The sequence below is a fragment of the Syngnathus floridae genome, chromosome 4 (assembly GCF_059516105.1).
Source record: "Syngnathus floridae isolate MCC-2025c chromosome 4, RoL_Sflo_1.0, whole genome shotgun sequence".
In the NCBI taxonomy this organism is placed as follows: domain Eukaryota; kingdom Metazoa; phylum Chordata; class Actinopteri; order Syngnathiformes; family Syngnathidae; genus Syngnathus; species Syngnathus floridae.
Window position 1 is genome coordinate 5,596,839 of NC_142416.1, and position 70,662 is coordinate 5,667,500.

Here is a 70,662-nt window from a genome sequence, read left to right on the forward strand (position 1 = left end):
AGAATGATCCGACCACCAAAACGACCAGCGCTTGGACCCCCCCTCCACCACCAGCTCCCGCTGCGACGCCCGATCCACGTCTGAGCATGTTCCAGCGCCATGGGCTCCACAGCTGCCGTCGAACTTGTTCCCGCGACACCGGACTCGCGGCCGCCACCAGACTTCACTCCAGCGACGCCGGACCCGCGGCCGCCATCAGTCTCGCGGCCACCATCGGGCCTCACCCCGGCGTCACTGGACCCACGGCCGTCGTCGGACTTCTTGCCAGCAACGCCGGACCCGCGGTCGTCGCCGGACTTTGAGCCAGCTGCACCTGGCTCCATTCCCACCGCTGCGGCGCGTGATGGCTCCTGCCGCTACGCACAGCCACGCCTTCTGAAATGCCGCCGATCGCGGTACGGACTTTCAGAGTTGCCGCCGATCGCGGTACAGACTTCCAGAGTCGCCACCAATTGCTGTACGGACTTCCAGAGTCGCCATCCGAATGCATTTTATGTTTGGGTTGCCGCCCGAGTGCGGTTCAGGTTAGGGTTGCCGCCCAAGTGCGGTTCAGGTTAGGGATGCCGCACGAGTGTGGTTCATGTTAGGGTTGCCGCCCGAGAGCGGTTCATATTGGGGTTGCCGCCCGAGTGCGGTTCAGGTTACGGTTGCCGCCCGAGTGCGGTTCAGGTTATGGTTTCCGCCCGAGTGCGGTTCAGGTTAGAGTTGCCGCCCGAGTGCGGTTCAGGTTAGGGTTGCCGCCCGGTGCGGTTCATGTTCCCCAAGTGCTGCCGATTGCGGTTCAGGTCCCCAGTATGTGCCGCGAGTGTGGCCCTGGGTCCCTGAACGCCGCAGAGTGCAGTTCTGTTCCCCAAATCATCGCCCGAGTGCGGTTCGGTTCCCTAAGTCACCGCCCGAGTGCAGTTCGGTCCCCTAGTGTCCGCCCGAGTGCAGTTTGGTCCCCTAGTGTCCGCCCGAGTGCGGTTCGGTTCCCCAAGTCGCCGCCCGAGCGTGGTTCTGTTCCCCAAGTCGCCGCCCGAGTGCGGTTCGGTTCCCCAAGTTGTTTGGGGTTTTTTTTGGGACGTCGGGAGCCGTTCCTTGTGGGGGGGCGGGTTCTGTCACGTCTCGTCCCCAACTGCTCCACTACGTGTCTGTTGTCTTGGTTTCTGTCTGTGTGCTCGCCCCTCCCCTCCTGTGTGCCCATGATCAGTGTGATTATTCCCACCTGCCTCTCGTTACCTGTCGTGTATATAAGTCCTGTCTGCCCCTCACTCCCTGTCGGATCATTGGTTGTGGTTGTTCGGTGTTGGATTTACGTTGTGTGTTCCTGTCATGAGGTCTTTTTGGTTCCTGTTGTCGTCCGGTCTTGCTGTCGTCATGTCCTGATGTCGTCTGGTTTCACGTCCCGGTCAGTCATTCATGTTATTATGGTTACGTCGTGTCAGTTTGCCTATTTTGAGTTCACCAATAAACCCTGTTCCAAGCTGCACCTGGTCGTCCTGCTCCATGCTGCACCCGACCGTGACACCACCATCATACTCCAATGTCCCTAAGTATATGCCACTCCATACAATGGACAGTAATGTTAAATTGGCTAGCTCGTTTTGTGTTTGATAGACATTCTGACTGGTCGTCATAGATTCTTAAAAAAATTACATAATAGTTTGTCAGAATTGAAGAACAATAAAGAAGAAACCTTCATAAAACGGCCCAAAAGCCTTTACTAAATCAAACAAATATATACAAAAGACAAATTATCGTAAACAATTTACAATCAATTAATTTCCAGATAGTGCTAACTATGACAGAGTAAAACAAATACCCATAACCTCTGAATTAAAGCAGATGTGCTAAGCAGTCATCTACCGTGCTGCATATTTATTACAGATTATAGAATTATTGAATTCTGCGAAACGGAAATAACCCAAACTTAATTTTCAGTTTTGTTTCCATCAAAAAAAGATAAATATGCCTCCCCTATCACCAAAGGCCAAGCACAAACAGAAACTCGACTGATGAAGTGTGGGCCTCCTGTGAATAAAGTTACTTTGACTTAAGAAAATAATCTAGTTGTAAGGTGTTGTGGGTGAGTCTGTACTCTTCATTAGAGTTGAGGTACTCTTCAACCTATAAATGTCAAGAAAAAGAAACACTCAAAAACAGTGTTTGTACAGTGTTGGTCCACAAAACCCATGTTCAAGAATAAATCAGTTTGAGTACGTACAATTTTCGAACAATATTTCTTTGTTCCACGGACTGTTTTTCAGTTCGCAAAAACACAGAATCCATGCAATATTGCGCTCTTTCACATATTGTGAGCTAGTTCTCTTCGTGTGCCACCTACTTAGGAGAAACATCTTTTCCTTTTTAAATGTTTTTAAATTAAATGTTGGTACAGTCTTGGTCCACAAAATCCATTTTCAAGAATAAATCAGTTTGAGTACAATTTTGAAACAATATTTCTTTGTTTAACAGACTGTTTTTTGGTTTGCAAAAACACAGAATCCATGCAATATTGCGCTCTTTCACAAAGTGTAAACTAGTTCTCTTCGTGTGCCACTTAAGAGAAACATACGTATGTTTTCGTTTATAATCATCTTTGGAAAGAGTTACATTTCCAGCAGTGTCTTGTGAGCGCTTCCTGGCGGAGCTGGGCATCAGCCAACCTCTGAAGGCCATGGCCATCGTTCGCCACTCATCAGGCGACAGCTCTGGCTCCACGCAAAGTCAACTTTTTTCAGGGGCTGGAAGCTGATATATTTCGTTTCCATTCATTTATTCATTTTAAAATTACTTTGGCTCATGAACAGGTCATGGTTCTACTGTAAAGATCTTATCATGATGCTTTTTTAAAGTCATCACTTACATGTTGGCGATCCTCTCCAGTCTGTCTTTTATATCACCCTGGACAAACAAGAGGAAAGAAACACGAGCTGAACTGATTTATTCTGGGTAACAGATGTTCCCGAGCCAGATAATAAGATACAATAGCTGCATTTACATGCATGCTTGGTTTGAATTAATAAGAAAAACAATAATTTGTTATTTTTGCATTACTTTTTTTTCTAGGCTTCGTGTGTACATAATGAAGATATCGATACTTTCCCATAACACAGTGATGGCAGTGCTTATTGGTCTCACCTTGGAAGCATCAGAACTGGAGGCGAAAGAGTAGAATGGGGCAGATAACTCGGATGGTGGAGGAGCACTTGACTATAACAAAAATAAAGTGGTAATATTACAGTAACTCAGAGGCAACAGTCAAATTGATGGGAAGGACACAGGAATCTTAGCTAAAAAGAATTGCTATTTTTTTTCCCTAGTCCTGTCAAGTTGTTCTACAACAATTTTGTGAGGCAAAATCATTGTGCCCAATGATCCAATGGGGGAAAAAATGGCAGAGGCACGCAAAACACCCAATAAGCTCTTTGAGTGACAAACCGCTATTCCAAGGAATTAAAATCCAAACAGAGCGCTATATTTGCAAATCAGTGGCGGCTGCTGGTCATTCAAGGAGGGGTAGCTGCTTTTTTTCCAGTCTACATGTTAATTCTATTATTCTTATGTGGTGCAGTGCATACAAAACTGACATACAAAGTGAATATTTAATTTATTTTTAGGCGTGACATAAAATACTGTACTATATTGGAATCAATTAAAACACAAACGATAAAGCACACTGAAAAAGAGCAGCACCTCAAATCTGTTCAGAAGTGCTCATCCTACCTTAGTGTGGCCAAGTTCAAATTTGGTTTCCAGTAGTAGGATTCGACCATTTAGATTTTCCCAGCTCTCTCTTGATATTGTGATCAATTCTCCTTCCTTCTGAAACAACATAACAGTATGAACTTAGGTGAGATGATGGCACCAAAACACACTGATTGAATTGAATGAATGATGGTTGATTTATGTATTTTTGGGACTGTAAGTCTCTTTTTTTTCTTGGTTTGTTTGGTCCTGCAACTTATACCATCCATTCCATTGCTCTTCACCCTGCTGACGCATGACTGCACTGCGACCTACAGCGACAACCGCATAGTGAAGTTTGCTGACGACACGACTCTGGTGGGTCTCATCACGAAGGGCGACGAGACTCGGTACAGGTCGGAAGTTGACCTTCTGACCACGTGGTGCAGGGACAACAACCTCCTGCTGAACGTCAGTAAGACCAAGGAAATCATTGTGGACTTCCGGAAGGGTCACACAACACACCTGCCGCTGATCATCGACGGTGCTGTGGTGGAGAGGGTGAGCTGCACCAAGTTCCTGGGGGTGCACATCAGTGAGGACCTCTCCTGGTCCGCGAACACCTCGTCACTGGCAAAGAAAGCTCAGCGCCGCCTGTATTTCCTGCGGAAGCTCAGGCGTGCATGTGCTCCTCAGGCAGTCCTGTCTACATTCTACCGTGGCACCATTGAGAGCGTCCTCACCAGTTGCATCGCTGTCTGGGGTGGTAACTGCACTGAACAGAACTTGAAGGCCATGCAGCGCATAGTGAATACGGCTGGTAAGATTATTGGTGCTTCGCTTCCCTCCCTGAAGGACATTTACACCTCCCATCTCGCCCGCAAGGCAACCTCGATTGCCAGAGATGTGAGTCACCCGGCTCACTCCTTGTTTGACCTTCTGCCCTCTGGGAAGAGGTACAGGAGCCTGCGCTCCCGCACCACCAGACTCGCCAACAGCTTCTTTCTCCAGGCTGTTAGGGCCCTGAACTCGCTACCCCCTTCTGCGTAGCGTGCGGCACTGTTGCGCTATTTTCGGGAATGTCTGCTGTACGCGTTTTTACGCTCCTCTTAATTAATTATTTATTTATTTATTGTTGTGTTATTTATTCATTATTTATTCAGCACGCTTTTGTTATACTTGTTTACTGTTTGTCTGTTGTGAGCCATGTCTTGTCACCGTGGGATAGGGGGGAACGTAATTTCGGTTTCTTTGTGCGTCTTTGGCATGTGGAGAAATTGACAATAAAGCTGACTTTGACTTTGACTATACCCAGGTGTGACTTGTATAAATTAAAATTAGAGTTGGGACTGGCACACAAAATCCATGTTCCCTAGTTGTGATGACTTTCTGTGCACAACTGCCACTTAATTTCCACAAGCAGTAATGCACCAAAAGTATTTGCAAACTGACAAAATGCAGCAAGAAATGGAAGTACAAGTAGTGGTGGTTATTCATTATCTTCACAGGCCACCTTCATTATAGCATGCAAAGGAAGGTGGCAGTAATGCACCAAAAGTATTTGTCAACCATCAAAAACGTTAAAGAAATGAAAGCAGAAAAAGTAGAGTAGTCATGGCAACTCATATGGCGAATTGTGCTTGCGGTTTCCTTACGCAACAACAAGCATTTACAGCATTAAAAGGTGCAATAACTGACCAGGAGTTTAACTTTGGGCTCAATGTGACCAGGCATACAAGTTAAGGTAAGCCATTCAACCTAAAAAGAATTTTCTTTTCATAGTTTTCAGTAGTCTGAAGCGCAAGTTTTGTCCAACCAGAACTCATTCACTTCCTTCAACACTGGAAGCGTTTGAAAATTCACTCTGATAGCCTAACACCGCTCTAAGAGTTCAGAGAGGGCTCCACTCACAATTTTTCCAACTGCAGAGTAACTTTTCAGCAGCTTGTGCTTGAACTATTTCTATATTTCTGTACTGCCTGATGAAACTAGGCTCCGGCACTCCTTTTCTTTTGAATACTGAATAACTCATCAGCACATTTGAACAACTTCTGAGTATCCCAACGGTTGGAATGAAGAAGTGAGCACTAATTATTTGTAATAGTCCTAATTCCAAATGCACCAATGACGAGGGAACGGGGATTCTGCGTGCAAGTACAAGCTCTACTGTTCGTCTCAATCTTTTCGCAAAAAATGCGATTTATACTCCAGAGGGACTTACATATGATTTTTTCTCATTATGCTTATTTTGATTTTGGAAGTTATACTTCAGAACAACTCATTGCCTTTGAGCAAAACTGCATTTTTCCATCAGTATACATTGAATAGCACACTATTCTATGTGTTTACATGACCATACAATCATCAGTTCAATAAAATAATTGGGTTTAAAGTCTGTTGAATAAATCACTGTATAGGCCTACAGGTATAAAATACCGTATTTTTTAGACTATAAGTCGCGTTTTTATTTTCATAGTTTGGGTGCGGGGTGACATACTGAGAAGCGACTTTTTTCCCCAAATTTTCAAAATTCAAAAAAAATAAAGTGAAGCTGCGATAAACGAACCACGATGTAGCAAGGGATTACTGTAATTTGAATTTCAAGTGACGTCAGTGGCACGGCGGTTGTCTACATAAAGGACAATGATTCGATCACGGGATGACGAAGATGACGAAGGGCCCCACGTACTACCGGCATCATGAGCGGCTTTGTTTGTAAGTGACACGGAGGACGAAGAGTTTGAAGGATTTAATGATTTGGAGCGACACAGAAGGTTTGAAAAACTATTATGGCTTTTACGCACGCCCGGTCCTACTCTACGGAGCTCTCTTTCACTTCCGTGGATGGAAGTCGGGGGCCGGCGTACGGCCAGGTGGCTGCCCGGGGACGGTGGATGGGGCTCGGACATGGCTTTTACGCACGCCCGGTCCTATTCTATTGAGCTCTCTTCCACCTCCGTGGCTGGAAGTGCCACCTCTGGGGATGGAAGTCCACGCCGCCACATGCCTGGAAGTCCACGCCGGCTTGGGGCCGTGTGGCGGTGAACTATTTATGTTAAAGTTATTTGATCTATTTTATTTCGTATAGCAACTTGTATATGTTTCTATCATTACAGTTCAGTAGTTGTTGGCTCGTTGAACTAATTTTGTTCAATAAAGAGCCGTTTACCAAATCCACGTCTTTCTTTGTACTTTGTTAACGCTACAATATAGTTATATACTAGATCTGTGGAATTACGAGGCTGACGTCAGGGTGCACGCGCGGCGTTGTTGACAAAGGACGAGGAATTTGATCGATGGATTTAATGATTTGGAGTGACACAGATGGGTTGATAATATTATTGCTTATATAATAGTTATTTAATATATACCTTATATATCGTTATATGGGCCTGTGGAATATTTTGAAGCGCAAGCGCTGTCACCCGGCATTGTTGACATAAAGGACGATTGATGGATTCACTGAATTGGAGTGACACAGATGGTTTTATAAACATGTTATTTATGTAACAGTTATTTGAATAACTCTGAAGGTTACGTCAGGGCCGTTCTCAGCTCTTCGTTTGTGTTTATATCACGTTAGCTACCTATTGTTGCTCGTTCATGTCTGTTCTTGGTGTTGGATTCTGTCGAATAAATTTCCCCCAAAATGCGACTTATACTCCGGAGCGACTTATATATGTTTTTTTTCACTTTATTGTGCATTTTGTGGCTAATGCGATGTATATTCTGGAGCGACTTTTAGTCTGAAAAATACGGTAAGTGTCATTACCTTTTCTGTGTTAGTCCTGCTCGCTAGCTCCTCCAGACGGGCTTCCATGATACTAAGCCTTTGAAGACTACAAAGAAGACTCTCAACTTGACCTTCCATGACAGAAATCTTTCGCTCTATATCAGAAGACTGAAAGACATACCAAATGAGATGCATGAGTTAGGACATTAGCCCATTTTTGAGTAGGGGTGTTGCGCTTTAGAAATTTCTTACATGTTCAATGTCATCCTCCACCTGCTTCTTTTCTGTCAGCCCTATGTTCTCATTTTCAGACAAATTGGATGAGTATGCTTCATCATGCAAGGCCTGCACTGCACTCTGACATGCCAATGTGTCATCTTTTGCATATGATTCACAAACCTGAAACAAAAGGTATATTGAGTCATTAATATACATATACATACCATATTTTCCGCACCATAAGACGCTTCGTTTTAAAAGGCGCAGACTCAATTGCGGGTGCTATTCTGTACTTAGTCCACACATAGTGCGCACCGCATTATAGGGCACATGCATGACATGACTTAGTGTTTTAAAAAAAAAAAAAAAAAAAACACCGGGAGTCAGACAGCGAGTTCGGTTGTAATCAGTATTCATATGCAAATCCATCAAATTCCTCATCTTCTATATTCGAATCAAACAGTTGGGCAAGTTTGCCATTAAAGATGACAAGTTCCCTCTCGTCATTTTCGGAGTCAAATTCGTTGTCATGTTGTTCTTCGGCAATGACCCCGGCTTTCCTGAAAGCTTGAATTGTGCCTCGTAAGCATGTCTCTTTTGTTGATGCCATTTTAGAGGGTCCAAATGCTGTTTGCTTTGCACAATTTATCATGCACGGTGGAGAAACGTACTCAACGTATTCTGTATAGTTTGTTGATTAGTTTACCGGCCCGGCCTACGTAGTTTGAGTAAAATGCAATGTCCTCTGATTGGTTCCTCACTGTCACCTTACGTATTTTGTGTAACACATACTGTTTGCTGACATATTACGTTCCTGTGGTAGAAGCCACACAACAACATTTACAGATTTTGGAATTTAGTCCACACAAAAGGCGCACCTTATTAAAAGGTGCACCTTTAGTTTTTGAGAAAATTAAAGGTTTTAGGTGTAACTTATGGTGCGTAAAATAAATATTTTTCGTTGCTTTTGTTTTCATTTCTCATTTGATGACATAAATATAAGTGAAAAAAAATGAATGGCCTCATACAGCTAAGCCTCGATTTTATGCGCTTTGATTCCACTATCTGTCTAACTCGGTTTGGTCCGGGACCCCAAATTTTTTTTTATCGTATTTTAAATGGACAATATTGTAGAAATTGCGGTGCTAAAAGACAAGAGGCAGCTTCTACTTTTGATTACGTAACGGTGTTTCGTTCTTTTTCTCTTTGTTCCTCCCTCCTGTCAACCCCTTGTCCATCTCTCTTAAAGGGACCGCAGCAATAGTAGCAAAGGTTGGACATTAACACAAAGGAACAAACCCACCAGGAGTATGCAGAGGCAGGGTAACTACCGTATTGGCACGAATATAAGACGGTATTTTTTGCATTGAAATAAGACTGAAAAATTGGGGGTCGTCTTACATTTGGGGTCTAGACCAGAGGTGGGCAAACCTTTTGACTGGCGGGCTGAATTTGGTTCTAAATTTTGATCGGGGGGGGGCGAACCAGGAACAGATGGATGTAGTGTTTGTCTGAAGTAATAGAAATGACATGTAAAGGTCATTGCATTAAAGGTTTGTACTTTTAGTAGGTAGTAAAGCATGGATATTCAAAAACAAAAGCTTTTTGAAAACAAATGCATTTATTAACAGCATTAAAAAAATATTTTACCAAAAAACTACTATCAGTGATTCTCATTAAATACAACACTGTTATTATGAATAATAATTTCCATCACTTTGGCGCCTGCAGGTCAGATTTATGAAATATGTTTATCTAATGAGGCAAAATCACATCACACGGCAAACATTCTGACCAAATACATCATCTTGAAGAATCAGTGAAAGAATACTTCTAAATAAAGTAATAAAGAAATCAACAGTATTGTTGGTCTCCCTTTTTTGCTAGTGCATCATGGTCTGGAGTAAAATTTGTTGTGGTAATTCTTAAGATAGAGTCGAGGTGTCGGTCCGTTAACCTAGCGCTGTGACGGGCTTTGTTGACGTTCATGTGGCAGAACGTCTGCTCACACACTTAGGTCGAGCCAAATTGTCCTCTTTTTTTTTTTTAAACACTCGGCACTCAGTATCCACCTTTCTTTTCCTCGAGCCACTCATTTTAGTGGAAGGATTCCAGAGGAAGGTTTGCGGGTGGCATTAATGTAAAACTGTATCTGAAAGTTCAGCGCGCGAATTACGAGAATGCTGACGTCACAGCCCACACTCGAAATTGGGCACTGATAGAAATGAAGCGCGGAGTGTGCCGGGTCCGTACTACTTAGTACGTACACGCACTTGTGAGTGTGCACCGAGCTGTCTGACACGGCTTCCGGGAGTAAATGCGCGGGTGGGTGCTTCCCCATCTATTGGGAAAACATACTAATTGCAGGGAAAATGACCCCAAAAAAAGTTCAATAATACAATTAATTCAGGTTTTGGCTGGCCGGATTAAATGGCCCGGTGGGCCATATGTGGCCCGCGGGCCGTAGTTTGCCCATGTCTGGTCTTGACATTATACCCATTCACAACGCTAGATTGCGCCAGATATCTTTAAAGCGAATGCTGAACTTAACTCACCAGGCCAAAGCGAACCCCTGTCAAAAAGAATAAAAATAAAAATAGCGGTAGCACGAAGAAGAAAAATAAAAAATAGCGGTAGGAAAGAAAAGAAAAGAAAATAAGAGAAGAGAAAACAGAAAATAGAGAAACAGTAGGGTTATTTATATTTCAAAAACCAGAAGCCATTCATTTACAAATGTAATTGCACTTTAGTTTACATATTTAAATGTTCAGATATTAAGATGTGATAGAGTTTTTGCATGATTTGAATGAGGCAAAATAACATGCTTTTTCTCAAATATATTGTTAAAATCGTTTGTTTCAGATGTACTGTAATTACTTTCTGTATAAAAAATTAATTTGGTGTTCAAAAAGCCTTTTTTCAACCTTGAGTCTTGAAAAAAAAAAGGCGGTCTTATAATCAAGGTCGTCTCATATTCGGGTCAATACGGTACTCACACAAACTTCATGGTGAATTATGTCGTATTATTTTCATCCCGAACAATGACGTTATTCCTCAAATGCAAACACGTGTATACATATTTCTCTACTGCAATTTCCCAATACGCTCTGAATTTATTTGCCCCTTCCAAGACTTTCTGGATTATGTGCTTTCGGGTTAACGCGATTCCCAAATTCTGGACCCCAAAGTCCACATAAAATTGAGGCTTAGCTGTATTGAGTGAGTTTGTGCACGCTTCTCTTGAGTGCGAGTGAGTATGATTATGCTATCATAGTATAGTCTTTTGCTAAAAATGCAGACAAATGTAGGTGTTCCACTTTTGGAGAGTGTCATAAATCTGACTTTGTTATAAGGAAGGCATTTTGAAAACCGACTGGTCAATAGGGTGTTATATTAAATAATTGTATACTATATATACACATTTTTTGAGGGGTGGTGTTCTGTACTGTCTAGTTGACAACGTACAGTGTGTAGTGTCTATCTGATCACAGAAGGGCCATACTTTCGTACTACTGCATTGAGTTTGATCAGTGCTTCTGCATTACATCATCATTATATTGTATACTTACAGTATCTGGCATATTCAATTTTGCACGGTCTGCTCCACTTGTGTCCTTGTGTGTGACAGGATTTCTGAGTCTGGGCTGAGAGAACACACCATAAAGCTCAATGCAATCTAGTAAAATAGGTGGTTATAGACAAAATGAGTTAATTAAGAGAATAACTCCCTGCGTATGTATTTTAAGCATGGCAGGACATTAAAGAGGATTAGATTACTGAGTTTTGACATTTCCTTCAATTTTAATTAATTAACCTTATATGCAATGAGGACCATCGTCAAATAGAGTTTGAGACAAAATCTTGATACTTACTGGTTCTTTTGTCGGTTTTCAAAAATTTAGGTACAGTTTTTGTATTATTGTTATGTGCAGTATATTTTAATGTGACCACAATATAAAGTAAAATAACAAATTTGTCAATTTTATATAAAGGAGACACCTCTATTTTAGGGTCGGAACATCATTGTCGTCTTGAGTACACGTTACATTGTTTGCACAATATTTTTGTGTTATTCATTGATCTTGTCATCTCATACTGAATGCATGTTTAAATGTGTTTGAATAATTTTGAAAGTGCATTAGAAGAGCAGATTTTTTTAAAGTTTTTTTAAGTGTTGTGAATTTTATGATATGTACTTTTATATTGCAGTGATCATGTACAGCGTGGATGTTCTGGGACACAACTCACACATTGCAGGGGGATTTACTGTACATACATTTCACACAAAAACCCAGGGTAGCGGAGAACATTGGAGGCAACACCATTAAAAATGCTGGGTTTAAAACGCCCCATTTTGGGGTTGAAAAAAATTGACCGACCTGGACTATTCAAAGTGGGTTTTGCAGGCGGCTCGGTGGGGCACTGGGTAGCACGTCCGCCTCACAGTTAGGAGGGAACGGGTTCGATTCCACCTCCGACCCTCCCTGTGTGGAGTTTGCATGTTCTCCCTGAGCCCGCGTGGGTTTTCTCCGGGCACTCCGGTTTCCTCCCACATCCGAAAAAACATGCTTGGTAGGCCGATTGAGCACTCCAAATTTTCCCGAGGTGTGAGTGCGAGTGCGAATAGTTGTTTGTCTCTGTGTGCCCTGCGATTGGCTGGCAACCGGTTCAGGGTCTCCCCTGCCTACTGCCCGATGACGGCTGGGATAGGCTCTAGCAATCCCGCGACCCCCGAGGGGACTAAGCGGTACAGAAAATGGATGGATGGTTATTTTTGCAAAACAACCCAAAGTTGGGTCAATTTGACCCAACTTCCTGGCTCTGTCCAAATTTTAATCCAGCATTTTAAGGGTGTAGTATTACAGTTAATGTTCCCAAGCTGTCAACTCAAATATATTTAATGCTATTATTATTGTGATTGAAAAAGTGTCTGATGGTGACTCGTTTGTGTGCCTTTATTCTGTTAAGTTTTGTGCTGATGCGTGCTGTCATTCGACTAATGCTCCGAGCACATGAAGAGGTCCAGTGCAAGATCCTCGGGCGGACTACCGCCAACTCCACGGCAGGATTCTGGACAATATTATTTGTCTGGCAAACCAGACAGACCAGATTTCAAGACCACAAAAATCTGATCTGTGTCACCCTCCTCGGCCCCTAGAAGTTTCGGGAATACCAGAAAAAATTCCCGCATGCAGCCTTTTCCATCTTAGCACAGAGTCACGGAACACTTTTCGATCTGCCTCGGCTAAGAACAGAACTGACTGTAATGACTGGATGATTTTGCAGGAAAATCTCCCATTGATCTCCTTGACTTCCTTCAGCAGAAAAATCTAAATGAGAGCATGGGGCATCTGTACACATTTGTGTGTTTGGCGGTGACCATCCCCGTGTCCACTGCTTCTGTTTAACGGACATTCTCAGCCCTAAAACGAATTAAAACTTATGCCAGAAATTCAACAGGGCAGGCACGACTTTCAGCATTAGCTTTGATGGTGATAGAAAAGGACTTCTTGATGGAACTGAAACGCTTGGATAATCTGCACAACAGAGAAATTGAAATCTCCTTGAGGAAAGAAAGGAGGATGGATTTTGTGTACAAATAATCAAGATTTTTGGTGAGTAAAATGTTGCTATATTTCTAAATAATATTGCAATTTTATCAGGTTAATTTTGATGTTTTTTATGTGTGTCGCAGCTGTACCTGCAGTAGATGTTTCATAGCCATAAAATAGTTATTGAGGGTTGGATTGATTCAGACTATTGCAGGCCTAGGTGTGAAATGCATAGCCACCACTATCATTAGTAATGCAGCTTTCTGGCAAATGGGCTGGAAATATAACCGATTTCTGTTACGCGAGCTGTCATCTGGAGTTGCTGACTAAAATACGACTCACATCTAAAGAGCAAGTGAGTTGGGGTCACTTCAAGCAACAAGATGGGCATGCACTCAATTCTGGGCCATCAAAGGGGTCTGTGTTAGGGTTTGCAAAATAAGTTAGAGTGAGCACCACTCTAACAGTCTGATTGAGACCAGAACCCTTTGAGGTTTGGGAGTGAGTATATATTAATAAAATATCAATTATATTAATTAATTATAATAATTAGTATATTAATCATTATATTAATTAAAAAGTGCTTTGAGAGTTGTAGCATACTAGCTCATTGCCATCTGCTAACCAGCAGTCTACCAAGTGTTGTTTCCCCTCTCGAATCAAGGAAGAGTTGTAGTTTTGTGATTTAGTATTTAAAGTGCACTTTACCTGTAAAGTGTTGGATGGTATTGTACCTGCAGTAGTAATTTTTCTTGTTGATAAAAACCTCTGAAAGTCAATGTCTGTCTTTTGTTTTAAGTTGTTGGATCAGGCACAGGTACTGTTTTAAAAATACTGGTTTGGCATCACAATATTAACAAAAAAACTAATGATACCTGATCCTATTGATACATTTAATTATCTGTTTTCTAAATATAATTGACTCATATACAGCATTGTACATTTTAAGCATTCCCTGGAAATGTTACACACATTAATACGCAGCACTCAGCATTCAGATGAATTTGAATGTTCACTGTACCTTGTTAAGATCTCTGTGTCTCTTCAGGACCAAATCAATGATGTCACAAAGGGTAGCAATTTTTCTTTGCACAAAGCCCTGCTGAAGGAACTGCTGCTTGGAAACTACTGGCTTATAGTGAAAGATATCTCGCAGAACCTTGACAAACAAATTGTCAAGCTGAAAAGACGTGACTTGTAGAAAATCAAAATTGGGAACAGGGCATTCACGTTTGCATACAGTTAAAATATCAGCCACATCATTTTTTTTTCAGTTTTTTTTTTTCATATTATTTTTATTTTGAATAAATTGTTTTATTTGTCAAGATTCAAGCCCAACGCATTTATTTTCAGGTTCAAAGTTTATAATTTTTTCAAGTACGAGTTTTGTTTTTTCAAATACAAAACGTTAGAGCCCAATCTACCTCCAGAGATGAAGAGGTGGTAGGTACGCACGCACGCATGCACGCAAAAGGAGTGTGACCAAATGATATGGCTGGTGTGACCAACTGAAGAAGTATAAATACATAAGCTGCCAAACTTGCTGTGCCAGAGAGGGGTACCTTATAGAGTGTGTCAGTGAATCTCAGGTCACTTTTGCTTGCCATCTCCAGTCCAGCTGCCATTAGTTGTTCAGCAAAAGGAGGAGAGAATGTGGTGAGACAGAAGCTCAATATTGGCAGAAAGGCTGAGGGGTCTCCTTTGGAAAGCCTGATGTGAAATGGATTTGAAATTATTAAATAAAACCACCAGGAAGAAATGACATACATCACAAACAAAAGGAAATAACAATATTCAGAATACATATTTTAAGGTTAAACATGCATTAATTAATGTAACGTTTGAGAGCCGCTCTATGTATTTTGGTGATTTTACATCAGAATTGCATTTCACTGACAACATCCGGAAGGACATGGACTTTGGACTTTGTCTCAGCAATTTGGACTGGTGGGGAGGGCCATTCAGCACGGCTCGGCACAAAATAAACTGACAAATCAAATTAATTTATTTGCTGCGATCCAGGGCGCTTGCTTGGAGCACACATACGTTGAGCTCTTGCTTTGTGAAAAAAAGAGCCGGTTACCAAACCCACGTCTTACCTGGTACTTTGGTAACGCTACAATATAGTTATATACGTAGATCTGTGGAATAATTGGAGCTGCGCACAATTTTTTATTGTTTTATTGCAACAGAGGATGAATACTCCGATGGATTTAATGATTTGGAGTGACACGAATGGTTCGTTAAAATTGTTGTTTATATTACATTTATTTAATATATCTTGTCTGACGTCAGTGGCGCACGTAGGTCCGGAGTCAACAGCTGTGGTTTTTTTTTTTTTTTTTTTTTTTTTAGTGACAAGACAAAGATTCCGATGGATTTAATGATTTGCAGTGACACGGATGGTTTGATATAATTGTTATTTATATTATTGTTATTTGATATATAGTTTATAAATTGTTATATGGGCCTGTGGAATAATTTGAACTGCAACTGACGACGAGTCCGACGTCAGCAGCGCGCCGCACAAGCGCCATTGTTTACATAAAGGACAAAGAATTCGATCGATGGATTTAATGATTTGGAGTGACACAGATGGTTTGATAAAATTGGTTTTTATTATAGTTGTTTGATATATAGTTTATATATCGTTATATGGGTCTGTGGATTAATTTGAACTGCAACTGACGACGAGTCCGACGTCAGCAGCGCGCCGCACAAGCGCCATTGTTTACATAAAGGACGAAGAATTCGATCGATGGATTTAATGATTTGGAGTGATACAGATGGTTTGATAAAATTGTTTTTTATTATAGTTGTTTGATATATAGTTTATATATCGTTATATGGGTCTGTGGATTAATTTGAACTGCAACTGACGACGAGTCCGACGTCAGCAGCACGCTGCACACGCGACGTTGTTTACATAAAGGACGAAGAAATCGATCGATAGATTCATTGATTTGGAGTGACACAGATGGTTTGATAAAATTGTTGTTTATATTATAGTTATTTGATATATAGTTTATATATCGTTATATACCAAGGAAATCGTTGTTGACTTCCGGAAGGGTCACACAAAACACCTGCCGCTGATCATCGACGGTGCTGTGGTGGAGAGGGTGAGCTGCACCAAATTCCTGGTGGTGCACATCAGTGAGGACCTCTCCTGGTCCGCAAACACCTCGTCACTGGCAAAGAAAGCTCAGCGCCGCCTATACTTCCTGCGGAAGCTCAGGCGTGCATGTGCTCCTCAGACAGTCCTGTCTACATTCTACCGTGGCACCATTGAGAGCGTCCTCACCAGTTGCATCGCTGTCTGGGGTGGTAACTGCACTGAACAGAACTTGAAGGCCCTGCAGCGCATAGTGAATACGGCTGGTAAGATTATTGGTGCTTTGGCATGTGGAGAAATTGACAATAAAGGTGACTTTGACTTTGATATGCGCCTGTGGAATAATTTGAACTGCAACTGACGACGAGTCTGACGTCAGCGGCGCACCGTGTCGCACACGTGGCGTTGTTTACAGAAAGAACGAAGAATTCGATCGATGGATTTAATGATTTGGAGTGACACAGATGGTTTGACAAACGTGTTATTTATATTATAGTTATTTAAATAACTCTTAATGTTACGTCAGACCCGTTCTCAGCTCCTCGTTTGTGTTTATGTCACGTTAGCATACCGTATCGTTTAGCCGGTTATTGCTGGTTCATGTCTGTTCTTGGTGTTGGATTTTGTCAAATAAATTTCCCCCAAATTGCGACTTAAACTCCGGTGCAACTTAGATGTGGTTTTTTTTCCTCTTTATTGTGCATTTTATGGCTTATGCGACTTGTACTCCGGAGTGACTTTTAGTCCGAAAAATACAGTACATACATTTCATTGTTACTGTTGTCTAGTGTTGTGCCGTTTGTCTGATCACGGTTTGTTTTATGAGTGCGCCGTTTGATTGATAGCTTCGGTGCGCTCCTTTAAGTTTGCCTCGCATCGTACAAGTAGCCGTTACGCAGCGGCACGGCGACTAACGGTCGCCAGCAAATGTATTTTGTTGTCTCGATGACTTATGTTTGGTGTGTTGCCGAGAGTATTTCATTTATGGTTATTTAGTATAGCGGAACCGTTACCCGCAGTTACCGTAATTTCCGGACTATAAGTCGCGTTTTTTTTCATAGTTTGGGTGGGGGGGCGACTTATACTCAGGAGCGACTTATATATGTTTTTTTTCCACAAATTTTTACTTGATCATTAAGACATCACTTACTTACAAGTATAGTTGACCACCTCCCATGTTATTTTTAGTATAGTTGATCACTTCACATGCTTTTATATCTTTATCTTGAACATATTCAAAACATAAAAAATAGAGAAAACATCAAATAAAGCAATTGACACTTTAAAGCACCATATCCAAGTCCACTGTCTGCTGTATGTACACTTGCTCCATTTTTGCTCCTATCATATTTATTATTATTATTTATTATTATTTGTTTATTTATCATTTATTCAACACTCTTATTTATTCATTGTTTGTGCCTTCTTGTTTTTTTTGTGTTGCTTGTATGCACATGTGTACTATCTCACCAAGGGATAGTGGAAACGTAATTTCAATCTCTTTGCGTGTCTTAGTATATATAAAAAAAAAAAAAAAATCAACGATAAAGCAGACTTTGACTTTGATAAAACAACCAAAAAAATATATATTTTCAGACGAAACTGGATGAGGGCGCTCTAAATTTCACCGTTGGCCGTGACTCATCAACTGGGTGGGCTTAAGAAAAATGGCACCAAAAAGAAACTCATATTTTGCAGGTTCCAAACTTCAAGTTGTAAAATATGCAGCTGAAAACAGTAATCGAGCAGCAGAAAGAAAGTTTGGAGAACCGTGATGTACCAATGGATTACTATTTCAAGTGACGTCAGTAGCGCGGCGCGGCGGTTGTTTACATACAAACGTGCCCACACAAGGACTACCGACATCATTAGCGGTGATCATTTCTAAGTGACACGGAGGACAAAGAGTTTGAAGGAATTAAGGATTTGGAGTGACATAGAAGGTTTGAAAAACTATTATGGCTTTTACGCACGCCCGGTCCTACTCTACTGAGTCAGGGGCCGGCGCTCGGCCGAGTGGTTGTCCGCGAACGGTGCGCGGGGCTCGGACATGGCCATTACGCACGCCCGGTCTGTCTGGAAGTCCACGCCGTCACACGCTTGGAAGTTTGTTTTGTTTAATAAAGAGCCGTTTACCAAACCCACGTCTATCCTTGTACTTTGTTAACGCTACAATATAGTTATATAGTAGATCTGTGGAATAAAGACGAGGCTGACGTCAGGGCGCACGCGCGGCGATGTTGACAAAGGACGTGGAATTTGATCGATGGATTTAATGGAATTAAAATGCACGGATGGTTTGATAATATTATTGGCTTGTATTATAGTTATTTGAAATATAGTTTATCTATCGTTGTATGAGCCTGTGGAATATGTGGAATATTTTGAAATGCAGGCGCCCTCAGCCGTGCGCACCCATTGTTGACAAAGAACGATCGATGGATTTAATGAATTGAAGTGACACCGATGGTTTTATAAACATGTTATTCATGTAATAGTTGTCCTTAATCACTCTATATGTTACGTCAGGCCCGTTCTCAGCTCTTTGTTTGTGTTTGTCACGTTAGCATACCTATCGTTTAGCCTGTTGTTGCTATTTAATGAATTGGAGTGACACCGATGGTTTTATAAACATGTTATTCATGTAATAGTTGTCCTTAATCACTCTATATGTTACGTCAGGCTCGTTCTCAGCTCTTTGTTTGAGTTTGTCACGTTAGCATACCTATCGTTTAGCCTGTTGTTGCTATTTAATGAATTGGAGTGACACCGATGGTTTTATAAACATGTTATTCATGTAATAGTTGTCCTTAATCACTCTATATGTTACGTCAGGCCCGTTCTCAGCTCTTTGTTTGAGTTTGTCACGTTAGCATACCTATCGTTTAGCCTGTTGTTGCTATTTAATGAATTGGAGTGACACTGATGGTTTTATAAACATGTTATTTATGTAATAGTTGTCCTTAATCACTCTATATGTTACGTCAGGCCCGTTCTCAGCTCTTTGTTTGTGTTTGTCACGTTAGCATACCTATCGTTTAGCCTGTTGTTGCTATTGTTAAGCCTGTTGTTGCTCGTTCATGACTGTTTTTGGTGTGGGATTTTGTCGAATAAATTGCCCCCAAAATGCGACTTATACTCCGGAGCGACTTATATATCTTTTTTTTCACTTTTTGGGGCATTTTATGGCTGGTGCGACTTATACTCCGGAGCGACTTATAGTCCGGAAAATACGGGTTATGTAATGTGTGCGGTCTTCTAGTGTTGTGTGACGTCAGAAGTTGAGCATTGACTTACATGCTGTATTTCTGTCTGTTGCAGACCCCCCCCCCCCACACACACACCCCACACACGCTTCATACAATAATCACACACAAGAATCACATTCACACACCCAAAGACTCACCCATGTACACTACACACACCTGCTCTCACATCCTTACGACCAAACGTGTGCCTATACCCTTTTGCCCGTTTGCCTGTATGCCCCTATGAGCCACAGTGCCTGTTACTTTTTTGCCATTAATACAGTAAAGCAATCAAAACTGAACCACGTCTTTCCTCCTGTGTTCTGACCGACACCCGGGGGCGAAAAGAGCATAACCATCTGAGCCAACACCCTATACAGTCCTCCGGCTCCTCAACAATAGCGGTAGCAGTTTGCATTATTTTATTGCAATGTTTTTCCTTATTCAGATTTGTTTCAAGACTACAGTTACAGTTACACTTCACTTTGATGGTTAATGCAGTTATTGCAATTTTGTTGTTTTATCACAGTAGATTGGTTTATTTACATTTCAAAAACCAGAAGCCATTCATTTACAAATGTGATTGCACTTTAGTTTATATATTTAAATGTTCGGATATTAAGATGTGATGGACAGTTTTTGCATGATTTGAATGAGGCAAAATAACGTGCTTTGTCTCTTGAATATATTGTTAAAATCATTTGTTTCAGATGTCAAGTCAAGTTTATTTGTATAGCCCTAAATCACAAGCAGTCTCAAAGGGCTTCACATAGACAAAAATTGACAATTATTCTCAAAGCATCCCCTGATCTTAAGCTCCCAAGTACTGTAATTATTTTCTGTATAAAAATTAAATTTGGTGTTCAAAAAATCTTTTTTCAAACTTGAGTCTTGAAAAAGAGGGGGTCATCTTATAATCAGGGCCGTCTTATATTCGGGCCAATACGGTAATTCAGTTATTCTATAAAGAGTTATACCACACCTTATGAGCGCTTATATTTTTGTACTTTTGAAGTAACATTTCAGATCACCTGTATCAAATCATCTTTACCTGAATCCAGTATTGCTGCTTTATAAAACTATCAAAGGTAAACGAGCAAAGTGGTCTTTATGCGCAAATGTAGATAGCAACCTAAATAAACTGAATAAAAAACTGAAATTGTTTAAAAATAAAATAAAATGAGCTTTACTGTAATGTAAGTTTGAGAACATGTCTTGTGCGAATCTCAAAAGTCAAATTCTAAACTTTTCCACTTCTGATACGATACCAATATTGAAGCCTGGAGTACTGTCCAATGCAGACATTCTGATATGATATCAGCAGGAATGGCACTTGTTTTTATTTATTTATTAGAATGAAATGATAGAAGAGACTTGATCAAGTGACACTAATCAAACAATTAACATTGTTTCATTGAGGAACTACTGCTGTTTCCTTGGTGGTGACATAAATGCCAATGAATGGATTGTAAACAGTGTATTTATTTAATATTTAATATTTAGTCTTTTGTGTTTCCCGTTGTTTTAATGCGTTTTCAAAACTAACAAATATTCAATTGCCGAAATTCAAATTCAGTTTTTCAATGCAATAATTCAAGTTGATCGATTCAAATTAAAACATAACTTATTCAAATTCAGTTTCTGACGGCACATTTGCACCGTATACAGACAGAAGATAACATGAAAACATGGAAATCAATGTATTAAACACTGCTTCAACCCGGTTGCCGTGCAATCAAAGTCGGTAATGATTAATGTAATGTCTTTATGCCAAAGAGATTTGGCCACATCAAGAAAATAAACACAATTAAAAATATATATTGTATGCTGTAAAAACGCCAAACCTTCAATGTGAAAAAAATTACTTTTGGAAGTCGTTTTATGGCAACGGTGCCCCCAAGACAAGATAAAGAGTTGACATCTTACCCATTGTAGTCGACATGTCCAGGGTACTTTACGATTCGCAAGAGAGTTTCCAATTTACGAAGACAGCCTTGCACATCCCCAGTGGGCAGCATTCTCGCCTTATACAACGTCAATAAATAGCGTTTTGTCATTTTCTGCAGCTATAGTTTCTGACATAAAATAGCACATATGATAACGTTACCAACCAAAGTGCTTACCTTAGCAGCTTTATTTTAGGTTAACCGAGTCTTTTCACCGTGTCTGAATGACAACGCGGAATTTGAACTTTTGTTTCGACCGGGGTTACCAACAGACCAAAATCCATTGGCTCCTCTTGTCACGTGACGTTTAGTGATGTTTATCTTAAATTCAAATATTGTATCGTTGTTCAAATAGGTTTTAACTGAATAATGTGTATTTCAAAAATGGATATTTTATTTATTACATATATATTTTTTAATTTACAGTATTTTTAGTAGTTGTGATAACCTAGGAAAAGGGGGGGACTGAGAGGAGGAGGGCCTAACATCAGATAATGGTGTTGTCGGCAGAATGGAGCACTCCTCAAGAACCAAGAAACGTCTGCTTTAATCGCGCAGTCTTGGGTCTATTTATTCTTATGTGGCTGAATGAATGTCAACCGAATAAATCTCACACCAAGGCAATTTTAACTGCTGTGCTCGTGTGCAAGCCGAGCTGTGAGCCTCTAACAGGAATCTTTGAACTCAGGTAGGTGTCTCATGTTTTAATGTCATCTACCATTCATTACAGAAACGTCCCAATTCGTACTAAATACGCCTTACCAACTAAATTATATTTGATACAGAAAACGCTCCATAAATCGACACAATTTCTCGTTAGATAGCTTACGATGCTAAGTCATCAAATTGATATAACCTATAACCAATAGAATTACAAATAGGATGTACATGTGACGTGAAAGTCATTTTCAATTGGACGGGAGTTGAGACTACGCGTCTACCTACTCATGGTGCTGTAACTTCCAACGTTCCTGTTTACAACAGTCGAGGATTGTTTATGCAACACAGCTGACGTTTCTGGCGAAGGAGGCAGAGCCATGGCCGTGAAGACTGATTTTATTTTGTTTATTTCACCAAGTAAACCACGCTTATTGCAACTTCATTTCACGTTTTGTTTTACATGACTTGTCGAAAAGGGAAGTGGGTTGAAGCAATTAAATATATATATATATAAATATATAATGAATGATGTGGTCATCAAGAGATGGGCAACTGGAGGTAGGGTAAGCAAAAATCGTGTGGTACTACTGAGATTTACAAGTATTAAGCACAAAGTTACTCTGCTGAAACAGGGAAAGAATCTAAGAGGATCCAATATCTACAATATCTAAATCTCAACAAACAAAATGCCAACATTGCATGGTTTGCTCGTCAACTGGAAATGTAAGGAAAAATAAAAAGCACTTGGATGACAAGCTGCAAAATTTACATACAGCTGAATTGATCATTCCCAGAAAACACTAAACCAGTGTTGACCAATGCAATGGATGAGCTGGAGAAATACACAAATTGAGACAAATGTGAATACTACTTGGAAGATCAATTTCACAACTTCATAAACATGGTAAGAAAACTTCAACAGCAGGAGTTAAATGCCAACTTTGAAAAAATACTGGACTATCTTTAGACATTGGACAAACTTTTCAACGTCATTGCAATACCGAAAACGTGGATCAAAGAAATTACAGTCAACGGGTTTTCACCTGGACTAATAAAAACAAGTTCATAGATGCAGAAGCAACAAAACAGGTGGTTGAGTCGCAATCTATGTTGAAAACAATATTGTTTTTTGAAACACCACTATGTCAATGGTGATTGAAAATGTTTGTGAATGTGTAACAGTCGAAATCAGTCTTTTCTGTTTATAACTATGAAAACAAACGGCACACACATCATAAAGAATTTCCATATTGAAGAAGAAAAATGAAAAGCTAAACTGGGGGTACACTTGACATGCCCCTAACATTTAAAATATATTCAGACTGAGACAAAATAACCTTGCGCTCAGAGGACTGTTGATATCTGAACACCTGAAAATAAGCACAACATTAAGGAGCCATGCACTACCAGTGGCGGCCGTCAAATACTGGAACAAACTAAATGAGCCTACAGATATAAAATACAATACGTCACATGAGACGCATTCCATATTAAATCTATTGTGACTTGTGCTTTGAAATCTTGTATTATAGCTACAATACAGGCCTGTGCTGCTGATGTATGCAAATGTTGATACAAAAGCTCTTGAACACTGTTGTCAAATGCTGATACCAAAATATATAAACAATATTGTGGAATGTTAAATTGCTGAGCGTGTATACATAAATGAGAGTGAGTTGCAGTCTTGGGGGCGCACTGGGAGCTTCAGTGCAATCGACCAGACCATCTCCACTCGATGTCCAAGAGCTGGGGAGCAGCAATGGCCCCACGGTACCTCTCGCAAGGGTACACAATGGACAGCTGGAGCACATGGCGTATCATGTGCCTCTACGTGTTGTACACGGAAGATGTGTACATCTTGATCTTCTTCGTCACCGGCTGGATTTCTCTGACCCTCATGGGGTTGCACCTGTAAAATAAGCTGAAAGGAATGAAGTCTGGCGCCCTTGGAAACAAGCGACTTCCAGCTTTGGGAAAGGCTGAGAGCTGAGAGGCCAGAGAAATGATGGAATGCTCCGTCTTGAGATGTCTGAACTCAATAAGAAAATGGTCCAGCTACAGGAGGCCAGCATGGGAGACAATTAGCTGTGATTGGTCAGTGAAGGTGCCGACTGTTGTTGGGGACGGAGAGCCTCTGAGATTGTGACTCCAACTCTCTCGAAATTCATTTGTAAACTGTTGTATTCAAATCAAACTGTTAGTAAAAGTTATAACTCAATTAAGTTGTCATTGCTGTATTCAAATCAAACTGCTATCAATCGTTATCAAACTTCCAGTTAACTTGTCATTGCTGTATTCAAATCATATGTTATCCTGTGTCAAATTTCTGTTTCTTTTGTATATTCCTTTTTTATTGGTTATGGTGGTGTTTATAGGTCGTACTGTAGATATGTAGATTGTGTGTCTGGCAATGAAATGCTTGGTTGAAATTGGGATGGGACTAGATGAGCAGAACTCCAACCCACTTACCTTTTTGAAAAGGCATGGAAAACAAAATGTGAAATGAAGTTGTAATGAGTGTGTTGACTATGTACTTGTCAAAATAAACAAATCAAATTAATAGTCACAGTAATAATAATTTAATTGAAACGTGTTAGTCATTTGGGAGCTGCGGTATATATTTATGCAGCACTATAGCTAATAGATTACGTAGTTCCAATTCTGAAAACAATACTCTCGACCATTTAAACATACTAATGGGAAATTGTAGATTGTTTTTCTTAATGATAACTCAGCACAAAAATGGTTCCATTTTGATAGCATAGAAAAAGAGTTAAAATTGCCAATGTATTGTTTTCTTGATTTTTTTTATTTGTTTTTATTGGAGATGAAATACCGAATTTTTCGGACTAAAAGTCGCTCCGTAATATGTCACATTAGCCATAAAATGCACAATAACGTGAAAAAAAAAAACATATAAGTCATTCCGGAGTATAAGTCGCATTTTAGGGGTTATTCAAATAACTATTACATAAATAACATGTTTATAAAACCATCTGTGTCACTCCAATTCATTCAATCCATCAATTGTCCTTTATGTCAACAATAACGGGTGACGGTGCTTGCGCTTCAAACTATTCCACAGGCCCATATAACGATATATAAATTATATATTAAATAACTATTATATAAGCAATAATATTATTAAACCATCTGTGTCACTCCAAATCATTAAATCAATCGATCAAATTCCTCGTCCTTTGTCAACAACGCCGCACGTGCGCCCTGACGTCAGCCTCGTCGTTATTCCACAGATCTAGTATATAACTATATATTGTTGCGTTAACAAAGTACAGCGGAAGACGTGGGTTTGGTAAACGGCTCTCTAACAAAATGAGTTCAACGAGCCAACAACTACTGAACTGTAACGATAAAAACATATACAAGTTGCTACACGAAATAAAATATATCAAATAACTATAACATAAATAGTTCACCGCCACACAGCCCCAAGCACCGGCGTGGACTTCCAGGCATGTGGCGGCGTGGACTTCCATCCCCGGAGGTAGCACTTCCAGCCACGGAGATGGAAGAGAGCTCCATAGAATAGGACCGGGCGTGCGTAAAAGCCATGTCCGAGCCCCATCCACGGTCTCCGGACAGCCACCCGGCCGAGCGCCGGCCCCGGACTTCCATCCACGGAGGTGAAAGAGAGCTCTGTAGAGTAGGACCGGGCATGCGTAAAGGCCATGTCCGAGCCCATCCACCATCCCCGGACAGCCACCCGGCCGAGCGCCGGCCCCCTATTTCCATCCACGGAGGTGAAAGAGAGCTCCGTAGAGTAGGACCGGGCATGTGTATAAGCCATAATAGTTTTTCAAACCTTCTGTGTCACTCCAAATCATTAAATCCTTCAAACTCTTCGTCCTCCGTGTCGCTTACAAACAAAGCCGCTAATGATGCCGGTAGTACATGGGGCCCTTCGTCATCGTCGTCATCCCGTGATCGAATCTTTGTCCTTTATGTAAACAACCGCCACGTCGCTGACGTCACTTGAAATTTAAATTACAGTAATCCCTTGCTACATCGCGGTTCGTTTATCGCAGTATCACCTTTTTTTTTTAATTTGAAAATTTGTGAAAAAATTCACATATAAGTCGCTCCTCAGTATAAGTCGCCCCCCCCACCCAAACTATGGGGAAAAAAACGCAACTTATAGTCCGAAAAATGCGAGAGTAGGAAATGTGTTCATGACCAAACATGATCATCACAATAATTAATTGATATCACAATACAATAGACCCATGAATACTCACGATTTGGCACCTGTAGATTAACTTTTTGGCATATTTCTTTCCCCCAATATTTTTCTACATGTTCATTTTGAGGAGCCAACGTTTGTTTATCCGTGAAAGGGCTTATACGCAGTTTCATCCCCACTCATCCAAGAATTTTGTGAGTTATATTTTTTCTGCAACACATTTATCATGGCCTTCAATTGCAATTGTCTGCTGTCTTACTGAATTAAATGTAAAAAAAAAAATCCATCCACATGTAGTAAACAGACAAATAATAGTTTGAATTAAGACACTTTAAAATCTTCACATTGCTGTATGATACTATCCATCCATTTTCTGTACTGCTTGTTCCCACAAGTGTTGTGGACGTGCTGGAGCCTATCCCAGCAATCATTGGGCAGTAGGCGGGGGACACCCGAACCGGTTGCCAGCCAATCGCAGGGCACACAGAGACGAACAACCATCCCCACTCTTACTCACCTATGCTAATTCAGCCTACCATGCATGTTTTTGGGGATGTGGGAGAAAGCCAAAGTTCTCTGAGAAAATCCACTCAGGCACGGGAGGAACATGCAAATTCCACACAAGGAGTGCCGGTGGTGGAATCGAACCCACACCCTCAGAACTGTACGGCGGACGTGCTAACCAACGCGTCGACGTGCTAACCAATGCGTCACCGTGCCGCCTCTGTACAACACCATGAAAAAGTATTTGTTCTTTTCTCAAAATTCTCTTTGTAGGTTCCTCTTTTTTAATATTTAAGCTTTAAGGTAATCAAATGTATGTAAATATTAAAACTAAGTAACCCTAGTGAAGGAAAATGCAGTTTATAAATGATGATTGATAATTATTAAAAATAAATTAATATTCAAAGCTACCTGACCCATTGGGGAAATGTTATTAACCTCTAAATCTAATAATGGAGTGGGTCATGCTCAGGAGCAACATCTGAAATCAAGTGTTAAGTATAATTGCCAATGAGACTTTCACACCCCTGAAAAGATATTCTTCTATGCAGGATTTTTTGTTAATTTACCAATGGGTTTTTGCATTTCAAATCCAGACCAGGCCACTCAAAAAACTTCTTACCGTATTTTCCGGACTATAAGTCGCTCCGGAGTATAAGTCGCACCAGCCATAAAATGCCCCAAAAAGTGAAAAAAAAGATATATAAGTCGCTCCGGAGTATAAGTCGCATTTTGGGGGCAATTTATTCGACAAAATCCCACACCAAAAACAGTCATGAACGAGCAACAACAGGCTTAACGATAGCAACAACAGGCTAAACGATAGGTATGCTAACGTGACAAACTCAAACAAAGAGCTGAGAACGGGCCTGACGTAACATATAGAGTGATTAAGGACAACTATTACATGAATAACATGTTTATAAAACCATCGGTGTCACTTCAATTCATTAAATCCATCGATCGTTCTTTGTCAACAATGGGTGCGCATGGCTGAGGGCGCTTGCATTTCAAAATATTCCACATATTCCACAGGCTCATATAACGATAGATAAACTATATTTCAAATAACTATAATACAAGCCAATAATATTATCAAACCATCCGTGCATTTTAATTCCATTAAATCCATCGATCAAATTCCTCGTCCTTTGTCAACATCGCCGCGCGTGCGCCCTGACGTCAGCCTCGTCTTTATTCCACAGATCTACTATATAACTATATTGTAGCGTTAACAAAGTACAAGGATAGACGTGGGTTTGGTAAACGGCTCTTTATTAAACAAAACAAACTTCCAAGCGTGTGGCGGCGTGGACTTCCAGACAGACCGGGCGTGCGTAATGGCCATGTCCGAGCCCCGCGCACCGTTCGCGTACAACCACTCGGCCGAGCGCCGGCCCCTGACTCAGTAGAGTAGGACCGGGCGTGCGTAAAAGCCATAATAGTTTTTCAAACCTTCTATGTCACTCCAAATCCTTAATTCCTTCAAACTCTTTGTCCTCCGTGTCACTTAGAAATGATCACCGCTAATGATGTCGGTAGTCCTTGTGTGGGCACGTTTGTATGTAAACAACCGCCGCGCCGCGCTACTGACGTCACTTGAAATAGTAATCCATTGGTACATCACGGTTCTCCAAACTTTCTTTCTGCTGCTCGATTACTGTTTTCAGCTGCATATTTTACAACTTGAAGTTTGGAACCTGCAAAATATGAGTTTCTTTTTGGTGCCATTTTTCTTAAGCCCACCCAGTTGATGAGTCACGGCCAACGGTGAAATTTAGAGCGCCCTCATCCAGTTTCGTCTGAAAATATATATTTTTTTGGTTGTTTTATCAAAGTCAAAGTCTGCTTTATCGTTGATTTTTTTTTTTTGTTTTTATATACTAAGACACGCAAAGAGATTGAAATTACGTTTCCACTATCCCTTGGTGAGATAGTACACATGTGCATACAAGCAACACAAAAAAAACAAGAAGGCACAAACAATGAATAAATAAGAGTGTTGAATAAATGATAAATAAACAAATAATAATAAATAATAATAATAAATATAATAGGAGCAAAAATGGAGCAAGTGTACATACAGCAGACAGTGGACTTGGATATGGTGCTTTAAAGTGTCAATTGCTTTATTTGATGTTTTCTCTATTTTTTATGTTTTGAATATGTTCAAGATAAAGATATAAAAGCATGTGAAGTGATCAACTATACTAAAAATAACATGGGAAGTGGTCAACTATACTTGAAAGTGATGTCTTAATGATCAAGTAAAAATTTGTGAAAAAAAACATATATAAGTCGCTCCTGAGTATAAGTCGCCCCCCCACCCAAACTATGGAAAAAAACGCGACTTATAGTCCAGAAATTACGGTAATATTTAAATCAACCATCCTGAAATTGACTTGGATCATTGTCCAGCGCAAGTGGGCTTCAGTTTGAAATCACAAACTGATGGCAAACCATTCAGCCTCAATAAGTTAGTTGTCCGGGTCCTAAATGAGCAAAGCAGCAATGGAACGTTACAATTAAACCATGTTTGACTGCTGGTTTGATGTTTATTTGATGTAATGCTGTCACATCGACGCACGTAGTAATGAGATACAATTACACACCTTCCATAAAGCTCAGCTTTTGTCTCATCGGTCTGTAAAATATTTTTCCAAATGGGTTTGGAAGCATTCTGATATTTTTTGTGTGTGTTTTTCTTTGTCCTGTTCTTTTGGTTCTCTTTTTTTGCTTTTTCTTTGGGTCTAGTTTTCACCTTGGACATCTGTCATGGATGTTTGTTTTGCCCAGTCTCTTCATTATTGTTGACTCATCAAGGTTGAACCAAGCTTCGGCCTATAGTTCTTCAGATATTATCTTGAGATCCTTTGTGACCTTCTGGATGAGTCATCACTGTAATATTTGTAGAACAGCCGTTTGTGCAAGGGTCACTACTGTTGTATGTTTTTTCCATTTGTTGACAATGGCTCTCATTGTGGTTCACTGGAGTACTAGAGCTTTCGGAATGGCTTTGTAACCCTTTCCAGACTGTCCATCCACCCATCATCTGAACGAACCGCTTATCCTCACAAGGGTTGCAGTTCTGCTGAAGCCTGTCCCAGCTCACTTTGGGCAGTAAGCAGGGGGACATCCTGAACTGGTTGCCAGCCAATCGCATGGCACACTAAGACAAGAGTAGATGGTTGTTTGTTTATGTGTACCCTGCGATTGGCTGGCAAACTGTTCAGGGTCTACCCTGCCCACTGCCCAAAGTCAGCTGGGACAGGCTTCAGACAGCCATTATAGGCACAACAGTAAAGCCTGGTTTGCGGTTCAGATAATGGATTACTGTGCATCATGGACTATAACTGACTTGTCTGGTACTACTCCCATACAGATGGGTCAGGCACTGTGGAGGCTGCCACCCAGACAACAGCAGCAGCTCCAGGAAGAGCTTGTTGACCGACTGGCTGACACGGGAGGGGCCAGACAAGAGCAAGGTAACCCTGACACTTGTGTATCTATGGTGAAGTGCATCTGCTCCTGTCAGCAAATTGATATTGACTAAATTATTTAATTCAGGTAAGTCAGGAAAAAGTATTGTATTCCGGACTATAAGTCGCTCCGGAGTACAAGTCGCACCAGCCATAAAACGCACAATAAAGAAGAAAACTATTTATGTAAGTCACACCGAAGGACAAGTCGCATTTTTGACCTATTTTTGCTTGGAAAGGGGAACCTGTTCTAATTTTCTACACTTGCTAAAAGTACACCGCAGAAGACAGAAAAGGTCAGGCTAATCAATTCTTGTATGCGTCCACGTACTCCTTTCATGGTGCTCACATACTCGTCATTACTTTTTGGTGCAATTAATGAATTTTTCTACTATTTGAATGGTCATTGACCACGCCTCGCGCAGAACATGAGTGAGTTCCTAAAAAAAGAAAATGAAAGAACCTAGCTTCTAAAGATGGAAATTGACAAACTCAAAACTGTGTTCTTCATGTTTTTATTGAAAACAAGCTGTTACTGTCTGCTGCACGACAACGGTTTCCGCTGTTCACTCATTGCCTGTGCGTTCCTGTAGCAGGGGATTTTCACGAGGGTAATGGTCTCCTACTTTGCACAACATTGGCCATATACTCCATCGTGAGCTCGACAATACATGCTTTCGCCATGCTCCTTTATGATTTTGAGTATCTCATAGTCTTATGCCGAGGTCAGACTGCACAAATGTAGCCCGATAATGAGCCGACGGACGTGTCAGAGAAACGTAGCTTGTCGTGGCCAATTTTGAATTGTCTTGACGTGTTGCAGCCCGTGTAGTGTGACAAAATCCATGATTGGACGATTGGCACCTGCAACGGCTCACGACCACCACGGTGAAAATCTGGCATGTCAGAAATGTTGTTTGTCTTGCTGAACAATGTGACATAAACTACAAAATCCTTTGATTGCTAATTCGGCGTTGACTAATAGGAATACAGTGCTCCTCCTCTGACGAGAGACCGCTAAAGGAGAAAAAACAAATACACAATGACAAAAAAGGGAACAGAAATTCACTGGTGGAGCAACAATACAAACTACTAGTTTGTGGAGCTTGTGGCAGCAGTATCCCTCTTAACTTATTTTTAAAGAATTTATTTGCAAATTACGGTGGAAAATAAGTATTCGGTCAATAATGGCCTTGATCTGGAGTCCCCGTGTGGTTCTGGGATTTTTGTTCATCATTCTGGTGATCATTTTGATCCCACAGAGTGAGATCTTGTGTGGAGCCCCAGATCGAGGCCATTATTGACCAAATACTTATTTTCCACCATAATTTGCAAATTATTTAAAAGATAAGACAATGTGATTTTCTGGATTTTTTTTTTTTTTCCATTTTGTCTCTCATAGTTCAAATGATGAAAATTTCAGCCATCTTGTAAGTCAGAGAACTTGCACAATTGGTGGCTGACTAAATACTTTTTTGCCCCACTGTTAAAAGAACTAGCTTATTGATCAGCTTATATTAAGTTGCGCATTGTGGGCCGAGATTGATGGGTGATGAGTCTTTGGGGTGGGGCAAGTTCGCCATGGGAGTGGGTGCTGGTTATGGGCGATTCGGTGTGTGTGGGGGCTGTTGTCTTCCATCCCGTCTTTCGGCCTTGGCGATCATCTTTGGCCGAGTCCTTGGCTGGCTCCCTCTGGCACCTGCTGGTTTTATCTCCACGTGACCTTCCTGTGAACATTCTTCTCCAATCTTGGAGATACACTGTCGTACCTCATTCTTTCTTAGGCAAAATATTTCCCTCTGTGCAGAGCATTCAGTAGTAATCAAAAATTAGTCAAAACATAAGATACAATCAAGTAGTGAACGGTCAAGACGACTCTGGCCGTGTCCATGATTTAGAGAAAAACATCAGGCATCACAGTTCCTTAAGGGTCATTAAGCTATTTAGGCAATATATCAAAAGACATTTGTTATTTCAAAGTGCTCAGAAATATATATATCAGATCATAAAGTTATAAAAACCTTTCTCATCACCACTTATCAAAAATGTCTAGTTATGTCTTTATTGATTTGGTGTGTACGTATAATTATATGCTTAAAATGTTTCTTTTATTTATTTAATATGTGAATATACTTGTCTGCTTATGTACTTTATTCAATGAGGTTTGAGCATATCTGTTTTTGTAGCTAGGCAGGACTTTTTGTATTTCGACCCCATTCCTTCAATATATATATATATATATATATATATATATATATATATATATATATATATATATATATATATATGCTGAATCGTTAGACCTTACTGTATATCAGTATGTATTGTAAGTGTGGTTTTTGCATTTACTCAAAGGAGTGACGTGTTTTCTATGCTGCTAAAGGAGTTTTATTAATATTTGGCGCAGTGCATTGGGTGAAACATGATGTCAATATCCTACAAAACTGACTCTTGAGATTACTGCAGTAATCAAACTTGAATGTTAACAAGTTCAGACAGCACCCGCTGCCCATTCTGAAACTCTTTGTGGCCATCGAAGGTTTATGACACTGCTGAACAAAGCAAGATGCTATACTAGTCCTCTGTCGGCGGTTACATTCATTCCGATTCCCGTTCCCATAGGAATGAATGAATGAATGAATGAATGAATGAATGAATGAATGAATGAATGAATGAATGAGCCGTGGCTAGCTTGGTTATCAAATGATTTTCACGAGTCTGAGTTTTTTTTTGTCAACACCGCAGTTTTAGAGCACCGCAGTCGGTTGACACTTTTAAAAACGTTCTTAAGACGTTTCTTTTTAAAAAAGCATTTTCTGTAGCACTTTGATATATTTTTTTAAAAATGCAAGGTGCACTATAAATCCATCCATCCATCCATCCATTTTCTGAACCGCTTAGTCCCCACGGGGGTCGTGGGCGTGCTGGAGCCTATCCCAGCCGTCATCGGGCAGTAGGCGGGGGACACCCTGAACTGGTTGCCAGCCAATCGCAGGGCACACAGAGACAGACAACCAATCGCACTCACACTCACACCTAGGGACAATTTGGAGCCTTCAATCGGCCTACCAAGCATGTTTTTGGAAAGTGGGAAGAAACCGGAGTGCCCGGAGAAAACCCACACGGGCCCGGGGAGAACATGCAAACTCCACACAGGGAGGGCCGGAGGTGGAATCGAACCCGCACCCTCCTAACTGTGAGGCGGACGTGCTACCCAGTGCGCCACCGAGCCGCGCACTATAAATATAATTTATTATTATTATTAACAAATTTTGTCTTATTAATACAGAGCATCATTCTTGATGTTTTTGTTTTGTTTTTGTGATGCCGATGAACAGAATGCAGCGACACTGCACAGGCGTGTCATATGATCTAGCCACTCAGTTTCCAGAGTGGAGTGCTTGCCGCAATACACTTGACTAATTAATATAAGGGCGTGAATACTTGTGTCTCTGTGTGTCATATTTAAACGCTGTCACTTTTTTTTTTTTTTACAAAACCTAACTAAGTTCTGTGTGGAAATAGTGACATCCAGGTAAAGTCTTAGTTTTAAATTGCAATGACTTGTGCAGTGCTGGTTACTATTGATGCACTATGTTGGGACGGCGACAATCTCAAATTTATTAAAGTTTACTGGACAGATAAAGATTAATCTGAAAGAAATTATCCAGGAAATTATGAGATTCATTAACCAGTACTGGATAAGGAAAGGTCCTTTTTTCCTTTAACGGATATAGATGATTGACAATTAAAGGCTTTGATCAGTCTACGGATCACACACTTTTTCTCAATTATGTCTCTTATTGAAATTATGTGGTGTAAATTAGGACAACAGAGACCCCATACTATTGACAAACTCAAATTGTACATTAAGCAAGAATTGAGAAATCCACTTAAATTCCCAAACAGTTATTGAGTGTTAAAAGGAAAGTTTACGTAGAACAGTGGTAAACATGTCCCTGTCCCTGCTTTTTTTTGGAACATGTTGCAGGCATCAAGCTCAAAATTTGTGAATATTTAAAACAAAACAAAAAAAAGAAAAAGTTATCATTTTGAACTTCCAATGTCTTGTCTTTTTTCGTATTTAATTGAATACAGAATGAAAAGGAATTGCAAACATTGCATTCTGTTTTTATTTACATTTTCACATCCTAAATTCATTGGCAAAGGGTTTGTTATCTAATCTGTAAATGTAAATTCAAGATATGTAACTGAGATTTGTAAATAAAAACTATTTCCCCAGGAAGGGATGGCAGCACACTTCGAAGAATGCCTCAACATTGTTATGGCCCTGACATCTACCATCTATTGAAAACACGCAGAGGAGGTAGGATGAAAATATTTTATACTAACAATACTGCTCGGTCATTTTATTTGTCTTATTAAACAGTCCTTTGCTTTGCATTTTAACTGATTGGTTTGCATAATTATAGCGATACTTTCCTTTTTCTTGAAGAATAAACTGTTGCTTTTGTTCACTAATGACTTAAATGTGTACTGTGTAACCTCTGAGACCAATCTATACCAGGACTACGCTCATCAAACCTATATTTACTGTACGAGCAATTTCAAAGTACAGTGGAGCCTCGGTTTTCGAACGTCCCGGTTCTCGAACAAATTGGTATTCGAACAAAAAATTCGAATTTTTTTTTGCTTCGGATGTCGGACGAAATTAGGTTGTCGACCCTCGCGAGATGAGCCGAGAGGACCCGCATGTCAACTGACTCCATTCGTTATTACATTCTCGTTATTCTAAGGATTGCATCAACTCTAATCATGCCTCCAAAGGAAGCAAGTGGGAGCAGTAAACCCATCATAAAACACAAAGACTCTCCTAAAGCAATGCGACAGTGAGCGCCCAGTGCGCTGCGGTTGGGCGATCGAACCAAATCAAGCTCCCTGCGCACTGAGGTCCCCCTTAAATTTTGGAAAGTACATCAGGACTTTAAAAATATTTTCTAAATTTTAGTGACCGCTCTGTCACAATAATGCGACCAGCACGGTGCAGTTGCGCGGTCGGCGGTGCGCTGCGGTTGCGTGATTGGACAAAATTAAGCTCCCTGCGTACTGAGGTCCCCTTAACTTTTGGAAAGTACATCAGTACTTTAAAAATATTTTCTAAATTCCAGCGACAGCTCTGTCACAATTATGCAACCAGCGCGGTGCAGTTGCGCGGTCGGCGACGCGCTACGGTTCCGCGTTTGGCGGTGCGCTGCAGTTACGCGATCAGACAAAAATGCGCAAATGAAAAAATGCTTTAAAAAAAAGGCGTTTTTTTATTGGGACGTATTAAACTTTTTTCCATTAATTGTAATGGGAAAACATGACTCGTAATTCGAACGATTCACTTCTCGAACAGCCTTCCGGAACGGATCGTGGTCGAAAACCGAGGCTCCACTGTACTAATATAATTTACGCTGAGTTCATATCGACTGTGACGCGTGAGCTGTACGTGTCCGTAACACTACACCCGGAAGACCACAGGATCACAGGGGTTTGTCAAGTTACTGTTCACATTCACTTAGATTAATGCATATTTATAGATAAGCTGATTAAAAAAACTCAACAGCAGCCTACATCCCAGAGCTGCAGCTGTTTCACTCCATGCTTTCTTGTATGTGAAGTGTTGTTTTGGACCTACGTGATGAATTTCATCATCCCTGGTCACAGATAACCCTTGGCAATTCAAATTCACTGTATACATCTCACTTTAAATTAAGCCAGGAGGTCATTCCAAAAAGTGGGCCAGGCAATGGAATGGGCTCGATCCCCACTGAGCTTTCACATAGTTCTCTGTACCTCTAATAGCATCTAGACCGCTGACCTAAGGCACTGTGCAGATGTGTATGGGTGAAGAAGTGCAAAGTCCAATCAGATGAATCGCTGCAGGACATGCCACACTATGCGGCAAGGCCAACAAAGATTTTGACGTGCCAGATATTCAGCATTTTCATGGAAATCTTAAACGGCAAATAACCAATCGTTGAGTATGCCATAGTACGCGGGCTACGCATCGAGAGAACCTAAAATCGGCCATGACAGTTAACATTTGTCTGGCATATCTGTTGCATCAAAATCAGGCGATACTCTGATAGTCTTACCTTGGACACTGTTAACTCACACTATTCTGTCTGAACATTAATTTTAGAATGGATTGGCTTGTAGGCACTGCATACATATAACGATTTGTGTACAAGGCATTAAAGATTAAAAAATGTCCCTCTAACTCTCGAGAGTTAAATTGACACATTGTGTGACGTCATCGATGCCCAACAGAAAATCACAATCTACGCCCAGATTCAATCATTTGATGCTTGCCGAACTGAATGTCATAAGACTGTGTATGACAATGTGTAAATAACATTTTCAGTTTTCCGTATGTGCTTTGTGTTTATTCAAATTTGCTCTATAATTTTCTGTATATGCCTTATGTTTATTAAAACGTGCTCTGTAATTCTTTGTTATGTTTATTAAAATGTGCTCTGTAATTCTTTATTGTTGTAGGTAAAACACAAAATGGTTTTATAGATTTGGAGATGCTCCCACCAGAGTTGGGAATAACCATATTGTCGTATCTGAATGCTACCGATCTGTGTCTGGCCGGGTGTGTATGGCAGGACCTAGGCAATGATGAATATCTGTGGCAGGGGTAAGGAGATTTAAGTTTGGTGTCTGTGATGGTACTTTGCCATATGTTTGCAATAAATGTCTTTCTTGCTTTTTTCTTAATGAGTCTTTTTGGTAATCCTCCCGTGTTGATTTTCAAGGCTCTGCAAGTCCACATGGGGTCACTGCTCCATATACAACAGAAGGCTGCCTGCTGGTTTCTCATATAGAAGACTATATCTACAACTAGATGAAGGGAGCCTTACATTCAACGCAAACCCTCAGGAGGTAATGCATGCCAAACATCAAAGATCATGAGTCACACAGACCCCACCACACGCATGTACGTGTGTGTTTAGATCTTCAAAAGTACTAAGGCCAATCTATGATCTCCCTGTCTCTGTGGCCCTTTCCTGCCTTCTCAATAGGGTATCTCTTATTTCATGTCTAAAGGAATACTTGTAGATCATCCCACAGAGCAGGCTAAATTCATCTTTTACACTAGACGGCTCAACTGGAAGATGCTGAGAATTTACCTGGATGAGAGGTAAGCAGAGAGATGTACACAAAAGATGTCCACAAAAAAGTATTTGTGCAAAGGTTTATTGCAGGCAAAGTTGACATCTACTATATGATGGTTTTTCAATATATGTAAATATACCCAAAAATGACCTAATAGGCAAAGTAAACCTTGCATCTGACATTTGCATTAAATTAAATATATTAATGCATTATGTTCATACTCTTATCAAGGTTTCCCCCAGAAAACTTGCCTGGTGGTAGATAAGCCAACCTAGCTTCATAAAAGATATTTAGTGTGCGTTCAAAAATTCACTCAGATGCCCTGGCACTAGTCTGAGAGTGGGTGTGGTCGGAAAGGTTAAATACACTCAACTCCCATTCATTTACGAACACGACCAGCACTAGTCAGGGATGAGAATCTTCCACGGATTTCCGTGTTTTTGTCCGTCGGGAGTATCATTTTTGTGAATCGTGGGGCGAACGGGATCAGGAACTGCTTCAGATGGGCATGGCTCGAGAGCGTCATTTTACAACTCGGAACATAAAGACGCTCTTAAAGCAATGCGACAGTGAGCGCCCGGCGTGCTGCGGTTGCGCGATCGGATTAAATTAAGCTCCCTGCGCACTGAGGTCCACTTAAATTTTGGAAAGTACATCAGGACTTTAAAAATATTTTCTAAATTTCAGCGACGGCTCTGTCACAAGGCCCCCCCCCAGTGGGGCATGCGGCCCCCAGACCCCGGCTACTTTTCAGTGTTTTTTTTTCATTTGCCGTTCTCATCCCTGACTAGTGCACCCGTGTCTCTGGTCGGAGCCCCCACTCCGTTTATGGTGTGCCCTGGGAGGATATTTTCAATCGTGTCCTTCAGTTTAGTTTGTGTACTGTTGTTATTTACAATGTTTATTGGTAGGTCTGTCACAATAAGGCATTTTTTTGGACGTTATACTCACCCAGAAACTATCACGGTAACCAGTATTTCGTTGTTTCTAAATGCAACTGATAAACTGATATTTTTAGAGCAAAAACATTTAGAGTACATCCTTTTTAAGTGCAATTTATCTTTCAATTCTCAAGGATTTGGGACATTTGCATTGAAGTATAAAACAACAAAATATCTTGAATAAATAAATAAACATTTAATTAAATAAAAAGGACTGTGGCTCTACTATCTTTTGAACAACATAATTCAACAAACAGAGAGGACAAACTGCAGCCGAATTGGCCAGCACAGGTTAATTAAAGGCCATAGCATAAAAATGTATTTGTAATCGTGTCTTAAATGCTTCTACTGAGGAAGCAGCTCTGATATCTATCGGTAGAGAATTCCAAAGCTTTTGACCCCGAATCGAAAAAGCGCTTGACCTTGCAGACTTTTTTTGGGCCTTGAGGTCACTAAAAGACCCTCGTTTACCAGTGAGGCTCGGAAATTGGTGTGACAGCCAACGCTGACACTTAGAAAATAATCTCAAAATTGAGATGAGCTCCAGGATGGAGAGGCTGATTTTTCGTAATTTCCGTCCGACCGGGGAACCAGGGCGGCACGGACAGTTTGTGTGACAGCCAACGCTAACACTTGGAAAATATTCGCAAAATTGAGATGACCTCTGTGATGGAGAGGCCGATTTTTCGTCATTTGTGTCCGACCAGTTTGGTGCGTCAGTTCGGAAGTGGAGAATTGGTTTGTAAGTAGATGCTCTGGTTGATATCTCGAGAAGTTGGTAAGTATAGGCATTCGTAAGCAGAGGTACCACTGTAATCATTAAGTTGTTGCGCTATGACTTTTTGAGAATTTTTGCAATGAACGGGAGATTTGAAACAGGCCTATAATTACTGAAACAGTCCGGGTTTGGTCGCTTAAATAATCGTTGAATGATAGCGGTCTTAAAGGCTCTTGGCACATTGTCAGAGGAGACAGACAAATTAATTATATTTAAGAAGGATGGTCCTACAATCTGAAACAGTTATTTAACGAGTTTGCCAGGAAGCAGGTTGAGTAAGCAAGTTGTCTGTTTTGCCGCGCTAACCAGTTCTGTGAGGCTTTCAAGGGACACAGTTTTAAAATCAGAGATGGTTGCCACATGATTTTCACCCTTATTTATAATAATTTCGGTAATCACAGGTCTTGTTCTGCGTTTTTCTAACTGTCACCATGATCTCATTCCTAATGGATTTAATCTTCCAAGCGGAAAAATTCCATGAAACCGTCAGCTGAATGGGGGGAACTATCGCCGGTCGGCTGCTGTTGTGTTAGCTTTGCATCAATATCAAATAGGTATCTAGGGTTATTTTTATTGAGACCGATAATTTGAGAGAAAAAATTAGTTTTTGCTAAAACGAGCACATCTATGTATTTCAACAGGCTGTCACACCATGCCTGACGGAAAACCTCAAGTTTAGTTACACGTCATTTGCGCTCAAGCTTCCTGCATAATTGTTTAAGTGTACGAGTGAGCCTCCGAGGGCGAGTTTTACATAAAGGCGCTACTGAATCGAGGGCGTTTAACAAAGCAGCATTGAAATAATTTGTGAGATTATCAATTGAGCTAATATAAGAGGGAAAAGAGGCAGTTGCCAAAGGCAGTAACTCCGAGAGCGCAGTTGAGGTTGCGGAGTTAATATTACGGCTGCACCATCTTTGATTGCGTTCCTGACTTTGACAGAGCCAAAACTTCATATTTCACTTCGAAGTAGTCATCAGACATAACAATAGTGTACGGTAGTACCATTATATTTGAGGTTGCCAAGCCTCGGGATAATACTAAATCTAAAATATTTCCATGTTTGTGTTACTACAGTATGTTTTGCACTATAAGGTGCACTGGACTATAAGGCGCACCTCCATTGATTTTTTTTATTTTAGAAATTATTTCATATAAAGGGCGCACCGGATTAAAAGGTGCATAGAATAGAAGCTACTGCATCAAACTGGGGTTGACTAGGGTTGCGTTCTGCATCCACTACATAGAGCTGTGCTAAAGAGAATGTCAACCCAGTCAATGAGGTAAAGTCCAACGCCCATTCTGTAAGAAAGTGATACGGTTTGGCTTCTTACTTGGTCCTGCAACCCCACATTTTTGATGGTGATGAACTTTCTTTAGTTTAAAAGAAAAAAAGCGAGTGCACGCGTGTAATGCGTTGATTAGCTTGTTAGTTTTGATGCCGGACTTATATATGCGCAAACTTGCTGCGGTGAGGGGGGGGCGGTTCACTGTAATTGCCTCTCGACAGGCTTACCTGTATGTCAATCAAGCGATGGGATAGATTCTAGCCTATAGAAAAAATGTTGTTGTTTTTTTTAAAAAAAAATGTCATGCGATCGACCAGTAGTGACACTTCGGTGACACTCCTGACCACGGTTGCTATAATGCTGAAAGCGATGGGACCTTGTAATTTACTAGTCGTACTAAAACGTACTGAATCATTTTGGCAGAGCGCTGTGTACAACCAGTATGGATCAACAAATTCATCAATTGATCCATATATAAGGTGCTCTGCATTAGAAAGCGCAATTTGTTTTTGTCCTTATTGTGTGGAAAATACAGTACATTTATTGCCTGTGTGAAACCAACGTATCAATTATTGTCTGAAATGTCGCAGTGAGAGCGAGAGGTTCTGACGGTAAATTCATATGAATATTAAACCCGCCAATAATTATTATATAACCAGCACGGGTCACCAAGTCAGCCATAAATTCAGAAAAATTATCCAAAAAGCCAGAGTAAGCGCCGGGTGGGTGGTAGATAACTTCAAGATAAGACGACAGCAAGGCTGTGGATCGGATGACGAGAACTTCAAAGGTTTTCAATGCATTATTTGAGTGAGGGCGAAGTCTGAGATCAGAATCAGAGATAAGGGCTACACCCCCACCCTTCTTACGAGGACGGGTAACATGAGAGCTCACAAAGTTTAGAGGTGAGTCCTCATTGAGCGGCAGCAATTCATTAGGTTTTCACAAGGCGTCGCAAAAAACAATCATGTTAAGATTATGGTCTCCATTGAGGTTGTTAACTAGTAGCGCTTTCTACAAACCGGATTCGGTTGAAGTTGGGAAATTGTGTAAGATTTAAATAAAACCAAAATACAATGATTTGAAAATCCTTCAACCCATATTCAATTGAATACACTACAAAGACAACATGTTTAATGTTCAAACTGGTAAACTTAATTGTTTTTTGCCAAATAATAATTCATCCATCCATCCATCTTCTTCCGCTTATCCGGGGTCGGGTCGCGGGGGCAGCAGCTTTAGGAGGGACTCCCAGACTTCCCTCTCCCCAGCCACTTCGTCCAGCTCATCCCGGGGGATCCCAAGGCGTTCCCAGGCCAGCTGAGAGACATAGTCTCTCCAGCGCGTCCTGGGTCGTCCCCGGGGTCTCCTACCGGTGGGACATGCCCGGAACACCACCCCAGGGAGGCGTCCAGGAGGCATCCTGATAAGATGCCCGAGCCACCTCATCTGTCTCCTCTCAACGTGGAGGAGTAGCGACTCTACTCCGAGTCTCTCCCGGATGACCGAGCCTCTCACCCTATCTCTAAGGGAGAGCCCGGACATCCTGCGGAGAAAACTCATTTCGGCCGCTTGTATCCGGGATCTCGTTCTTTCGGTCACAACCCATAGCTCGTGACCATAGGTGAGGGTAGGAGCGTAAATCGACCGGTAAATTGAGAGCTTTGCCTTTTGGCTCAGCTCTCTCTTCGCCACAACGGACCGGTACAGGGTCCGCATTACTGCCGACGCTGCACCGATCCGCCTGTCAATCTCGCGCTCCATCCTCCCCTCACTCGTGAACAAGACTCCAAGATACTTGAACTCCTCCACTTGGGGCAGGTTCTCATCCCCGATCCGGAGAGGGCATTCCACCCTTTTCCGATCGAGGACCATGGACTCGGATTTGGAGGTGCTGACCCTCATCCCGACCGCTTCACACTCGGCTGCGAACCGTTCCAGCGAGAGCTGGAGATCACGGCCTGAAGAAGCCAACAGCACCACGTCATCTGCAAAAAGCAGAGACGCGATGCTGAGGTCCCCAAACCGGACCCCCTCAACGCCTCGGCTGCGCCTAGAAATTCTGTCCATAAAAATTATGAACAGAATCGGTGACAAAGGGCAGCCTTGGCGGAGTCCAACCCTCACTGGGAACGAATCCGACTTACTGCCGGAAATGCGGACCAGACTCTGGCATCGGTGATACAGGGACCGAACCGCCCTTATCAGTTGGCTCGGCACCCCGTACTCCCGAAGCACCCTCCACAGAACCTCCCGAGGGACACGGTCGAACGCCTTCTCCAAGTCCACAAAACACATGTGGACTGATTGGGTGAACTCCCATGCACCCTCGAGGATCCTGCCGAGGGTGTAGAGCTGGTCCACTGTTCCACGGCCAGGATGAAAGCCACACTGATCCTCCTGAATCCGAGGTTCGACCTCCCGACGGACCCTCCTCTCCAGCACCCCTGAATAGACCTTACCAGGGAGGCTGAGGAGTGTGATTCCCCTGTAATTGGAACACACCTTCCGGTCCCCCTTCTTAAAGAGGGGAACCACCACCCCAGTCTGCCAATCCAGAGGCACTGTCCCCGATGTCCACGCAACGTTGTAGAGGCGTGTCAGCCATGACAGCCCCACAACATTCAGAGCCTTTAAGAACTCCGGGCGGATCTCATCCACCCCTGGGGCCTTGCCACCGAGGAGTTTTTTAACTACCTCAGTGACTTTGACCCCAGAGATTGGAGAATCCGCCTCAGAGTCTCCAGGCCCTGCTTCCTCAATGGAAGGCGTGTAGGTGGAATTGAGGAGGTCTTCGAAGTATTCTCCCCACCGACTCACGACGTCCCGAGTCGAGGTCAGCAGCACGCCATCCCCACTGTAAACAGTGTTGACGTTGCACTGCTTCCCCCTCCTGAGACGCCGGATGGTGGACCAGAATTTCCTCGAAGCCGTCCGAAAGTAATTCTCCATGGCCTCACCAAACTCCTCCCATGCCCGGGTTTTTGCCTCAGCAACTGCCGAAGCCGCGTTCCGCTTGGCCATCCGGTACCTGTCAGCTGCCTCCGGAGTCCCGCAGGCCAAAACGGCCCGATAGGACTCCTTCTTCAGCTTGACGGCATCCCTTACCGCCGGTGTCCACCAGCAGGTTCGGGGATTGCTGCCACGACAGGCACCAACGACCTTACGGCCACAGCTCCGGTCGGCCGCCTCAACAATGGAGGCGCGGAACATGGTCCACTCAGACTCAATGTCCCCCGCCTCCCCCGGGACGTGGGAAAAGCTCTGCCGGAGGTGGGAGTTGAAACTCTTCCTGACAAGAGATTCTGCCAGACGTTCCCAGCAGACCCTCACAGAGCGTTTGGGTCTGCCAGGTCGGACCGGCATCTTCCCCCACCATCGGAGCCAACCCACCACCAGGTGGTGATCAGTTGACAGCTCCGCCCCTCTCTTCACCCGAGTGTCCAAAACATGCGGCCGCAAATCCGATGACACGACGACAAAGTCGATCATCAAACTGCGGCCTAGGGTGTCCTGGTGCCAAGTGCACACATGGACACCCTTATGCTTGAACATGGTTTTCATTATTGAAAATCCGTGTCGAGCACAGAAGTCCAACAATAGAACACCGCTCGGGTTCAGATCGGGGGGGCCGTTCCTCCCAATCACGCCCTTCCAGGTCTCACTGTCATTGCCCACTTGAGCATTGAAGTCACCCAGTAGAACGATGGAGTCCCCAGAAGGAGCGCTCTCCAGCACTTCCTCCAGGGACCCCAAAAAGGGTGGGTACTCTGAGCTGCCGTTTTGTGCATAGACACAAACAACAGTCAGGATCCGTCCCCCCACCCGAAGGCGGAGGGAGGCTACCCTCTCGTTCACCGGGGTGAACCCCAATGTGCAGGCGCCCAGCCGGGGGGCAATAAGTATACCCACACCTGCTCGACGCCTCTCACCGTGGGCAACTCCAGAGTGGAAGAGAGTCCAGCCCCTCTCGAGAGGGCTTGTACCGGAACCCAAACTGTGCGTGAAGGCTAGTCTGCTTTCTGCTTTGCATACCAGCTCGGGCTCCTTTCCAGCCAGAGAGGTGACATTCCATGTCCCAAGAGCCAGCTTCTGCAGCCGGGGATCAGACCGCCAAGGTCCCTGCCTTTGGCTGCTGCCCAGCTCACATTGCACCCGACCCCTTCGGCCCCTCCCACAGGTGGTGAGCCCATGGGAAAGGGGGGCCCACGTTTCCATTTCGGGCTATGCCCGGCCGGGCCCCATCGGCGAAGGCCCGGCCACCAGACGCTCGCCTTCGAGCCCCGCCTCCAGGCCTGGCTCCAGAGGGAGGCCCCGGTGACCCGCGTCCGGGCGAGGGAAAACTAAGTCCATTTATATCAATCATCATAAGGGGCTTCTGTGAGCCGTGCTTTGTCTGGCCCCTCACCTAGGACCCGTTTGCCATGGGTGACCCTACCAGGGGCATGAAGCCCCCGACAACATGGCTCCTAGGATCATAGGGGCACGCAAACCCCTCCACCACGATAAGGTGACGACTAATAATAATTAACTTAGAATTTCATGGCTGCAACACGTCCAGTAGAAGTTGGGAAAGGTGGCAAAAAATACTGAGAAAACTGAGAAAAGCTCATCAAACACCTGTTTGGAACATCCCGCATGGGATCAGGCTAATTGGGAACAGGTGGGTATTATGATTGGGTATAAAAGGAGCCTCCCCAAACATCCTCAGTCATTCACAAGCAAAGATGGGGTTAGGTTCACCACTTTGTCCACAACTGCGTGAGAAAATAGTTGAACAGTTTAAGAACAACATTTCTCAAAGCAAAATTGCAAGGAATTTAGGGATTTCAACATCTACAGTCCATAATGTCATCAAAAGGTTCAGACAATCTGGTGAAATCATTGCACGTAAGCGCCACGGCCGGAAACCAAGACTGAATGACCGTGACCTTCGATCCCTCAGGCGGCACTGCCTTAAAAACCGACGAGTGTGTAAAGGATATTACCAAATGGGCTCGGGAAAACTTCAGAAAACCACTGTCAGTAAATACAGTTTGTCACTACATCAGTAAGTGCGGGTTAAAACTCTACCATGCAAAGCAAAAGCCGTTTATGAACAACATCCAGAAACGCCGCCTGGGTTCTCTGGGCCCGAGCTCATGTAAAATGGACTGATGCACAATGGAAAAGTGTTTTGTGGTCTGATGAGTCCACTTTTCCAATTGTTTTTGGAAACACTGGATGTCGTGTCCTCCGGACCAAAGAGGAAGCGGACCATCCGGACTGTTAACAACGCAAAGTTCAAAATCCAGCATCTGTGATGGTATGGGGGTGCATTAATTCCCATGGCATGGGTGACTTACATTTCTGTGAAGGCAACATAAATGCTGAAAAGTACATACAGATTTTGGAGCAACATATGCTGCCATCCAAGCGACGTCTTTTTCATGGACGTCGCTGCTTATTTCAGCAAGATAATGCCAAGCTACATTCTGCATGTGTTACAACAGCATGGCTTTGTTCAGCGTTCTCCCCTGGCCCACTTGCAGTCCAGACATGTCTCCCATTGAAAATGTGTGGCGCATTATGAAGCGTAAAATACGACAGGGAAGACCCCGGACTGTTGAACAACTGAAGCGGTTCATCAAGCAACAATGGGAAAGAATTCCACATGAGAACCTAAGAGATTTAGTCTCCTCTCTTCCAAACGTTTGAGTGTTATTAAAAGGAAAGGTTAGTTCAGACGTTAGCTGGAGCAGGGTGGCTTGCTGCTCTAAGAGTGTGGTAAGGTCTTGCCGTATCAAGTCAATGGACGATTTGAGTTCATCGTAGCCCTCATTATTTTTGGGGCGGCATAGTGTAAAGTTTGGAAATGTAAACCCCTGTAAAAGTGATGTAACCAAGTGGTAAACATCCCCTTTCCCAACTTCTACTGCACGTGTTGCAGCCATGAAATTCTGAGTTAATTATTATTTGAAAAATAAAGTATATGAGTTTGAGCATTAAATATGTAGTCTTTGTTGTGTATTCAATTGAATATAGGTTGAAAAGGATTTTCAAATCATTGCATTTTGTTTTTATTACATTTTACACAATTTCCCAACTTCAACCGAATCCGATTTGTAATATTCATAAAACTGAGTTTGAGTCTAATAGGTTGATCAGAGTTCGTACCCATCAATGAATTTTCAAACGAAATCCAAGTGAGATTGCGAGCCGCTTCAGGCTAATGCTAACCGGGCGCGTGGGCTGGCCGGTGAACGACGGTAGACAGCAGCAACAAAGCCCTGCTGAATGAATTCCAAGCAGTGACGTGATCGAAACTGGCAATGATTAATTGTTTGCTGATTACACAAAACTGAAGATAGTACACTCCCAAAAGAAAAGTAAAATTGTAGGAAGCAAGTGAGAGGAACTAGAAAAAAAAGAATGTAGAATGTGGGTCGTCTCTCCGGTATTGCTGTGACGCACTCTACGTGACGTCTCGAACGAACAATACTTCACCACTAGAAATAGAAAACAATTTCATTTTATTTTTGATAAACTATGGAAATCAACTGTTTGGGGTGGACGTTTTACATACATTAGACAAAACAAAAAATATTTGTGAAGTAGACAACACTGTTGGTTACTCCAGCTTCTTCCATGTGTTTTAGTGTGGACCAAATATTTGGTGTACGTTACGGAAAATGTAGACATTGTGGTGCCGCACAGACATGTAGACCTTGAGGACATGTCACACATGAACCAAATTTTATCCACGAGCATATTATGCACCCACTAGTCCAGATCAATAATTATCCACTGTCATAAAATAAGCACATTGTACCTGATATTAACTGGTAAGCATATTTTGTAAGAATTTTACCGTATTGGCCCGAATATACGACGGTGTTTTTTGCATTGAAATAAGACTGAAAAAGTGGGGGTCGTCTTACATTCGGGGTCTAGACATTATACCCATTCTCAATGCTAGATGGCGCCAGATATCTTTAAAGTGAATGCTGAACTTAACTCCCCAGGCCAAAGCGAACCCCTGTCACAAAGAAGAAAAATAAAAAATAGCAGTAAGAAAGAAAAGAGAAGATAAATAAGAGAAGAGATTACAGAAAATGGAGAAACAGTACGATTGCACTTTAGTTTAAATATTTAAATGTTCAGATATTAAGATGTGATGGACAGTTTTTGCATGATTTGAATGAGGATAAATAACATGCTTTGTCTCTCGAATATGTTGAATATCACTTCTTAAACAATTCAACAGCAAGTATCATCTGATGCTGGTGTTTATATGATAATTATATTATAACAGTACAGTAATCCCTCATGTATGGCGGATAATTGGTTCCAAAACCACCCGCGATAAGTGAAATCCGCGAAGTAGGGTCACCCTATCATCTGTACATTTTTTGTGTCAATAAATGTATATGAAACCATTTAAGTGCATATATTATTATTAGAACATTAAATAATAGTTTCAAACATGTAAATAATACATTAATAGTATAAATAACATACTGAAAATATTGTATAAATATTGAAAATATCAATATCATACGTGTGTGGGTGTGTGTGTAACATATGTAGATGTGACGTTCTGTTGTTAACCTTGGTTAAACAGGGACCTCTAGTGGTCACAAGTTACCATAGCAGTGCTATCCGCATTTTGTAGATGTATATGTAGCTAAAGTATACATACGGTAAATAGGATTTTAGGACTCTTTTATTATTATGACAACTTTTTATAACAAATCAACTGTAAATATGTTTTCAAAAGTCTTATTATAACAACTTTTATATCATAGTACAACACTGCAAATATGTTTTTAGAACTCTTATTATCACAGCTATTTTTGGGGGGGCTGAAAAAAATCCATGCTGCAGTGAAGCCGTGATTAACGAACCGCGAGGTCGTGAGGGATCACTGTATAACAAACAATAAAATTGACATTGAAAATATAGAATACATATAAATATTCCTGTAGAAGCACCAAACAACAATTAAAAAAAATGAAATAAGTTACCCCTCAGCAACAATTGCGAGTGTTTTCGATGCAGCGAATGTTGTGTTCACATCAGCGTTGTTTCAGGGATCATTCATGGTTGCAAATGTTCACAAAACATTGGCAAACGTTTTGGATTTTTCTTCACGCAAGGAAATTTATAACATGTTCATAGTTCCCTTGTGACAAGAAAGTACAGGCGAACGTTTGGCGAACATTTGCAACATTAAACAAAGCCTGACATGGATGCAAACTTCAGAAAGACTCAACTGTTCGCCCCTTAGTGAGAATTTCTTATTTGTTTTTTTGCTCAAAAGTCAGGGCGTTTAAGTTTGCCACCGGCATTCATGAACAGGAAGCTTTTGATGTTTTGTCAGCTGATGTCGGAATAAGGTGCTTGCAACCAAATGCAGTTATCACAATTCCAATATTTACGTAGTACCCTTCCCCTAAAATGAAAACACTTGGACATTGTATCTTATGTGTATTTGCAGGCGTGATGTTTTGGACGAGCTAGTGACTCTTCACAACTTCAGTAACCAGTTCCTCCCCAATGCTCTGAGGGATTTCTTCAGACATATTCATGCACCAGAGGAGAGAGGAGAGTATCTGGAAACACTCATCACCAAATTTAGCCACAGGTTTTGTACCTGTAACCCTGGTCTTGTCCGGGAGCTGGGGCTCAGTCCTGGTTAGTTTACACACACCATTAAACAACTAAAATAAATGCTTCAGCTCAGTAATTGTGTTGTTTTAGGCAAATACACTTACTGTTGAAAGTTGTTGATTACTCATTAACCTTTTTGAGATATCCATTAAATAAGCCTCTGAACACAGAATGCATTCCACAACTACAAGCTAAATGTAAATTTGGCTGAGATTGTTGTCAACGTGCATGCGTGTGAATATACAGATTAAATTGTGGCTGTGTTATGACTAACTTTTGGGAATGCTAAAATTAAATGTTAATACAAAAACAAATTTATTAGGCTAAGTAAACTGTCTTTTTCTGGTTAGAGGCACAACATAGCCAAAAATTAACAGCATCATAACAAATCTTCAGTTTCAAAAATGTTAATGGACCATAGCCACAAATTAACAGCATCAGCAACAAATCTCCAGTTTCAAAAATATCAATGGACTATGTATCTACCTAATGTGCTACTGCTACTCTCACCAGAGCATACTGGAATTTACTTTAATACTGCCTGGGTTTACTTGTGGGATTAGTGGGATTAGTGTAATGGTACTGGATCAAGGATTGATGGTTGGTCCTCACTGATCTCTCAATATACTGCTGCCTATAGCCACAATTTACTTTGGGAACATTTTAGAATGTAAATGTAGAAGAGCAGAATTTCACCATTCTGCAAGCAATACATTTCCGTATGTTTCTGTACTTCTTCTTATCTAAATAAAAGTGAATTTTTACATAGTTTAAACAACACGTGTAATGATCCAAATATACAAGGTTAATGTCATTAAAAGCAAAGAGATGGAATTACAAAAATAGTTCCAAAAGTATGTCTTTACATTTATTTTAAATCACATTTGGGTTTGTTTTAATGTTCTTGAGTTTAACTTGAGTTGTGCAGTCAGTTATTTACTGGTGTGTTATAGCCTGCTAAATTCTCCAGCATTATGTACTATTACGAGCTTAACATTGTGAATGTAACATTTGATATTTATGGCCATGCCAACAATGTTCTATCTTTGGTTTCCTCTAGACAGATATTACAGTGTACTATTATGTTCTTTGCAGATGCTGTGTATGTGCTATGCTACAGTCTCATCCTGCTGTCCATTGATCTGACCAGTCCTCATGTCAAAAACAAAATGTCAAAGAGGGAGTTCATCAGGAACACTCGTAGAGCAGCCCATAATGTCTCGGATGACTTTGTGGGCCATCTTTATGACAATATATATTTAATTGGCCATGTGGCTGCATAGCTCACTTGACCAGCTATTTATTAGCAATTCTCACAATGCACTGAAGAATAGGAATCTGTGTTTTGGTTCCTATATAATATGGAATGTTTGGAGTATTTATACAGAATTTTCAAACAAATCAAATTTACCACTGTACTGTGGGAGAGATGCTGCCACCAAAATTAATTGAATGCTCTGACATTTTTGTAATAGAGGAGGATGGTTTTAATTAAAACCATGAACATAAGTTTCTACACTGCACTGATGAAGTATTACTACTAAGTGGTGGAAGGATGAACTAGAAAGCTGCCCTCAGATTGTTACTGACTGCTTCATGATCACCGGTTGGACAATTATATTTAACCCAAAAATATGAGCCACTAGATTTTGCGTGCGTGTGCGGGCAATGCGTATTTGCGTGCGTGCGTCCCTATGCGCGCACGTCAGACACATGCACACATAACACACTTGAGTTGTTTACAGTAAAGCTGACATTTTATACAGTACACCATGGTGTCCAGGCTGTACCCCACCTCTCATTTAAGGTGAGCTGGTAAAGGCTCCAGCTCACTCGCGACTCTCATGATTACAAGAGGTTCATAAAATAAATTGATGGATTTTCTGCAGTTGTTATCAGTGCAATGGCTCAAATAGAAGCTTTGTACTGCCTGTAAATTAGTGCATAATCCTTTTTAAATTTTAACATATTTGAAAATATGGCTGCTGAACGGCAGTCATAGTGTAGTTCAGTTCCATGCCATAAGTATCTCAAAAATGTTACTTTCAATTACAGATAAAATAACTGTAACCAACGTCACAGAGAACGTTAGAATGTCTTAGTAGTAATGTTGGTATGTACTTTTTTATTGTTTAAAGCTAGAAGAAAATTACCTCTGGAGCAAAATTACAGTAAAAACAGGATCATTGTAAGTTAAGATGCTTTTTTTAAGTACAGTGGAGCCTCGGTTTTTGAACACAATCCGTTCCAGAAGGCTATTCGAGAAGTGAATCGTTCAAATTCCGAATCATATTTTCCCATTAAAATAATGGAAAAAAAAATAATCCGTTCCAATCCCCAAAAAAACCCCACCTTTTTCAAGCATTTTTTCATTTGCAAATTTTTGTCCAATCGCGTCGCCGACGGCGCAACTGCAACGCGCTGGTCGCATTATTGTGACAGAGCCCTCGCTAAAATTTAGAAAATATTTTTAAAGTTCTGATGTACTTTCCAAAATTTAAGCGGACATCAGTGCGCAGGGAGCTTAATTTTGTCTGATCGCGCAACTGCAGCGCACCACCGAACGCACAACCATTGCGCGCCGCCGACCGCGCAACTGCACCGCGCTGGTTACATTATTGTGACAGAGCAGTCGCTAAAATTTAGAAAATATTTTTAAAGTCCTAATGTACTTTCCAAAATTTAAGTGGACCTCAGTGCGCAGGGAGCTTGTCAGTTGGCATGCGGGTCCTCTTGGCTCATCTCGCGAGGTTCGACAACCGAATTTCGTCCAAAATCCGAAGCAAAAATATCTCGAATTTTTTGTTCGAATACCAATTTGTTCGAGAACAGGGACGTTCGAAAACCGAGGCTCCACTGTATATACTTTGTTAGATGCTAAAACAAAACTTCACAAATCAAAACTGAGGACCATACTTAAGAAATTTCCATACTCGCGTATGGATTAGAATTTTTAATTGTTAATGAATTTGTCAATAATAAGATTATTATACCTTCTACTAATTTAAAACTATTAGCAATAGATATTTCATTGATCATCAATAATGTTACCTTGACAATAGATCTTACATGTTGAGAAGTACTGTATTTTTCGCACCATAAAGCGCACTGGATTATAAGGCGCACCCTCATTGAATTTTTTATTTTAGAAATTATTTCATAAAAAGGGCACACCGGATTAAAAGGCGCATAAAATAGAAGCTATACTGCAACAAACTGAGGTTGACTAGGGTTGCGGTATGCATCCACTAGCCAATAACCAATGAGCCCTCTGTAAACAATCGCGTTTCTCAAACTATCGCCTATAAAATGATCGGAACTGACTAAAGTTTGATCTAACACATTGGTACTGCTTACTTATGTTTCCCTTCCATATCCATCCGGAAGTTTACTCGAAACATTAACGAAGCAGCCTATTTTGAAACGAAATAGCCTCGTGCGTATAGCAGGTATCTTTATAGCATTACCCACCCGCAAACTCCCATGAGCCTCAGCTCGCAGACTCCCATGAGCCTCAGCAAAGTATCGTGGCAGCCCCCTGTAAACAATCACGTTTCTCAAACTCTCTCCCATAAAAGTGATCGGAACCGACTAAAGACTGATTAACACATTGGTGCTGCTTATTTATGATTCTGTTGGATATTGATCCGTAAACATATTCGAAAACATTAACGGAACAGCCTATTTTGAAATGAAATAGCCTCACGGGTACAACAGCTATTCAGTGACGCCCCCTGACCACGGTTGCCGTAATGCTGGGAAGCGATGCGACCTTGTAATTTACTAGTCGTACTAAAACGTACTGAAACATTTTGGCAGAGTGCTGTGGACAAGCAGTATGGATCAACAAATTCATCAATTGATCCATATATAAGGCGCTCTGCATTATAAGGCGTACTGTGGTTTTTTGAGTAAATTTTAAGTTTTTAAGTGCGCCTAATAGTGCGGAAAATATGGTAATTATTTAACATTTACATTAAAGGTCAATAGCCATCTAGCTATGCCCCACCCCCTTTGTTTGCCCCCTCCTCAAGTCATTGAAGTCAATACCATCTTGGTTTCATTAAAAACCAAGGCTTACTTGTAATTACATTCATTTTGGTGACGATCCAATAAAGACAAACTCTTAATGAAGTATATAGCTTTTTGAAATTATGAAAGCCATTTATGTGGTGGTTTTTGTTTAGAATGCTTTGTATCACACAAATATGTAACTAGTTATTAAATCTTGCATTTGTTAACATGTTTGTAGTTTCTGTACTTTTATACCTTAGCTAAGATATGTAGCATATGAAAAATTTGTTTAGAATGTAGAATTTTGTAGAATGTTTTCAAACTTGAATGTCTAGTAGATGATATATTTGATGTAGCTGATGTAGATATAAATTAAACAAAAATGCAGGGGTGGTCCTTAATCCTTGCACCTTAGTTCTGCTGTAAATAATTTCTCAGTAAGGCTGTTCAACCTTGTGTACCCCATTTTGAGGCCTGTATTTACAAACGTGTGTGTGCATTGTATGTGTTCGTGGGTTCTAGATCAAGCAGCCCGAAACTAAATCCTGTCCAGACACAATATGACCTCTGACACTCGACCTCCGCGTGTGTGTGTGTGTTTGTGTGTGTGTGTGTGTGTGTGTGTGTGTGTGTTTTCGTGTGTTCCTGTGTGCGTGTGAGCGTGTGCATGTGAGAGTGAGAGCATAAGGGCAATATGTGGTTTTATGCACAGCAAATGAGAAGAGAGTCGAGGGCAAGGCTACGTGACCTAACATCAAACAGACAAACCTTCAATTTATTTTGTTCATTTTAAAAATTAAACTTGGTATCTTTATCTTTTCTCATTGACTATGCTTTGATCATCTTCACAATGGGATCCTCGTGATTTAAAAAATAAACATGTTGATATGATATACAGTAAAACATAATCTGGGCTGTCGATAATTTTAGTAAATTTGAATACTGTTTGTCTCAGTATACACAATCAGCAAAACGGCATAGGGCAGGGGTGGGCAATTAATTTTTACAAGGGGCCACATGAAAAACCTGAGTTGTGTCAGAGGGCCTCACCTACGATAACTTAAACCTGCTCAATTTTCTTCCATTGTAAAATGCACTAAATTATTTATTTTAAATAGTTGGTACTAGTAATTAGAAGAATACAATTATTCTGTTTATATTTATATTAAGCTATGTGAAATTGTGGTGTAAAGGTCAAATAAAAAAACAATTATTAATCAGTACAATTTATTCTTAACTTCTTTAACTTTTCCTCAAATGACAAAGCCGCTCCATCTCTGGGTGTGAAGCTTGATAAAAAGTCCTTGTTGGGCTTGCAGTTTTGCTAGCAATGCACCAGCCTCTGATGCGCCCTGTTTATCAGACAGATGTATTTTTTCTCATGCTTGGTCGTGTAATGGCGACTTAAATTGTATTCTTTAAACACAGCGACCTGTGTACCACAAATCAGGCACATGGCTTTACCTTTCATTTCTGTAAAGAAATACTTGGCAGTCCATGTCTTGTTGAAAACACGGCGCTCCTTGTCAACTTTTCTCTTCTTCGCGTTAGCACACATTTTGAGGGCAGCATTACTTCGCGCTGTTCTCCTACACGCACAGCTCACATGCACGCACGCTACACGGAAGTGCAACACCTTTCAAAATAAAAGCGAAACAGTTGTATTGTACGCACGACACAATTTTTTTTTTTTTTTTTTTAAATTACGATTGGCCTCATGCGGGCCGGACAGGGACGCACAAAGGGCCGGATGTGGCCTGCGGGCCGTAATTTGCCCAGGTTTGGCATAGGGTGTCAAATATTAGTAATCATACCAGAAAAAAAGACAGAAGAAAAGAAGGTAAAATTACTCAGTTATGACTATTAATGTCACCTCCTGGTGCGTTCTGAATTCATGGGTTTTGTGCTAAATCTCGGAAGTAACATGAGCAATTAGCACTGTTTGTGCTTTTTCTTCTGATGATAATGATGTTGATCCAATTATACTGATACTGATGATGATGACGACGAAGGGCCTGATGTTTATTTTGGCCAACCCACAGCGGTGAACCCAGGTCGTCGTCTGGTGGCGCCTCCGTCTGGAGAGGCACACTTAAGCCTGAAAGAGATGATGGATGGCCTCCTGAGCTCAAAGTCTCTGCACTTCATCAGGATGGGCTGACACAAAGGCAAAAACGCACATGTATACACACACGCACACACAATTAATGCTAACACAAACACACACCCCCACATCCACAATTGAGGCTGGTTTATATACTATGTCCAGCCTTTAAATACCGTAATTTTCGGACTACAAGTCGCGGGTTTTTTTTTCATAGTTTGGGGGGTGGCGACTTATACTGAGGAGCGACTTATATGTGAATTTTTTCACAAATTTTCTAAATTCCCCCCCAAAAAAAGTTCAACTGCGATAAACGAACCGCGATGTAGCAATGAATTACTGTAATTAGAATTTCAAGTGACGTCAGTGGCGCGGCGCGGCGGTTGTTTACATAAAGGACAAAGATTCGATCACGGCATGACGAAGGGCCCCACATACTACCGGCATCATTAGCGGCTTTGTTTGTAAGTGACACGGAGGACGAAGAGTTGGAAGGATTTAATGATTTGGAGTGACACAGAAGGTTTGAAAAACTATGATGGCTTTTACGCACGTCCGGTCCTACTCTACGGAGCTTTCTTTCACCTCCATGGATTGAAGTCGGGGGCCGGCACTTGGCCGGGCGGCTGTCCAGGGACGGTGGATGGGGGTCGGACATGGCTTTTACACACGCCCGATCCTACTCTACGGAGCTCTTTTTCACCTCCGTGGATGGAAGTCGTGGGCCGGCGCTCGGCCGGGTGGCTTTCCGGGGACGGTGGATGGGGCTCCGAAATGGCTTTTACGCACGCCCGGTCCTATTCTATGGAGCTCTCTTCCACCTCCGTGGCTGGAAGTGCCACCTCTGGAGATGGAAGTCCACGCCACCACACACCTGGAAGTCGACGCCGGTGATTGGGGCCGTGTGGTGGTGAACTATTTATGTAAAAGTTATTTGATATATTTTATTTCGTATAGCAACTTGTTTACGTTTTTATCGTTACAGTTCAGTACTTGTTGGCTCGTTGAACTTGTTTTGTTAAATATAGAGACGTTAACCAAACCCACGTCTTTCCTTGTACTTTGTTAACACTATAATATAGTTATATACTAGATCTGTGGAATAACGACGAGGCTGACGTCAGGGCGCGCGCGCGGCGTTGTTGACAAAGAACGAGGAATTTGATCGATGGATTTAATGATTTGGAGTGACACAGATGGTTTGATAATGTTGTTTATATGATAGTTATTTGATATATACTTTATATATCGTTATATGGCTCTGTGGAATATTTAGAATATTTAGACGTCAGCGGTGCGACGCATACGCGGCATCGTTTCCATAAAGGACGATCGATGGATTTAATGAATTGGAGTGACACACATGGTTTGATAAACATGTTATTTATGTAATAGTTTTTTGAATAACTCTGAATGTTACGTCAGGCCCGTTCTCAGCTCTTCGTTTGTGTTTATGTCACGTTAGCATACCTATCGTTTAGCCTGTTGTTGCTCGTTCATGTCTGTTCTTGGTTTTAGATTTTGTAGAATAAATTTCCCCCAAAATGCGACTTGTACTCCGGAGCGACTTATATGTTTTCTTCACGTTATTGAGCATTTTATGGCTAATGCGACCTATATTCCAGAGCGACTTTTAGTCCGAAAATTACAGTACTACTCTACCAGGACTTGGACTGACACTGCCGCTACTGTATCTACAATTAAAGCCCACCTTTATTATTGGCACCTTTGTGTTTTCTTCTTTTATTGTGCATTGTTTGTGTTATTGATTTTTAAAAATAGATTAAATTGGTATTTTTTTGTCTTCTATCTACTTTATAAGTGTTAAAATAAAACAAGTTTTTTTAAAATTGTACTTACTATAATGTATCTATTTTTGACATATTTATTCATTTTTGTCCCTCAACGGGAAAATCAACTCACACTCCCACACATACTTCAGGTTGCATACAGCATATAGAACAAGGTTACACAGAGGAGAGATTCTGAGTGAAAGATGTATGCAAGGAGAGCTGCACTACTTGGGTTATGGCAGTGGTAACTAGCATTTCTCTGACAACTAGTTGCCGTTGTTTTTACATTTGTCCATAGTGAGACTTAAACCTGGTGATGCAACTTTCATTAAATTCACCTTGGATTTAAGTGAGGAACATCAAGGTGTCTTGATGTAACATAACCAAGTTTACGCCTGTTACTGAAGATGTTCAGAAAGTGCTTTAATGAAGTTGGCACAGGTATGCCACAACCAGATTATTTTCTTTAAACAAAGCAGAGAGCATACCCTATCTGTATTTTTAGCAAGAGTCACTCCAGTACTGATCCACACAAAGTTGTGTAGGCGCCGCTCTTTTCATGTGGAGGAAAAAAAAAAATGTCCAGGCGCCCATTTAAGGATTATCAGCAAGGGGTCAGGTGCAAAGTAATCTGGGCAGCGGCCAAAGGCAGGGACCTTGGCGGTCCGATCCCCGGCTGCAGAAGCTGGCTCTTGGAACATGGAATGTCACCTCTCTGGCTGGAAAGGAGCCCGAGTTGGTGTGCGAGGCAGAAAAGTTCCGAATAGACATAGTCGGTCTTGCCTCCACGCACAGTTTGGGTTCCGGTACAAGCCCTCTCAAGAGGGACTGGACTCTCTTCCATTCTGGAGTTGCCCACGGTGAGAGGCGTCGAGTAGGTGTGGGTATACTTATTGCCCCCCGGCCGGGCGCCTGCACATTGGGGTTCACTCCGGTGAACGAGAGGGTAGCCTCCCTCCACCTTCGGGTGGGGCGACGGATCCTGACTGTTGTTTGTGTCTATGCACCAAACGGCAGCTCAGAGTACCCACCCTTCTTGGGGTCCCTGGAGGAAGTGCTGGAGAGCGCTCCTTCTGGGGACTCCATCGTTCTACTGGGTGACTTCAATGCTCACGTGGGCAATGACAGTGAGACCTGGAAGGGCGTGATTGGGAGGAACGGCCCCCCCGATCTGAACCCAAGCGGTGTTCTATTGTTGGACTTCTGTGCTTGACATGGATTGTCAATAATGAACACCATGTTCAAACATAAGGGTGTCCATGTGTGCACTTGGCACCAAGACACCCTAGGCCCCAGTTCGATGATCGACTTTGTAGTCATTTCATCGGATTTGCGGCCGCATGTTTTGGACACTCGGGGGAAGAGAGGGGTGGAGTTGTCAACTAATCACCACCTGGAGGTGGGTTGGCTCCGATGGTGGGGGAAGATGCCGGTCCGACCTGGCAGACCCAAACGTACTGTGAGGGTCTGCTGGGAACGTCTGGCAGAATCCCCTGTCAGGAAGAGCTTATACTCCCACCTCCGGCAGAGGTAAGGGATGCCATCAAGCTGAGGAAGGAGTCCCATCGGGCCGTTTTGGCCTGTGGGACTCCGGAGGCAGCCGACGGGTACCAGATGGCCAAGCGGAACGCGGCTTTGGCAGTTGCTGAGGCAAAAACATGGGCGTGGGAGGAATTTGACGAGGCCATGGAGATTGCATTCCGGACGGCTTTGAGGAAACTCTGGTCCACCATCAGGCGTCTCAGGAGGGGGAAGCAGTGCACCGTCAACACTGTTTACAGTGGAGATGTCATGAGTCGGTGGGGAGAATACTCCTCAATTCCACCGAAACGCCTTCCATTGTGGAAGCAGGGCCTGGAGACTCTGAGGTGGACACTCGGGTGAAGAGAGGGGCGGAGCTGTCAACTGATCACCACCTGGTGGTGGGTTGGCTCCGATGGTGGGGGAAGATGCCGGTCCGACCTGGCAGACCCAAACGCTCTGTGAGGGTCTGCTGGGAACGTCTGGCAGAATCTCTTGTCAGGAAGAGCTTCAACTCCCACCTCCGGCTGAGCTTTTCCCACGTCCCGGGGGAGGCGGGGAACATTGAGTCTGAGTGGACCATGTTCCGCGCCTCCATTGTTGAGGCGGCCGACCGGAGCTGTGGCCGTAAGGTCGTTGGTGCCTGTCGTGGCAGCAATCCCCAAACCTGCTGGTGGACACCGGCGGTAAGGGATGCCGTCAAGCTGAAGAAGGAGTCCTATCGGGCCGTTTTGGCCTGCGGGACTCCGGAGGCAGCTGACAGGTACCGGATGGCCAAGCAGAACGCGGCTTCGGCGGTTGCTGAGGCAAAAACCCGGGCATGGGAGGAGTTTGGTGAGGCCATGGAGAATGACTTTCGGACGGCTTCGAGGAAATTCTGGTCCACCATCCGGCGTCTCAGGAGGGGGAAGCAGTGCAACGTCAACACTGTTTACAGTGGGGATGGCGTGCTGCTGACCTCGACTCGGGACGTCGTGAGTCGGTGGGGAGAATACTTCGAAGACCTCCTCAATTCCACCTACACGCCTTCCATTGAGGAAGCAGGGCCTGGAGACTCTGAGGCGGATTCTCCAATCTCTGGGGTCGAAGTCACTGAGGTAGTTAAAAAACTCCTCGGTGGCAAGGCCCCAGGGGTGGATGAGATCCGCCCGGAGTTCTTAAAGGCTCTGAATGTTGTGGGGCTGTCATGGATGACACGCCTCTACAACGTTGCGTGGACATCGGGGACAGTGCCTCTGGATTGGCAGACTGGGGTGGTGGTTCCCCTCTTTAAGAAGGGGGACCGGATGTTGTGTTCCAACTACAGAGGAGTCACACTCCTCAGCCTCCCTGGTAAGGTCTATTCAGGGGCGCATTTCATATTTGGGTACATTTTTTTTTATTATTTTTTTTTTATTCTATTGCAGTGACTATACTCACATTTACTACATTAATTGCCACATCTCAGCAACGGACATAGGATATGACCGTCTGTAAACATTTATTGTTTTAGAGGATACTAAATATTTTTGTTTTTAAATTACCTCCCTTACACTTTTAACAGGCATGGTCACCTCACCCTCGCCGCAAAACCCACACTGTAAAAAAAAAAAAAAAAAAAAGTTTCGTTAGTCAAAATAAAAATAAAGATTTTGCAATTTACATATATATTTAAAGTATATTTAACTCCAGCTATTGATCAGTACATGACAAAAGACTATTCTACTAAAGGGGAAAAAAAAGTTACAAACATCAATTTTATGTTGTTCTTTCTGTCTTTCACGTTGAACAAACGGCGTAAAAAGACACGCACTAAATGTGAAGGCATGTACAATACTTTTAAAGTAGAGCTCACGACCTGTAACGGCAGCGTTGCATGCTCCCAGCGCTTCAAAGCCTCATAAATGCACAACGCTTTTAACTATAATGTTGTTAATGTGTAATTATAATGCACATGGTCTATGTCTGGCTTTTAGATTCCTCCCCTTGCTGAGTTGGAGAGCCGACATTAGGACATTAAAATTATAGGATATAAAATTAAATCATTTTTGGTGGAACCTACACACATCATTGGTAGTAGCACAACATGCGCTATGCAGGCTCCATGCCCACACCAATAGAAGAGGAACATTAGTTTTCTGAGTTACCAGAAATTTTTGTAGCCTTACGTAACGATAGTGGAGGTGGCGGATGGTAGTCTTTATGAAACTGTAAGGGACATGTCGCCCCCCTCCCCTTTGCCACCTGCGGCCATGTGTTGTAGTGTGTGTCTACATGTGCTGCTCTACCGTTCATGTTCAAATATCTGTTGCTTACCAATGGCGATGGTAAAATCCCCCTACTGAAGTAGAGCAGTTTGTACCCCAATCATTATTAATAGTTACCGACCAGTATCCAACTTACCGTTTTAAAGTAAGACTTTAAAAAAAAATAAAAATAGCAAAGTCTCCAGCGTGTTCATAAAGTATGATGCCCGATTATCTGTGACAACTCACTTACTGTACTCGGTCAAAAATAGCATGCTCAGTAAAATATCATCCTCAGCAGGTTTATTATCATGTTATCTAAATTAAGAGTGAGTCCACAACTTGGCGTTTGAAGTTTTTAGACACAGTAATTACTTGGTGACTGGCATCAGTTAACGGCCTCTGCACTTTGTTAAATGCTACACTATCAAAGACAGGAGTTGCTGTAGTCTTGTTACGCTTAATAAAATGAGAATTAAAACATTTCTTGTACAGTTAATAGAGGTTTAATGATTGCACCAGTTTGACTATGGAAGGATTTTTTTCTTTTTTTTGCACCTTCAAAAATGCTGCGTTAAAAACAACCCAATTTCGGTTAAAAATTGGACCGACCCAGGAAGTCAAATTGACCCACCTTGCTGGGTTTTTTTTGCACAAAACAAACAATTTCGTACAAAATAATCCAACAAATTGGGTTAGTCTTTTGCAAATCAACCCCAAATTTGGCAAAATACCAAACCCGACTCGGTCCAATAGTTAAACCAGCAGTTTTAAGAGGCTGCGGTTCTTTTTTTCTATCATAAACAAACCTGCAGAAAATATTCTGTTATTACACCTTTCATTGTATTATCGCTCATTGTTTCTGATGTCTTCAAAAGAAATCACAATATTTGGCACACATGCTTTTAATGGATAATGGCATTCCTTTTTCTGCCAAATGTATTCAAGACATCAAAAGTGACGTGTCAAATGCCCCTTGAGAGTTTACTGCCTGATTGGCATCTGTAAAGCAGGCTGTATTAAGGAAAAAAACTGTTGCCATGAGCAATCATGACAGCTTTTGAAGTGTCTCAACTCACGACTTCTATGATGGAAAAGAATGGTCTGGAGTGGATCTCCCAGAAAAGTGTGTCTCTAGTGGAAACAAGGGCTTTTTTATCTTATCCTGCTTTGTGCTCCCTCTAGCCCAGAGCTCATGCAGTAAGTGCAGCTCTAGTAGCCTCAACTGTATTTTTGGAGGTTCTGTGCATTTAAATTCTTCATAATCTATGAAATATTAAAATTGTATTTAATTTTTAGCTTTTTGGATATGTTTAACCTCTATTTAAATCCTTTGTCACTTGTTTATGATCAAACGTATAATTAATTGTTTAATTTTTTCCTTGTCTGTCTCGTCGCCTGTAACATATTTTTCCATTCCCATAATGCTCAGTTCTCACCCCATTCAATTTCCTCCTCCTTTCCTGTCTGTGATGAAAACACAAGCTCTCCACTCTTGGCTGTCTGAAGCTGCTCTCACTGCAGTAAATCTACTCGTGGATGAACACAGGGCAGACAGAGAAAAAAAAGTAATCTAACAACGTTGTCTTTGCACTTCTTTTAAACTAATAAATCATGAATGACAACGCCTGCACTTATGTAGTGGCTCTGCCATCTGCCGCTGTGTGTTGCACAACATCTGACATGGGTTGAGACATAGAAGCCAGAGCACAAAGCTCTGCGTAACTGATTATACAGAGAACTCCCCACCTCATAGCAGTTCACAATTCACAAATTTACCTATTTGTGTTTTTTCTTTGGAGCCCGATGTAACAAATGAAAGGGAAATTGGTCCTTTATGTAGGTGTGTCATCAGCTAGAGCCTGTGTATAAGTTGTCACCTGATTTCCCGCCAGTTAGTGGCCAGACGTGGGGGGGAGAAAAATTGAAACTACACTCTCATTTCCTGGTTTACACAACTCATTTTGTGATGCAAAGTGAAGTGTGGTTGAGTCTGCTGCTCATGTGTGAATAAGAAAACCCTCTACTGGGCTTGTGTTATCTTTTTTTTTTTCGCGTGCGAATAAACAACGAGCATTTTTGATTGATGTGGATTTTTGCCTCTTGTCTATTTCTCCTCTCTATTAACCCAAACTCTTCAGGCATCTTGGGCACCCTATTCAGTGCCCAAGATGCCTGAAGAGGGTGCCAAAATCCTGGTTAATGAAAAAGAAGTAATTGTCAGACTTTCCTCAATCCCATTTCTCCCCTTTCTTCTCTTCCTTTAGCCCCTTGTTTGGTGGGCAAAGATGAAGGGCTAAACATTTTTTACCCCATTTGTTCTATGAACCCTTGCCTCTTGCTGACTGGTATATTGTCATTATGACAACTATTTGCACTTCTAAGATGCTGTCTTGTGGCAAATTAATCTCACTCTTATTCATCACTTTTGAATTTCAATTTGTTGGGAAGTTAACAGGTAAATGCCGGATGTAAAGGTGAGTATTTTGAAATTGTTTATTATAAACATATCCTACCAGCTAATAAGGTGCATACATTGCTACATGATTTAATTTTACCTACTCCAGAAAAACTTTTTTTTTAAATAGAAGCAACACATTTTGACAAACTGACATGTATTGCCTAATGTTAGCCAATAAATAAGACCAACAATAACCACCATATAGCACATAACTATTTGGAAACAGAATATATCTCTAATAGACAAGGTCGTGATTTTTTATAATAAACAGGAAATGTTTGAAACATTCATATGAATGCACTTTGTCTAACATTTGTCCTTTGATAACTGTGAAGCTGTAAAGCAAGACACAAGGGATGGAACAAACCCGTATCCTCTGCACTGTGAGGCAGATGTGCTAACAAGTCGACCACTGTGTGACCCAAATTTCAGGTTCAGAGTTTGGCTTTAGCCACTGGTGTTTCTCCAGCAGGTAAACAAGCTTGAGCAAGTGAGTCTTACCTGCTGGTTGAATCGAAGCACGTCGAGATGAAGCCAAACCGTGGCAGTTTTTTTTAAATTTCTGGATCTGGATGTCCTGTCTCTGCGCGCGTGGATACACACACACACACACGTATGCAAGTGCAGTGAACTGGGCATCAAATAACACTGGCTGAACCCCTGGAGCCGGTGCAGGTACGAGTATTGCCTTGCTCAAGAGCACCTGAGCCATGACGCAAACATGCATCTCTCTGAATGAGACTTGAGCCCTTAGCCACTGTGTCTCGCTCTTCATGATTTTAGGGTAGTTTGGAGAGCCTCAACCCCTACATTGCTACTACGTTCTTTTTATTTGTCCGGTGACTTGCAAATAACAAAATGGGGAATGAACACCACAGCAAGCATCTAACTGCAAAATATATAAAATGGGAGAATAAAAACTTTAACCCCTCTTTCTTGTGCAGACTATATATAATCACACACACGCAGAGACACGCTCTCGCACGCGCTCACACTCGTTCACACGAACGGGTGCATTCGCACACTCTTCCACGCGCATGTCTGCCTACTACATTGATGATGTTACTATATCTATTAACATAATTAATGGATGTAGTATCGTCATCAATGTATTAGGTAGGCAAACGCTGAATAATAATCGTGCAGTCACCTTCTTATAATAAACCAAAATACATCAATGATTATTTTGCCTCTCGCACATGCTACGCAGCAAAGAATTCATCATTGCCATCCTTCATATCTGACACTTTTAAAAATGCACAGCAGGTCTGAGGTTTTCTTTTTAGTTAACAGATGTTAAGGGTCAATAGTTTTAGAGGTAAATGTTAAAAAAATGTTAAAGACTAAAATAAATTAAATACAAATGAATTTTATGAAAGTTGAATGATTTTTTTACTAGATGTATTAAGTTTGTTTTATTATTGTTATTGTTGTATTAATAAGAAGGGTGATATTGGTGTTTATGACTGCAGTAAACAGGCCAGGTTGCATCATGTCAGATTTTTAATCCAAATGAAATCATTCTCCATTTTATGTTTTTTATTTCAACTTCAGACGCAACTTCATGAACACAAAATAATAATCCATAGTATTTTTGTTGTTTGTGATCACTGTGAGTGGGCGGCGCAGAAGCGTAGTAGTGTGTCGAGTTAGTAAGAAGTGGACAGCTCTCACCAGTAGTCCGTGGTATTTTTATTTTTTTGCCTTTCCCTGTGCAGCGTCACTTGCAGCGTCTCTGGTTTTAGCGTCGCCTTAGACCTTGGTGTGTGTACATTTAAATGAGAAAGTGTCTGTGTCACTGATTATCTTGCAAACGGACACTTGTGTGCGCATGAACTGGGAAGGGACGGAGGAGACACGCTTGCAACCGATCATGAGCGATGGCTCGTGTGCGTTCCCGTGAGTACGAGTTTCATTTCCGTGGCTCGCTCTGGGGCGCGTAGGGTCCCCACGACGGTGCCAGCGGGCCACTTATTATTGATTTTATGACACAGTGCTTCAGGCCAGTTTAAATTTAGACGCGGGCCGCATTTGGCCCACGGGCCTGACTTTGGATATGGGTGGTTTAAGGTGAAAAGAGTTTATTTTATTATTATTTTTTAAGAACATACAGGTGTGATTTATGGAAAATGCAGTGGATGACATATGGTAGGCCTGCAGCCTAAATAAGCCACTGCATATTGTTTAAAATATGCGCAATGACATGGCTGGAGTAAAAAAAAAACTGAGCAACCGCGCGATCCGCAACGTTCGATTCAAATGAAAAATAAAATACAATTATGTACGGCTTCATGGCTGTAGTATGCAGCCTATGTAATTAAACAAAATAGCTTACAGTGGCCTAATTACGATTTATTCACAAGTGGTAGCCTATGAGAAATATTCAACTGAAACAAATAATTGGCACATAAATCCTTTGAAATAATCAGAATCAGCTTTGAATTCACAATCAGTTATGAGAGTGATTATTATTAGTATTAGCATTAGTATATGTTTATGCTGCTGTTTTGTTGCAGTTTAAATTGGTCCAAAGACAGCATTTCGTGGACATATTTGTAGGCCTAATAATTATTTAATGTGGGAGGCCCACTTTCCCGGTAAGTTGACAAGGTAGACAAAATCATTAATCAGAGCTATTATAGTTATTAGGCCACTTTTAGTTGGTATTCATCACGCACACACGCTCTCATTCCTGATCCTCTTTCCCTCATCTCCTTAAGTTAGAGAATAACGACAAATTAAAAGCTGTGACAACAAATGTTTACATGAGAACGCCGAGAAGAGCAAAATGAAAATGTGACAGCCACGTATTTTTTCTCTCCTGCGACTTTGCATGCGAAGCATGTGCAAAGGTAACAAATGAAAAGATTCAATTAATGCGCCAATTTATGTATGTATGTATGTACGTACGTATGTATGTACGTATGTGTACGCACGCACGCACGCAGTTAGTTAGTTAGTTAGTTAGTTAGTTAGTTAGTTAGTTAGTTAGTTAGTTAGTTAGTTAGTTAGTTAGTTAGTTAGTTGATCGCTGTACTATTGCTTAAAATCGCTCGCTATTTGTCTCTCAAACCTACTTCCAGTCCAGTCCTGAGGTGCCGAGACATCCTTGCAGAGTGCTGGGAGGTACTGCAGAGGTCTCTGGACTATGATTGACAAAGGCGCAAAAACACGCTCAGCCGTTTAAACAACCAACAACAGCAAGTGCGCCGCCGAAGACACTTTCCTTGCAGATAAATGAGGTGAATGCACAGAGGTTATATCCCACATGCAGTCACCGTTACACTGTATATTCTCTTCCTGCTAAAGTGCAGTTACCCACCACTCCCCACCCCTCCCAAGAAAGTTATATGTTTTTTCTACTATGAATGCATAAATCACATAAATTGTGCCCCGTGTCCAGGAATAACATTATTTGGTAGCTCTAGGTGGCACAAATAAACAGATTTGTCAATGGAGGTTGTTTTCAAAATTGCTGGACTGCCTACATCACCGTTTATTTATCTTATTTAGTCCAGTATATATTTTGGGTTAGATCAGGGTTGATACGACAAATTGTGTCGTCAATTTTTGTAACATTATATCCATGATTACTTCAACAACATTACTGCAACTTTATTATTATTATTAAGTATTTTACGAGATGAATAGTCTTTGTTCCCTCTCCATAACCTTTGTAATTATCTTACGAAAATATTACAATATATCTCCCGAGCATCATGTTTACCTTATCTGACGTGTTGGAAATGCCCCCCCCCCTTTCTAGTTTGTACTTATGTTGCCTGTGCCAACTAATTCTCTTCTACTGTACTTTAAGTCTCTTTCCACGTGTGGTTACATCGTCAGTTTTGTGCGTGTGTTTGTGTGCGTGCGTGCGCGTGTGTGCGCCTGCGCGCACGTAATGGGATATCCTCTTGGCCTTGGGAAAAATCAGCGTGCGATAGACTGACAGAAAACAGACTGCAACATCGAGCTTCCTCTCTAATGAATTCCTGATCACATTTGCACACACAGACATACAAACATATAAGATAAAGGCCTTTTAAGTACAAAGAGGTATCCCTGATGTTGAGCATCACTTTGCAACATAGTCTTTTTCAGAAAATTTCTGTTTGGAACAGAGAGATGATAAAAACATTTAAACATTTAAATACCAAAAACATTTTTATTTTGCTATAACACAAGTGCTGCTGGTACAATAAATAATGGGTTTATTTAGCTCTTAAAAAATTCGTGTCTTCGAGATTTAGTTTGACGCAATAATCTGATCCTGATGAGTTTGAAGAAATACAGGTTTGATTGAGTCCGTATGGGTTGCCCACTTTGACCAGCAGGGGATGACATAAACCCCCTTCCAAGACTGTCGGCAGGCAAGTGTATGTCTTTTGATGGATGAGAACGGGTGAATTTAGCTACTAAATTCTTCTTCTAGCAATGCAAATTTAATCAAGCAGAATATCACAATTAGACTAGTGCACAGGTGTCAAACTCAAGGCCCGGGGGCCAGATAGGCCACATCATTTTATGTGGCCCGCGAAGACAAATTGTGCATCAAATTCATGTGTCATTACTAGAATTGCAAATTGTCTTCACTTTTAATAATATATATATATTTTAAATATTTGACCAGTTTTTACTTGTGTGATTTGAAAACAAGTTATTTGTCAGTTTGTTTTGTAGCTTTTACTGTATATAATATGAGGTGCTCATACATTTATTTGGGTTGCCAGTCATAATGGCCCTCCGAAAGAAGCTATGACTACAATGCGGCCCGCGAAAAAAATGAGTTTAACATCCCTGGACTAGTGGATGCACACAGAACATACTGAAAATACCTTTTTTGACTTCCACTTTAAGATATCTGGCTTCCATTCATAGTTCAAGTCATTGACCAGCATAAAAAAGAGCCGAAAATAATGTCTGCGCTGTCAAATGAGATCGGACAGACCTCAATGTGGCAAAAGACCAACCGCGCAACATCACCCTGGAACCATGGCTGTGATATGCTGTGGTCAGTCCCTGTTCCAGTGTCAACACACACACAAAGACTTTTGGATGTAAATGTTGAACATGTTCATTATTTAACTTTGTCGGACCTGACTGGATTTGGACCCTATCATCGGGACAAATACACTCTTAACACACCTCACACACACAAAGATAATCGTGTGCGAAAATATTAGAAGAAATATGATTATGCATTGGACGTCCTTCGTGGGGAAGGGGCAAAATTAGCACAAGCATTATTGGCTTTATGTGTGTACCTAGACTTAGCTACATATTCAATTTGTTTTTCTCTGCTACTGTCGCTCTTTCTCTCTGACTTTGTCTCTGTCTCTCTCTCTCGTTTATTGTCTAGTCAGTAAATTAAAGAACCAAACACTTCATAGACAAACAAACAAACACATTAGACTAATAAACTTATCTCGCCAATGCTCTTGCCAAATCATGCCACAACATGACACATAAGGTCACAGGAAAACAAAAACCTTTCAACTTAAGAGTGAATATAGAGCCTTTCAGCCTTCAAATAAAATCACAGGGAGAACATATGAGGTTCAAACTCAGAAAAATTACTGTGACTCACATCCCAACCTAAATCCCAAACTGCCATGAGTGTCTACAATACGTACTGTGTCTACAATAAAGCTATTCGACATTTCCTTTACACTTGTACCTTAAAGCATCCCTTAGTCCTTGGGGAAAAACAGGCTTCAGTGTGGTGAACAACTTCCTCCTGAGCCTAATTTAATACACATGAGGCATATTAGATATTTCAACTGGACCACTACAGAAAGACAATAGACAGTTATGATGAAGTTAAATTTAAACATAGTGAGAGAAGTAGCACATTGGATGTTTGAAGGTGTCGAACAAACGAAAAGAACAAACTAAAAGATATTCAACTGCAACATCATATGGTTGACCACTACAGTAGTTTTACAACATAAGAAAAGTGCAGGCGCTCACGCGCACCCCCACAAACACACACGCACGCACTCGCGTGCACACGCACACACTCACACGCACACGCAACGCCCCGGCATGTTAGGGTCAGGTTAGTAACTGTTCTTTTTTAATGGGGATACTTACCTGAACTGCTCACGCAATAAATCTTGTGGTACCAAAGGTATTTCGTTGTCAGCTGGATGTAGTAAACACAAATTAGGCATGAATATGTTTTAAGCATTTTTTTAAATTCCTCAGAGTTTTTCCTGGTTAATTTTGCTTATAATGACAATTGCCCAATTGTCAACATGAAACTCAAAACTAAAGGGCCAGTAAAGGGAAGGTGGTTTATTTTTCACTAACTAGCCTAGTTCATATAATTGTTTTAATCAGGAAAATGAAAAAACTCAGCATTTTCTATTTTCATCCATCTATCCATTTTCTATACCGCTTTTCCCCACGGGGTCGCGGGCATGCTGGAGCCTATCCCAGCAGTCATCGGGCAGTAGGCGTGGGACACCCTGAACCAGTTGCCAGCAGATCGCAGGGCACACAGAGACAAACAACCACCCGCACGCACACCTATGGGGAATTTGGAGTGCTCAGTCGGCCTACCAAGCATGTTTTTGGGATGTGGGAGGAAACTATCTGTTTTACCCATTCATTTTGAAGAAATTGTGAAACAATGAATGCCTTTAAAATCGCCCACTTTTAATGAGGAATAGGGCCACACACCTTGGTTGATGACATTATGGAAGGAAGCGATCACAATTTCCCCTTAGGAAACCATTGTAGACGATTACTTAAAATGTCCAAAAACAGCTACATATCAATTGGCACCAAAATTTACATGAAGATCTCTACTTATGACTACTTAAACCCATCACAAGGATTAGCCTCTCCGTGGTTGATTTAAGAGAAATGTGCAGCCTCTGCAGCTGAAGTACCCTGTCAGGTCTGTCTGTACTTTCACAAGTCACCAACATATGCATCATAGGCTAATGCTTGTGATATGTTGAAGTACTTATATGTAGAGATCCATCCCTCCCTCCCTCCCTGAATGTAAACAATTACACATACATTCATGCACAAAAACAAAGGCAGTAAAATGGGACATATCAATCACATCTTGACCAAATTCAGTTAACCTTTTGTTTCTTTGGCCAGAGACAAGGGCTAAGCGCCAATCAGATTCAACAACACTACACACCAAAGTACACACCCATGGGCCCATTGGTATATGTTAATTGAATTAAGGATGGTCCAGAGTCTTGTCTGGACATCATCATTGAGGCAGCTGGTCAGCACTGCTCCTCTTTCTGGATGTCTCCCATATCTCTCAAATAGGACTCTTTGCCAGGGGCTATATTATGTACACAAGGCCTTTTCAACATGTTAGTGGACTCACAGAAAGCACACATGAAAAACAGTCGCAAAAAAGACAAATAAAAGCAACCAGTAAGAAATACAAGAACAAAAGTTTG

General features: G+C 41.6%; 2 protein-coding genes and 1 pseudogene across 10 annotated transcripts; 1 reads left to right on the forward strand and 2 right to left on the reverse strand.

The window, feature by feature from the left end:
- Positions 1-1,676: 1,676 nt before the first annotated feature.
- cep44 (centrosomal protein 44) lies at positions 1,677-21,808 on the reverse strand. 7 transcript variants are annotated; one of them, XM_088372616.1, is made up of 11 exons: positions 21,657-21,807; positions 21,460-21,557; positions 14,733-14,880; positions 14,192-14,329; positions 11,188-11,262; positions 7,652-7,798; positions 7,439-7,567; positions 3,706-3,804; positions 3,121-3,192; positions 2,846-2,883; positions 1,677-2,106 (listed from the first exon to the last, which is right to left on the reverse strand). In XM_088372616.1, the coding sequence occupies exons 2-11, from the start codon at positions 21,549-21,551 to the stop codon at positions 2,046-2,048; spliced, it is 999 nt and encodes a 332-aa protein (XP_088228742.1). In that variant the 5' UTR covers positions 21,552-21,557; positions 21,657-21,807; the 3' UTR covers positions 1,677-2,045. The 7 variants fall into 7 exon arrangements, with proteins under 7 accessions (XP_088228742.1, XP_088228741.1, XP_088228740.1 ...); XM_088372615.1 differs by having other exon boundaries at positions 14,192-14,350; XM_088372614.1 differs by lacking the exon at positions 1,677-2,106 and adding an exon at positions 2,206-2,730 and having other exon boundaries at positions 3,706-3,801; positions 21,657-21,808.
- On the forward strand, positions 5,295-53,539 carry fbxo8 (F-box protein 8). Of its 3 annotated transcripts, none has more exons than XM_088372620.1 (8): positions 5,295-5,410; positions 30,227-30,329; positions 34,567-34,650; positions 36,828-36,972; positions 37,091-37,217; positions 37,358-37,476; positions 48,939-49,135; positions 50,207-53,539. In XM_088372620.1, exons 2-8 carry the CDS (start codon positions 30,227-30,229, stop codon positions 50,392-50,394), a joined length of 963 nt encoding a protein of 320 aa, XP_088228746.1. In that variant the 5' UTR covers positions 5,295-5,410; the 3' UTR covers positions 50,395-53,539. The 3 variants fall into 3 exon arrangements, with proteins under 3 accessions (XP_088228746.1, XP_088228745.1, XP_088228747.1); XM_088372619.1 differs by lacking the exon at positions 5,295-5,410 and adding an exon at positions 21,939-22,167; XM_088372621.1 differs by lacking the exon at positions 5,295-5,410 and having other exon boundaries at positions 34,571-34,650.
- Positions 39,544-40,471, reverse strand: LOC148398613 (uncharacterized; annotated as a pseudogene).
- Positions 53,540-70,662: the final 17,123 nt, after the last annotated feature.

Bases quoted from the DNA above. Each gene is read 5' to 3' on its own strand.
- fbxo8 (XM_088372620.1), top strand. From the start codon at position 30,227: ATGGGTCAGGCACTGTGGAGGCTGCCACCCAGACAACAGCAGCAGCTC. The intron at 37,218-37,357 runs GTAATGCATGCC...CCTTCTCAATAG, and splicing joins TCAACGCAAACCCTCAGGAG to GGTATCTCTTATTTCATGTC. The intron at 49,136-50,206 runs GTTAGTTTACAC...TGTTCTTTGCAG, and splicing joins GGAGCTGGGGCTCAGTCCTG to ATGCTGTGTATGTGCTATGC.
- cep44 (XM_088372611.1), bottom strand. From the start codon at position 21,551: ATGCTGCCCACTGGGGATGTGCAAGGCTGTCTTCGTAAATTGGAAACT. The intron at 14,351-14,732 runs GTACCCCTCTCT...ACGTCTTTTCAG, and splicing joins TCACTGACACACTCTATAAG to CTTGACAATTTGTTTGTCAA. The intron at 3,193-3,705 runs GTAGGATGAGCA...TTTTTGTTATAG, and splicing joins TTGAACTTGGCCACACTAAG to TCAAGTGCTCCTCCACCATC.